The sequence below is a fragment of the Danio rerio genome, chromosome 24 (genome assembly GCF_049306965.1).
Source record: "Danio rerio strain Tuebingen ecotype United States chromosome 24, GRCz12tu, whole genome shotgun sequence".
Lineage (NCBI taxonomy): Eukaryota > Metazoa > Chordata > Actinopteri > Cypriniformes > Danionidae > Danio > Danio rerio.
The window spans coordinates 17,103,972-17,176,060 of record NC_133199.1 but is presented as its reverse complement, the minus strand read 5'-3'; the positions used below and the strand labels follow the sequence as shown (position 1 = coordinate 17,176,060).

General features: G+C 34.0%; 2 protein-coding genes across 9 annotated transcripts; one reads left to right on the top strand and one right to left on the bottom strand.

Moving 5' to 3' along the window:
• Positions 1–34,828: 34,828 nt before the first annotated feature.
• fbxo15 (F-box protein 15) lies at positions 34,829–49,069 on the bottom strand. Of its 4 annotated transcripts, none has more exons than XM_005162660.6 (10): positions 48,703–49,069; positions 48,518–48,604; positions 48,301–48,405; positions 47,238–47,474; positions 39,875–40,075; positions 39,666–39,789; positions 38,341–38,420; positions 37,637–37,782; positions 35,582–35,706; positions 34,829–35,496 (listed from the first exon to the last, which is right to left on the bottom strand). In XM_005162660.6, the coding sequence occupies exons 1-10, from the start codon at positions 48,777–48,779 to the stop codon at positions 35,227–35,229; spliced, it is 1,452 nt and encodes a 483-aa protein (XP_005162717.1). In that variant the 5' UTR covers positions 48,780–49,069; the 3' UTR covers positions 34,829–35,226. The 4 variants fall into 4 exon arrangements, 2 of the variants coding, with proteins under 2 accessions (XP_005162717.1, XP_689154.4); XM_684062.10 differs by having other exon boundaries at positions 35,071–35,496; positions 48,518–48,607; XR_012399366.1 differs by lacking the exon at positions 38,341–38,420 and having other exon boundaries at positions 35,071–35,496; positions 48,518–48,607.
• A 6,600-nt stretch (positions 49,070–55,669) lies between these two features.
• Positions 55,670–58,823, top strand: cbln2b (cerebellin 2b precursor). 5 transcript variants are annotated; one of them, XM_005162644.4, is made up of 4 exons: positions 55,670–55,731; positions 56,118–56,630; positions 57,681–57,800; positions 57,937–58,823. In XM_005162644.4, exons 2-4 carry the CDS (start codon positions 56,343–56,345, stop codon positions 58,132–58,134), a joined length of 606 nt encoding a protein of 201 aa, XP_005162701.1. In that variant the 5' UTR covers positions 55,670–55,731; positions 56,118–56,342; the 3' UTR covers positions 58,135–58,823.
• Positions 58,824–72,089: the final 13,266 nt, after the last annotated feature.

The following is a 72,089-nucleotide window of genomic DNA, read 5'->3' as shown; positions in this document are numbered from 1 at the left end:
TGTATTCCATTAAGAGATTTAGTTATTAATAGTTAAGTCCATAAACAATCCGTTTATAAAATTCATTATTTATCTAGGCTACCAAAGAATAAACTGAATATGCAATATAATTTTTGCATAATGATTAGAGCAAAACAAGCTAAGCGCTCGGTTTATATATAAACATATACATTTTAAAGAAATTTTAAGCAATGAACGATGAATGAATGATATGCAAAATATCTATATACAGTAGTAGGCTACAGACTAAATAAAGGTGTCATCAGAAGTGAACATCACTGCGGTTAATGCACGCACTTCTGTTTAAAGCTTCATAAAGAACAGACCATATATGACAGACACAATCCCAATAAACACTTAATGCTTGCTTTCAACTATAAGCTACATTATTTAAGGGCATTTGTTATGACACTGGTAGGATCTGTTGTTGTCAAACTTATGTTTTTTTTCTAAAATAATAAAATATTTCCTTTGAAATCTGAAATAGTGTCCCTCATCGGCAGCAAAATAACCAGCCTTTGTAATTAATGTATTCTAAATGTATATTTTCCTGCCAGTTTGATGCAGACAAATTAAATTGAACTCACTGCGAGTGTGATGGAGAGAATGAAAGCTCATCAGCACTGAGGAAAAATCAGATGCTCAAGACATGATCTTTAAAATATTGACAAATTGAAAATTTAGCAAATTCACAAAGGTTTGTGATATAACAATTGCAATTAAGCATTAATTAAATGCTTATTTTTTCACAGACGAAACAAATCATCCACCCATTGGCAAGAACAAAAATATACACTTCACTTTTTTAAACAAATTTCTTTGGTATATCTTGTATTTTAATTTTAATGATTTAAATTTTTTTGAGGGTCAGTTATATAAAAAATAAAGAAAAAGAATGAATAAAATTTGAGGTGAAGTGTACAAGTCCGCTACATGCTTCAGCGCCAAAACACAATTTGTTAAATAAAATATAATAATCTTAGAAATAATAATAATAATGAAATATTTACAGTTTCAGGAAAGCCTATACTAAACTGTTTTCACAGTTAATAAAAATATCATCCACTGTGCCGGTCAATTAAATTCATTTAATCAAGCATTTTCAATGAGCCAGGGCAGGCTTTACAAGCAGTTCAAAGCACTGACCGTGTTCCCATATTATCTCGGAAGAGTGAATTCGGTCAGAAGGATGAGAGAACTCAGAAACTTGTGGTAAGAACGGAGATGCTGGCCGCATGCCAGGCCGTGATGCATGCTTTTTAAAATGAGAGTCTACACAGGCAGATTTTTGCCAGTCTGTCAAGATAAAAATGCATACGACAAATTCATATTTTAAAGAAAGAGATTAAAGTTAGCATGAGCAATGACTGATCTTATCCAACCATACATATATAATTTAAGAATTTTGTTTTTGTTTTACAAGAAATACTGTGTAAATTTCCTTGGTTTGTTAAAGATCACTTGGGAAATATTATTTTAAATTAACAGGAAGGCACATTTGTTAACAAGTTTACAGGTGTGAAAATGTGCTTTGACGTACTTGAATGTTAAAAATGTGTTATCCACTACAATACAAAGTAGAGTTATTTAAGTTATTTCATTAGCTTATGAAAAAATGACTTGAAATATTCCATTTAGTAGTTTGTGATGTATTTTAAAGTGTGCCCCGTAAAAGTACAAATGGCCCCTGTCCGGCCCACCCCAGTTACTCTGGTCTAGAACTGCCACTGTCCATATTAATACTCAAGATAAAATTATTCTAAGTGTGTGTTGCATTTTTTTTCATTAATCATTTAAAATGCTTGAACTTGTTAGCAGGATTGATTAATGGACTTTTAATGTTTTTATTGTAAAAAAAAAAAATCTTTATAGTATCATCCTTGCTGTGAAAAGGCTCTAAAATACTCTAAAAAGGTTGATATGATCAATAAAAAAGTACATGTCAGCCTAATCATAGATGCCAAACAAAGCGTTGGTTGTTTATAGTCAAGCATGGTAGTATTTTTTTTTTTTTTTTCTGGTGAGATTTTGTGAAATAGGAGAATTATTTCTGTCAGTAGTTCAGAGAGATGAGGAGGGCTAGTAAGGCCCTTGTGTATTAGCAAACAGCTTGCGTATTGAAGTATTGTTAGTGAGAAGCTGACAGCACACTGGGAGCTTTTGAGAAGCAGGTTCCACAGTCTGAGCTGTGGTGACACGACTGCTGATTGTTTCGCTACAGTGCTCTTGTCACAGATGATGCCCGTCTGCCTGACACATCCATGAGCCGCTTTGGTCTATACTCTTAGAGCCGCTGCAACAAAACACATCAAAACAAGCATTGCAGCATTGTTTTTAAAGACTAAATATCCAACTATCTTACCCCCTTATAATCACCTACATTAGCATATATGAGACAGCAAATCTGTACTGTATGTTCAGGAGTTATACAGCTGTAGAGCTTCATTTTTAGTAGTTAGCATACAGATGTAATGCTATATTTTCAGGAGTTAGCATACAGCTAAAGCCTGGTTTATAATTCTGCGTCAAGTGACCAGCGTAACCCATGGCCTATACAACGCGTGTAGCCTTGCATTTATACTTCAGCGCTGTCTCTGTTGGTCTGCATTAACACTTCCGAAACGCTAGTTAGCAGTGAGGTGTAAATGTTCCTCTGTGTCGAGTATCTTCGTTGCTGTTTTGGTTTTTCTGAACACTTCCTGGATGTACAAGTGGGTCAAACTCGCTCATTTTAAGGCAGGAACCGGCGAACGTGCAAAAACTTTAAATCTGAGGTAAACACAAAACAAATCTTTCCATCCGGAGCTCCTTCACAAGACTCCACACTTGTAAACAATCGCTTCATTGCTACTTTCTCTTTAAATTGAACTTTATGTTGACTAGCAAATTACTTGATTAAAATTTAACAACAATAACAATATGAATTATTCAATAATACATTTGAAGTTATGTACTTAATTGCAGCTTCATTACAAAAGTGTAATTACAAATTAATTTAAAACCATGATATGCATATTCAGGTTTTTCATTCCATAAATGTGCATCAGTGCATGTTCGTGTTGCTTCTGTATCATTTAAATATTTTTCTATGTTTTTTTATAAAAAGTTTACATTTTATGTCCAGGTTTACCATTAGAGCATTATTCCTCATTAATAAAGCTATTTTCTTTTTACATATTTTACCACATACTTCCAGATGCGACTAAAATATACATTATTTCAGGTAATGTTTATTTCATTTAAAGTAACAAAAACAACACTCTACATCAATCACACACATACTCCAACTATATTAAAACTAATTACATAATTACGTTTTAATTAATTGGATGAAAACCCTTTACAATCAGCCACCTGCTTTTAACAAATCTAAACTATATTGTATTCTCATTTCTTTGCAATCATCATTCAATTAAGCATCAACAACTTTATATTTAGTTAGCGTATAATTTTAAAGCATTTTAAGTCCATAACAAGTACAGTTATAAAAGTAAAAAGCAGCATGTGCTTATTTCTTTAAGTTGCACTATATGGACAGAAAGAAATGTGAAAATTTTTCTTAAAAATACCCTTCTTCATTTACCTATAAACACACACACACACACACACACACACACACACAAAAATCAACATTTTCCATGTAACCAAACAGAAGAAGGATCTGAGATTTATTTTTAAACGAAGACCTTCTGCTACTCACGCAGGAACATTATGTTTAGCCCATTTACTCAGCTTTTGAAGCAGGATCACTATGACTGTGGTGTAATTTGTTCTCCACTGTTTTCCTCCAGCATCTTTTCATGTGCTTCTAAAGGCCCGGCCATGAAACTCTTTTGAACTCATTTGCATTGGCTGGGAGGCTGTCTTGAATATTTTAGTCATACTCATGTTCTCTCTCTCTTTATCATGCACACAACACATTTTTTTGGGGGGTCTTTTATCCATGCCTTCACTGCGAAGATTTCACACCTTTACAGTATTGCAGTGCTGTCTGGGAAATATAATGATTTGTTACAAACCTTAATTAATTCTAGAAACAACATCATCTAATTTGCAGGTTGTTGAGGACATATATTCTCTTTAAATATGGTCGAATGTTAAGATATTGTTGGTTTTGTGCTATCAGCGGCTTAAAAAAAAACATCTGGACAGTTTTCCTCAGGAGTTTTGTTATGAAGGTTTGTGTTCGTAGCTGTTTCTCAAAGGACAGCTGTAATGCTCTCCATGTTGTGCATATTGGACATCTGTAAAGAATCATTACGAACACAGAAAAAGAAACTAAACAAACGATACCGACTTAATGAGCCTGCAATTTGACAACAATTCAACCAAAATTAATGCATATGTCATTTCACAGCACATAATCAAGGCATTTGTTCATGCCGCTCTAACGACTATCATTGAAAATGAACACATTGTAAAAATAAACCAAATATTATTGGACTGCATGTATATACTGTATGCAAGACAAAATTATTTCAGTATTTTTACTTCAGAATGTTATATTGACACTATATATGTCTCATTTTAAAGAAGACACTGGGCAGATTGTTGCTATAATTCATAAAGTGGCAGAATAAACTGGTAAATATAATTAAAACACAAGAAAATAATATAAAAGAAAATGCACATGGCATGCAGACATGCTGCAGTTTAAACCAAGCTTCAGATAGGAGAAGAAAGAAAGTGGCTTGGTTGTTAATGCCCGACGGGCTGGTCTGAATATTTTAGAAACTGCTGATGTACTGGGATTTTCACATACAACCATCTCTAGGTTTTATAGAGAATGGTCCGAAAGAGAGAAAGTATCTAGTAAGCGGCAGTTCTTTGGGTGCAAATGTCTTGTTGATGCCAAAGGTCGGAGAGGAATGGCCAGATTGGTTCGAGCTGATAAAAAGTCAACAGTAACTCAAATAACTACTCATTACAATCGAGGTCTGCAGAAGGGCATCTCTGAAAGCACAACACATCCAACCTTAGGGAGGATGGACTACAGCAGCAGAAGACCACACCGGGTATCACTTCTGACAGCTGAGAACAGGAAACTGAGGCTACAATTCATACATGCCTCCAAAAATGAAAAGTAAATGATTGGAAAAACGTTAACTGGTTTAATGATTCTCAATTTGTGCTGCGACATTCTGATGGTAGGGTCAGAATTTGATGTCAACAACATAAAAGCATGGATACATACTGCCTTGTATCAAGGGTTCATGCGGCTGGTGGTGGTGGTAGTGCAATGGTGTGGGGATTGTAGAGCTGCACAATTAATGGTTAAAAGATCGCAATCTCGATTCGACCCCTTAGACAATCTTAATACAGCATTTCTACGATCCTGTCAATTATATTTTCAAGTTCAGGAGAGAAGAAAAGGCGGCCGCACGAGTCATTTCATTGTTTCACACACGTTGCTCAGTGACATTGACACCTCCAAATGATGTTGAATGAGTCACATACTGTATTTACGGGGTATAATTCTCCTAAAAATATAATTTTTGTCTTCATTTAATGATGTTTTGCGGTCGGGAAATCACACGTGACGTGAGCTGTTTTCAAAGAGAGGGCGCGCGCATTCTATTTAATGATAGACGCACGTGCGTCTACTTTAGCAAACAGAACCTGCAAATGTTGCAAGTAACAGGTAATACAGTTGTAAGTTATATTCATTTTGTGGCACAGAATGATCGTTTGGTAGCCGCGCGCAAAGTATGAACAAGCACTTAGCAGTCAAAATTAAACCGAAAGTGTGCACATCATAATTTTAGAGTTATGATTTGCATTTGATATGTTTTTTTCTTTTATAGCGAACCCACAGTAGTGCATGAAAATAAATGTTTACAATGTCAGTATAACTACTCTAGCCTATATATCGTTGAATATAATCTGATAATGGCAAATGTCTGATTTTACCAGTGAATAAATTTGTTTAACATATTGCAAGCATATATCTCAAACATGATAATTCAACATCAGAATTATTATAAGTAGAATAGAATTATATATAGAAACCAGTAGACATACACATAATATTATTATCGATGTTGTGCCTTATGTTTGTTCTTACCATACCTATATTTTACATATACAGAATCGTGAGAAAATTGTGATCTTTATTTTAAGCAAAAAAATCGCGATTCTCATTTTAGACAGAATCGTGCAGCTCTAGGGGATTATTTTCTTGGCACACTGTGAGCCCAGCACCAATTAAGCATCGTGTCAGCACCGAGCATCGAGTATTGTTGCTGACCATGTCAATCCCTTTATGACCACAGTATAGCCATAAGCTGATGGCTACCAGGAAATTGCACCATGTCATAAAATGTAAATCATCTCAGACTGGTTTCTTGAACATGACAATTAATTCACTGTACTTAAATGGCCTCCAGAGTCACCAGATATCAATCCAAAAGAGCACCTTTAGGATGTGATGGAACAGGACATTCGCATCATGGATGTGCAGCCCACAGATCTGCAGCAACTGCAGGATGCTATCATGTCAATATGAACCAAAATCTCTTGAGTAATATTTCCAGTACCTTGATGAATCTATGCCAAGAAAGATTAGGGCAGTTCTGAAGATAAAAGAGGTCCAATCCAGTACCAATAAGTAGGGATGTAACGGAATTGTAAATACCGTCATACCGCTATAGCAATTTTTTTCAATATTACCGTAGTCGCATGACTCGATAAAACTATAGGTCCTCTGAGAAAATTTGCTAAGGCGAATGTAGTGAACGGGAGGTAGCGGAAACTACAATTCCCATCAGCCCAGGCGTGGCCATCATCCTTTGCTGTCTTTTGTCGCTCAAGATCCAGTAATGCGGAAATGGAGTGTGCTGCTAGTAGCGGGGATGAAAAAGAGCTGGAAATGATCGAACCTAAAGCGGGTTTTATATCAGTTGTGTAGAAGCATTTCGGATTCTCTCTAAAAAGATACGAGAAAGGAGAAAAGGTGACAGACAAAAAAAACAAAAAAAAAAAAAAAACTGGTATGCAGGCACTGCCAGACTGTGGTGAAAAACAAGTTGGGGAATACGACTAATAACAGTCATGGTGACTGCAGAATACAGCACACTGTTCAGATTTATGCAGACATTGACTTGAACCGCAAAGAGACCTCTATCTCACTCATGGCTTGTCCTCTCAAGTGGGGGAAAGACAATGCACAACGTTACCCACTGCTGTCAACCTGGGCCAAGTCATATCTCTGTCCCAGAAACCTCAGTCCCAAATGAGAGGGTTTTTTTTCTGTTGCAGGCGACATTGTAAATGCCCAGAGATACCAGCTTTTGCCAGATTATAGTTATATGATAATTTTCCTTAAAACCCATCTCTATCTAAGTGAGTGAGTGATTAAATGTTGAATGTGATGAGTTTTCAACAATACTAAATTGAAACTTTTTTTATATGGTTTAATAATTTTTTGTTATTAAAATTGAAAAATTGAAGGTTCTGTTTCAAAGCTTACAGATAGATGGCTAATTTGTATGTCATTGACACTTTTGGCACTTTTTTGGAGTATTTTCATTAGTTTTGTTTTAGCTGTAAATGATTCAATAAATACCGTACCGTGCCATTCATACCAAGGTATTACCATACCGTGAAATTCTGATACTGTTACATCCCTACTAATACGATATAACTAAAAAAGGTGGTCTGTGAAGTGGCAAATAGCCAAAAATATATTGTATGGGTCCAAATAGATTTTTCTTTTACACCAAAAAATCATTACAATATTAAGTTAAGATTATGTCAAAGATGTTCTGTAAAGTTCTTACTGTAAATATATCATTAGTTTATTAATTTATTCATATTCTTTCTGGCTTAGTCCTTTTATTAATCAGGGGTCGCCACAACGGAATGAACTGCCAAATTGCATATGTTTGACGCGGCAGATAACCTTCCAGCTCCAAATCAACTCTGGGAAACACCCATACTCTCTTGCATTCACACACATGCACTACGACCAATTTAGTTTATTCAATTCACCTACACCACATGTCTTTGGATTGTGGGGGAAAACTGAGCACCCAGAGGAAACCCACGCTAAGACAGGGAGAACATGCAAACTCCACACAGAAATGCCAACTGATACATCTTATTAATATTACTATTTCCTGTGGGTTTGTATAATTCGTAATTGTCATTTAATAGTAATGTTTTTTTTATTATTATTATTATTTTTACTTTTTTTATTATTTTTTTATTATCATTATTATTCTCATTGTTTTATTTGCTGAACTTTATTTTTTCGACTCTTTTTGTTTCTTTCCTTTTCTTCTATTTCTTGCGTTCTTTTTCTGTTTTTTATTTTTATTTTTTCCTTTCCCTCTCTTTCCTTTTCTACTTACTACTATTATTATTATTATTATTATTATTATTATTATTATTATTACTTGTCCTCTCCCTGATTTCCCAACCTCCCCTCCCCTTCCCCCTGCCACTTTTATCATTAATGGTATTACTTTTACTTTTGTTATCATTAATATTATCACTGTTCTGACCTGTCCTCCTGTTATCTTTTCATTATCATTAATATAAGTATTAATACGATTATCATTATTAAGGTTGCAGTAATTGTTGTTGTTGTTGTAGTAGTAGTAGTAGTTGTAGCAGTAGTCATCGTAGTAGTATCGATTGTAATTGTATTTTGAAGTAGTAGTTCCTGTAGTAGTTGATGTCGTTGGTATAGTGGTAGCAGAAGTAGTAAAGGTGTCGTTGTAGCAGTAGTAGTCGTTGTTGGTGTAGTAGTAGTAGTCATCGTAGTAGTATCGATTGTAATTGTATTTTGAAGTAGTAGTTCCTGTAGTAGTTGATGTCGTTGGTATAGTGGTAGCAGAAGTAGTAAAGGTGTCGTTGTAGCAGTAGTAGTCGTTGTTGGTGTAGTAGTAGTAGTCATTGTAGTAGTATCGATCGTAATTGTGATTATTGAAGTATTAGTTCCTGTAGTAGTTGATGTCGTTGGTATAGTGGTAGCAGAAGTAGTAAAAGTGTCGTTGTAGCAGTAGTAATCGTTGTTGGTGTAGTAGTACCAGTAGTAGATGTCGTTGATGTAGATGTAGTAGCAGTGATTGCGGTAGTAGTAGTAGTAGTAGTAGTAGTAGTAGTAGTAGTAGACGTTGTATTAGTTGTAGCAGACGCTGTAGTATCAGTAGTGGTAGTCATTGTTGTGGTAGTATCAGCAGTAGTAGACATTATAGTAGTAATAGTTGTGGTTGTGATTGTAGTAGCAGCAATAGTAGTTAATAATTATATAGTAATATAAGTAACTTTCTGCAGTAGTAGTAGTTAGGGTAGTTCTTGTGATTTATTATCATTGTCATTTATTATTACTGTTGTCCTTTCTTTCTTTTTACTGTCATTATTTCTATTATACATTACTAAGCATAGTTGTTACTCCCTAACTCTGACTGGTTTCTTTTGTATCTGTTTTACTTATATCTGCGAGACTAGATTCATTTATTGGCTAACATTGTTCCTAATGTATGTAATCTGACCTTCCACCAAGTTACCTTTACATGGACACACACACACACACACACACACACACACACACACACACACGCACACACACACACACACACACACACACACCTAACAGTACCTGACTATATTGTTTTTATTTATTTATTTTTTTTTTTTATTGTTGTTTTGTTATGGTTTTTTGTTGATGTTTTTTGTATTTGTATGATCCCAATTTATGTACCTTTTTGCATATTCCAATAAAAAATAAAAAATTAAAAAAAAAGAAATGCCAACTGACCCAGCCAGGGCTCGAACCAGCAACCTTCTTGCTGTGAGGCGTTTTATGTCAAAACTGCAAATATTGCATTGCTATTTACTTAATTTGGACCACTTTAAAGGCAATTTTCTCAATATTATCCCAACAAACTAAACATTGACGAAAAGCTCATTAGTTTATTATTGCTTATATTAAGCTTATACATTTATTATTACTTTAATTGTAACATTAAAAAATATATATTAATCTATTTAACCATTTGACATATTTAAGACTTAGTGGTTCTCAACTGGTTTGGCCATGGGACCCACATTTTCCCATGCTCATTAAGCCACTACCCATTTTTTCAAGTAAAGTTCAGAGGAAAAACTATAGGAAACAGTTACTTCTAGTTAAGCTACACAGGGCCATTGGATCAGTACAGTAACACAGATGCGGTAGAGATGGGTTTACAGTAACTTCTGAAACACTGAGTCAGCAGAAACGATGGTGGCATTGATGAATGTTGTCCTGCACGTCTAAGGCAACAGTAATGGCTAATGACACGCTCTTTGTATTTCACCACACAAGGTGGTTCACAAAAGTGATGACGTGTTGCGAGACTCAAGGCCAGTGAGGAATCATCTCCCTCCGGCTGCAGATCTGCTGCCTCACGCTTTCTGGACTCCAGCTAACCTATGGCTCAATGTCAGCGTGTTCTCCAAATATAAAGCATAATGTTACAACATTAAGGCAAGACATTGCAGATGAATAGTGTACAAACTAATAATTATGGCCATTATAAGCCAGTTTATTGAATACATTAAGAATCACATTTTTGTGTTATCTTTAAATATGCAAATGAGGCATTGTTTTATTTGATATGTATGCTAATTTGCATACATTTCTAGCACTAAAATCTCAATGGTAAATTGATCAGCTAAACTTCTTGTTCTTGTTCCAGTAAAAGGCTTTTAGCTGAGGCAGTCTTACTTTTTTTGTTAGAAATGGCTCAAAAATCCATTTCAATTTAAAGGCAAATTTAGGCCTCACAATCAATTTGTACTCCAGAGTCCAGAGAAAGTAGTTTAACTGCGCGCACACACACACACACACACACACACACACACACACACACACACACACACACACACACACACACACACACATTAATAAGTACTTCATAAATATTATTATAGTATTATAATAATTCATTTGATTACAAATTTATATGCTTATATTATATACATGATTCTGGTTATCAAAGTGAATTTTATTAACAACAAATAAAAATAATTATATTTATTAAATAAATTGTCTCAGATTTTTATTTATATACTCATTATTTACTGTTAATTAATATTTTAAACATTATTATTATTGTTATTATTATTTAAGTTCATTCATTTATTTTCGGCTGTGCCTTTATTAATCAGGGGTCACCACAGCGAAATGAACCGCCAACTTATCCAGCATATGTTTTACGCAGCGAATGGCCTTCCTACTGCAACCCATCACTAGGAAACACCCATACACTCTCGTTCACACTCATACACTACGGCCAATTTAGCTTACCCAATTCACCTATAGCACATGTCTTTGGACTGTGAGGGAAACCGGAACACCCGGAGGAAACCCACGCCAACACGGGGAGATGCAAATGCAAATGCAAACTTCACACAGAAATGCCAACTGACCCAGCCAAGGCTCTAGCGACCTTCTTGCTGTGAGGCAACAACGCTACCCACTGCGCCGCTTATTCTTATTCATTAATATTATATTATTAAAAAAATTATTGTTAGTATAATTCTATTTTAACAAAAGTTGCTTTTATTAATATAAAATATAATAAAAGAGAAAAACAAAAACAATCCATATAACAACAACATAACACTACTACTATTGATAATAATAGCAATACTTTTACTCATCTAAAACAAGAAGAAAAAAAATATGATCTCATAATATTCCACGCAAAGACTTTTCCTACTGGGTTTTGTTGTGACCTTGTTTCCTTATTAAAATGTTGGCCACATTGGCAGTGACAGTCGTTAAATCACAGTATATGGTGGCTGTTATCTGTTCAGCACAACTCTTGAGCGAGGTTAAAAGAACATTACCTCTCAAGGTGCATAACTGTGACTCATTCATCATGCTAATATAAAAGCTCAGTGATCATGGAGCGTGGAGACGAGGCCGAGACTCCGAGTCTGATCCAATCAATCACCATCACATTTACACGTTTCCTCATTAAACACCACCAGGCATTTAAAAAATAACAGCTCACAAGTACCACAACATTCATATATTCCAGCTGAAATTGATCTGTCATATTTATGCAGGACCAAACTATTTAAACCAGAGACCTGTACTCACATGCATTGTTGGAAAGATCAGAGAAACGGACAATTTTCTACATATTACAACCTGATCCAGACCCTTACGCTTTATTAGAGAAGAAAGGCATAACATAAATCAAAATGTGTTTAAGATTATTACAATCTGTAACGCTAGGAGAACCATCAGAGAGAGATTAGCAGCACTCTGCATGATCAATTAAGTTTGTTTGTTGAAAGAACATGCTTAAAATATGGATTTGCCATAATTTATTAAATAATACAGTGATAATAATAATAGTTTTATATATTTCTTTTATAAACTACAACAATAATAATAATAATAATAATAACAATTATAATAATTATAATAATACTATTATTATCCTATATTTTAGATATACAAATTACACAACACTAATGGTCCATTGGTTAATGTTAACCCATTTATTAACATGAACAAACAATGAAAAATATATTAACTACATTATTTATTAGTTTCTAAAAATTATTATATTTATGAATAATAATAATAATAATAATAATAATAATAATAATAATAATACAAATTCGTCTTCAAAAGCAGATTCTTCAGATGCTGTATGAGGAAAAAGCAAGAAAATAAATAAATAAATAAATAAATAAATAAAAATAGGTTGATAAATAAATTAATAGATGAATAATACATTATTCAAAATTTATTGAAAATAAAAAATTAAACTAAAACTAAAATTGTATTAAAATCAATCTATTAATAAATAGATTGGTGAATAAATGAATAGATAAATTATACATAATTTAAATATAATGGAAAATAAAATAAATAAATAGGTGGATAGATAATACATAAAAATAAATCAATCAATCTATATTAAATAAAAAAGACAAATACATGCAATATTATTATTATTAAATCATAATAATAATAATAATAATAATAATAATAATAATAATAATAACAATAAATTCAATACATACATTGATACATAAATGCATAGACAAATAACATATACATTATTTAAAATGAATTGAAACAAATAAACAAACAAACAAATAAATATATAAACAAACAAACAAATAAATAAATATTTCAAGATCATAAGACAAAAATAGCTTTCCCAAGGTCAAGAGGAAGAGAATTCCACATTGCACAAGCATAGAAAACAAACTCCATTACCACCAAAATTAGTAGACACAGATCCAAATGAGGAGCTGATGCAGAGATTTCAAAATATGGGTAGCATGATGATTGCATGATCTGCTCAGTTAAAAGCTAGTTATTTCACTCAGCAGCCATCTTTGAAACACCTCTCGGGCAGAATGCTCAGGCATAGGGAATAGGGAAACATCAAAGTCTTTAAAACTGCCTGCAAAGCTTACATTTCATATTAGGAATCACCAATAAAACTAAACAACAATTGACTGTTTAGTTTCCTTTCTAAACTTTAAAAATCACACAAAATCTGCAGAAACTCCTCAACTAGAAGGCGGTGCTTTATTCGCCATATTGACCGTTACACTTTTCCCCGTTCAAAACTATACAAGTGACATGTCTTGTGTATTTTATACAAAGATGATAGAATACACCATAAAGGGACTTTGATTTTAAAGTCTTTGTCTGTAGTCTTTAGTTAAAATCATAGAAGCATATTGTTGCACATACTACAGCTTGTCAAGAGAAGATTTGGATACACAAAACATCTCAGAAACATAAAAATTCATAGCACACAATCTAACAACATTTCTAAGATAAAAAGGATGCTAAACCCTGATTAATAAGCATAGTTTGTATACATTGACTGTTGAGGAGTCTCCTCCACTGTAATGATAGAATTACATGACACAGCAGCGAGGACCATCACCATGACAACAGCCATTGCTTGTTTGGTCACAGAACAGCTTCTAAATACTGAACTATAAGAAACGGGTTAATAAACAGCCTTCGCTAAAGCCATTTTCTCCTCTGTTAACCATCAAACTCCGAACAAACAGATCAGGCGTATCGAGCAGAAATAATCTTCTCCCATAAACTGCTTATTTCAGCATTAAATCCCTGCATTAAAGGAGCAAGACTTCCACAAACATGATTTGTTTTATTCACTGTATGATGCTGATGTCTCTGATGATCTCTCTGGTACAGCAAAATAAATAAATAGAAATCTGACCCATAAAGCAGCAACCAAGACTGTAGTTCTGTCAGAAAATCAATATTTTTGATACATATCAATACAGAAATATTTGAAAGGGAACTAAATCGCTTTTCCACCACACTCTCATTCAGCCTGGTTGAAGCATTTAATAATGTGCTACGGCAGACCAGAATCTAGTCAGTGCCGCCATAGTCTCACTTTTTCCATTTATCTAGAGGTTACAGCAGCTCATTTCACAGTTGATTTGCATTTCAGGTTTTATCCGTTTAAAGATCAGGCACAAGACGCAGTCGAGAGCTCAATGCTGTTGTGCTGTTTGTGCATCTCTCTCTGAATGCTAAGTTCTATTTACATGTGTATGTTCTTGCGTTTCACCAGACAGGCTAAATGCATGTCAAATAACAGCAAAACAACCATTTTCAAAGGTAACCTAAAGTTACTTGAAATGTGGAGCTTTGTTTGATGTGTGATGTAATTTCAATTAAAACATGAAGACAGGGTGGGGCATATCTACTACCCCTCCCCCTTTTTTGAAAGGTCCTGTGAAATTAAATTACATTTTTATCTGTATGTTAGGTAACAAAATAAATCAAAATCAAAATAACAGAATAATAGAAATGAATCCTTATTCTAACTGGAAAACAATATAAAGACACATCTGGAGTGATGCTAAGATAATTAAAGAAATCTGTTGCATGAATATCAATTTTATTAGAATGAAATTCTATAGTCAATTCAATAAAATCCAAAAAAAAAAAAAAAATGTTTTATGGAATTATCTGTTGTGTGTTGTCTTAGAACTTTAGGGTTTATCATCACTCCTTTTTGCTTCATACAAAAAATATATCATCAGCCACACTTAGTCTAAACAAGATCACCATCATATTATTTCAACTTTGCTTTGTCGCCTTGCAAAACTCAGAGTGTCGACACCTCCGCATAAACAACTGTTACATCGGTTTTACAACGCATGAGCAGCACAGCTATTTTTCACGCTTTGCATAATTACAACCGGGAGCAGCATGTTTTTAGGCAGTGGATGCCCTTCAAGCTGCAACCCATCACTGGGAAACATCCATCCACACACACACACACACACACACACACACACACACACACACACACACACACACTCACACACACACACACACACACACACTCACACACACACTCACACACTCACACACACACACACACACACACACACACACACACACACACACACACACACACACACACACACACAAACACACAAACACACACACTCATACACTACGGACAATATATTACTGTATTTTCAACATAAATATGAAAACCACTGCCTCCATGCCTCATCTCAGGGAGCTTTTTTAATTTATTAATGAAAATGTGCATTTGTTTAATGTCATTATTATTATTATTATTTATTATATTTGTTTAGAAGTTTAGATTTGTCCACCTGTTGGGTTTTGAATGTGGGCCTTAGGTGTGTTTGGATTTAACTCAGTTTTTTTTACCACAATTCATTATTATTGTTCATTTACTAATTTGCAGGAAATTAGACCTGAATTCAGAAATAGTTTTTAAAAAAAATCTTTGCGCTTTGAAACAATCTGAATTAATTATGTAGGCTATTTCGTACAACACCATTTTCTTATCCACTAAAGTAAAGAAGTAAAGAGAAAAAGTTAAGAGCAAGAGAAAATAAAGAGGCCGAATGGAGGAGGTTCGTTATTTATCCTCCCAATGCATTCAGTGAAGCATTCCACTTAAAAATCCCATGGCGTTATGCAATTGACTCTTAAAGGGAATAGGAGATGAGACTCTTGGTTTAATTCACGTTATACTCTAAAACACCCATAACTCATTAAGATAATAAGCACAACCCTGTTAGACCATGTGCCAGGGTGCAAAGCACTATTTTCCATCCTTAAAATAGCAAAATTGGATTTGGGCATGGCTTTAATGCTCTGCGCCATGCGTTTAAGACTTTGCGCCTAGATCGTTAAAATAGAACCCTATATGTGTGCGTTCAGAAGGAATTTTCCCACTGGGGGTTCATTTGCAAACTGTTTCAGCACTTTGGCTCATTGATGTTCATCACCGCATTGTGTTTAATGAACTTGGATAAGTTCAGATTAACACTGTCATTTACCATTTGGTATATATGTGAGTGTTTAGGTGAACCGCTTAAATGCTTGGCTACATGTGAATAAGAAAACCAAACAATTCTGCATATTGCAGGGAGTTCGAAGATTCAGGTACTACAGAGCACGTCTTTTTTTTTCATTCATGTCTCATATCTCTGAAATTTGTTATACATGTGCATGTACAAATAAAGAGCAACTCACTTGTCCAGGTGTGCCTACATTGCAGTAAGTTAATAAAATCTCCACTTAAAGATGTGTACTTTTAGTCTTAGAGTACATTTTTAGAGTTCAGTCTGTTTATCTAGTTTATAATAAAATCCACGCAGTAGATGAAACTGATATTACAGCATATACATGAACTCCTACTCCAACCTGATAACTGTCGAAATTATTCCTGTTTGAAACCTATTAATGGTAATTTGATAACTATGGCCGCTTTTTACCAAATCTCATACCAGAATTCACAGGTCCAAGTATTTTTCCTTTATATGCTCTTGTGCAAGCAGGCAAACATCTTGTGAACCTAACAGCCCTACTAGCGCTCATTAACAAAGGTTATTTCTAAACATTTTTATAACAGTTTTTCACAAAATGAAATAAATTGAACAGCATAAACATATATATGCTGTTCAAGTTTATAATATACATAAAACCAGGTCTGCATTTTATTCCTAAGATTACATGTACTTAATATACGCAAGAATAAATTATTTTTTTAAGAGAACTGCTGTTAAAAGTAAAAATAGATTAGGCTAGCATATATTATTCATTCACATTGTAAGCCATTTAAAATAGTACAGTAAAACATTAATTTCAGACTTAGAAAAAATATTTATTATACTTTTTCACTCTTACCCGAGTAACTTTAAGATTGTTACTTTTACTTGAGCTAACATTTTAGATTCTTAACCCACCCCTAATGTCAAGATCTTCATCAGGGTACATGGAAGGGTTTATATTTGAAGCATATGGGTCTTAAGATTATAGCAGATTGATTCTAACAAATTAATCTTAAAATATATTACATTTAGATTTAAGAGAAACTTTAACAATTAGATTTAAATTTAAAATGTGAACACTGAGTAGACTCTTCCCCCATAACACTGCTTATTTGAGCATCAAATCTCTGTACAAAAGCTAATCCGCAAACATGATTTGTTTATTCGCCATGTGATATTGATGTCTCTCAGGCCTGGTGCAGCAAAACAAACAAACAAACAAAAAAAACCTGACCCATAAAACTGTAGTGCTGGGACACTTGCTCAGCCAGCGCTCACAAATCAACTCTAAACCATAAAACTCACACATAACACTAGTAAACACCGCAATCTGAGCACAGGGAATAGTGTGTTCAGAGCAGGCCACCAAACCACAAAGCTAGCCATCAAGGCACGGCCCTGAATAATGAAGCGAATAAGGACACAACAGGAGTATTTCTGAGCGTTCCAGCTGACCACCGCGTCAATAAATCTGATGTGCCCACCAACACTTCCATTAAACTCCTCATTGGCAGCAGAGGGGAAAAAAATAAAATGTACGGCAGCTCGAGCTCACATAACAAGGGCATAGACTCTGGCTGGAGTCGGGATGTGCTGTGCATCCCTGCACTCACACAGATCAATGAGCGCTCGCCGCAGGCACAAACCTTTGCACCAAAACAACAGGAAAAAGCAAAAACACAATGATTGTTCTGTAAACTCCTGTGACAAGTTGCTTTCGGGTGAAGCTTTCTTCAGAACGAAAATGAAAAACTGCCAAATCCTAATTTCATCTTTAATACCGCAGACAACAACTGAAATAAAATATTTAAAATAATGCTAAGTCAATGTCTAAAACGCCGGGCTCTATTTCAAATAAAATAGTATATTTCTGTGTCTATAAACACAGATTGTACTGAAAATCTAAGGTGGCCTTTCTCACAGGCATTCTTGCATTTTGCTTGTGCCATTTGTATTTGTAAACAAACAAGAAACTAACTAACAGTTAACACCAGACAATGGATTTAAACAAACAAACAAACAAACAAATAAATAAATACATACATACAGTACATACATGTAAAGCAGCTCATGAATGAATTAATTAATAAATACAGAGAGACGGATGAACGAACGATTAGCGAACGGATGGTAGAACGAATAAACGGACAGACGAACAGAAGAATGAATGGATGGAAAAACGGAAGAAGAATAGATGAACGAATGGACTGTTGAATGGAAAGACAAATGGAAGGACGAAGGTTGAATGGAAGAACAGATGGATGGAAGAACGAAAGGAAAAACAAACAAATGGAAGACAGAACGGACAGACGAATGAACGGAAGGACAAACGGAAGGATGAAAGGAAAAACAAATGGAAGAATGAACGGATGGATGAACGGAAGGACGAATGGAAGAACAAACTGACATATGAAGGGAAGAACGAATGGATGGATGAACGGAAAGACGAACGAAAGGATGAACGGATGAATGGACAGAAGAATGAACGGATGAATAAACAGAAGAATGAACGGATGGATGAACAGAAGGACGAATGTAAGAACAAACTGACGGATGAATGAATGAAAGGACGAACGGAAGAACGAACGGATGGATGAACGGAAGGACGAAAGGAAGAACAAACTGACAGATGAACAGAAGAATGAACTGACAGATGAACGGATGGACGGACAGAAGGATGAACATACGAACGAAGGCAAGAACGAACACAAGAACAGAAAAACATACGAACAGATGGGATATATTAATAAAACAATAAAAAAAATATATGTGCTTATACAAACAATCTAATCATTGTAGCAGCAGCCTAAGGATGCACATAAATAAATAACAGTAGATAAGAGATATGAAAATGATTAAAAACTGCATGTAGTACACATTTGTATAACATCAAATTAATAAATAAAAATGTAAGGATTTTAAGCTAAAATATATTGAAAAATATTTAACACTATACTAAAAAACATTATTTTATTATTTTAACATTTACACATTATTTGGAGAACATAAGCAAAATACTATATCAATTGCAATCGTTTAAATCCCAATTATATTGTTTATGAAATCTAAAAACCCAACCTGCATGAATTGCCTTTCCAGTTTCCTTTAGCTTGTGGAGTTTAAAGGTTTTTTAAACAGTGTGTATTAAGAAAAATACAAAGGGTCTCACTATTATAATCCAAAAAACACATTTTACAGAGTCACCGTATCTGCATCTCTAGGGCTGAGTGGAGCAGCAAGCATGAAGTCTTTTCAGTCAGCTCAGAAACAGACTTTCACAATTTGCCAAGAGCAAAGAAACCCTCATCATATTTATGAAGACTCCAGGGAGCAACAACAGGAGGCCAAGTGAATTTAAGAAACAAACATAAAAGAAATCCCTAAATACGACAGTAAAACTACAAGAGACAAAAATGGGAGTTCACATTAAAAGAAGCTACAGTGTGTGAAGAATTCAAAAACCCTTGTTATCAGCGACACCTGTGGCTGTTAAGTGAACTGCATCCAGCGTTTTAGCGCTTGTGCTTACACTATAGTGCACATTTAAAGGCACACTATGTAAGACTGTTTCATTAAAATGTCCAATCATTGGAGCAGCCTTATATATTTTAGTGACAGTGTATGATTTAAGGTGGCATGGTGGCTCAGTAGTTAGCACTGTCGTCTCACAGCAAGATGGTCGGTGGTTCAAGTCGACCGGCATTTCCACAGACTAAAGACATACGCTATAGGTAAATTGAATAAACTAAATTGGCCGTAATGTGTGAGTGTGTGTGTGAATGAGAGTGTGATGGTGTGTCCCAGTAATGGATTGCGACTGGAAGGGCATCCGCTGCATAAAATATATCCCGTAATAGTTGGTGGTTTATTCCGCTGAAATAGAGATTAAGCTAAAGGAAAATGAATGAATTAATAATTTAAAATGTTGAAGAACTTAATGCAGCGTCATGCTCGTCTCTTATCAGCAATAGCTTTAGCATGCTAGTTTCACTTCAAAGGCTTTCTGCTCCATACTACCATGACAATAGGTCTTGAATACTTCAGCTCATTTATAAACATGAATTCTGCAGTAGTCTCAGAGGATGTTATGAAGATGACAACTTCCAAGATTCCACACTCAGTCACAGCATCATCAGACTGTGCCTTTGTTTGTTGTTGATGATATTTTCCCATGCAGATTTTTTACTAACAAAATTGAAAGGTTTGATAAGTTTAAATAAAGAAAATAATTGGCCAGCATCAGCCCATCATTTGCCCAATTCAACATTGGTGCCAGCCATCAGGGAAAGAGAGCGCTCTGATTACTTGTTCAGACGCGACTCAAAAGCACAAAAACAAAAACCAAAGAGTTGAAACCACACAAATCTTTTTAGGTATTATTTAATGTTTAAAATGCAAATCTAATTAGATTCACATTATTTAATAAACAAAGCAAGTCTCTCATATATCCACCAAAAGACAGAATATATTACTTTACAAACTGCATTGTACATAAATCAGATAAATATTTTCATTTAGTCAAAAATATTACTGTAAATAATTTAAAAACAGAATAAATATAGATGTACACAAATTTAGTCAAGTAAATGAACAGAATGATGGGCTAAAAATCTGCGGAAGTCTGTGGAAATCCGCAGAATTCCGCAAATTTTCCGCAGATTTTCCGCAGGTTTTCCACAGAATTCCGCAGATTTCTGCAGATTTTTAGCCCATTATTAATTCTGTTTATTTACTTGAGTAAATATGTAAATCAGAATTTATTAAGTTTTTATTCAGTAATTTATTAATTAAATAAATAATTTATTTAATATATTAAGGTTTTAGTTATGATACTCCACTGCATACTACCAAAATAATTTTGCAGAAATCCGCAGATTTTTTTCCAAAATTCTCAGCAGAAATAGCAAAAAATGTCTGCAGATTCCATCTGTCCCTAGTGATAAGTACTGTGAAAATGATACCAAACGCTGCATTGTTTATAAATTATACGTGCACATCACAAGTTCTGGTTTCCCTTTCTGAAATAAGAAAACAGACTATTGTCCCCCGTAAGTGCACAGAGGCTGCATTTACACTGCAAGGTTCAAGTGACTAAATTCCGATTTTTTTGGCACATATACAGTTGAAGTCACAATTATTCTTTTTTAAATATTTGCCAAATGATGTTTAATAGAGCAAGGAAATTTTCACAGTATGTTTAATATTTTTTTCTTCTGGAGAAAGAATTATTTGTTTTATTTCAGCTAGAATAAAAGCAGTTAATTTTTTTTTAATCAACCGTTTTAAGGTCACAATTATTAGACCCTTTAAGCTATTATTATTATTTATTTATTTTTTTTCCGATTGGCTACAGAACAAACTATCATTATCAATAACTTAGATCTGTGCCCTTGTGTATGCAGTGTAAGCAGGTAGATCAGGTTTTTATCTGTCAATGCGAGTCGCGCGTCATTAACAAACCATATCAAATTATGTCAACTCATGCTTTCATTTCAGAATAGATTTCAGCCCAAACCTTAAATCTCTAGGAACTAAAGAAGTTTTTATATTGACTTGTAGCAAGAGTATTTAAGCATGATCAACCTGAGAGAGAGCGCAATATCTGCCACGTAACAATATAAACTAATATAAAACTAGTGCATACATCACACGCATAAATCACGCCATGGACATTACATTAAGATGCCTTATCTTAAAATGGCCTAGATTAAAAGAAGATGGACAAATAAGAACTTTTCTGTCACAAACTATAGTAAAACAACTTGTCAAAAAGAATTTAAAAAATGAAACCCTGCAAACACGTTAAATACAGGAATGGAGAAAAGCGCGCTCTTTAATTATCAGCTGTCAGTTTGAGCCCGCTCTTTTTTTCCTGGTCATTGCATCTTTTCTGTGTGCTGTGTAAATGAAGACAATCGCATAAGAGTCACTTTAAAAAGATGATGTAAGCTGGTCATCGAAAAAAAAAAAATTGGATACAGTCAAAAAAATCGGACTTGATCATTAAGATCTGCAGAAAAAAATGCAGCCAGACAAAAACTCTCACGCAGACAGGATGCATTCAAAATAAATATTCAGGCCTAACAAATAAGATTTATGTATTCTAATTATGATCTTTTTTTTTTTCAACCATTTGGATAATACTTTTAACATAACTGAACTAATAAGCTTTAAGTGACTGATTTTTGTTAGTTAAATGTAAATGAAAAAAAAGATGTATGTAATAATATCCATAAATCAAATGTGTTTTTCTTTTTATTTAAATCAAATTGGATTTAATAAGCTGTGTAGTGTAAGGAAATGTACTGATTTTGCCCCAAAAATGAAGTAAATAAATCTCATGTAATTTAACAAATTAGATCTGGCTTTTTTCTTCAACTAGGTATATTTACACTATATTTATATTTTTTAACTGATTAAATCTAAAAGTATTCAATTTTAAAAGATTTAGGTTGATTACAAGGAATCTGATGATTTATATATATTTTTAAACTGACAAATTGAATCAAATCAAAATGTTACAACCAGTTTATGATAAACTTCATTATGATTATTTCTTCTGGCTGTGTGGAGGAAAGTTGTGTCACATTCTTTACACTCACCCCCCCTAAACCTCACTCCCATTTGGGTCTCTGTACTAATGTAATGACTTCCATCTCTACTCACACTGCTCCGAGAAGCAGTCAAACCAACATCTGACATGGAAGAGGATCACTAAATCAGAATCAGAGACAAGGTTCACGTCAATGTTAAGTCTGGTTTACTTTTGTAAATGTTCACACTAACAAGGATGCTAAAGACCACACATCTAGCAGGCCAAGAGAGTGAGGATTACCTGCACAGCTCTAACTATTTGGCAACTCAGCCCTTTAAACCCTAATCCATTCATGGCTTACAGCTCTAATGCAATGCCCTCCAGCTCTGCTTGCACTGCTCTGACTTGGATTTGAACCAATATCTTCAAGATAGGTACTTTAAAGGTAGCTTCAGTTGTTAGTGCACCTCTCAAGGCCAGCTGAGTGAGGTTTACCCACACAGCTCTTTCATGCTGGCCCCTGTTATGCTCATCCCCCAAACCTCACTCCGGGTCAGGGGACTAATGTTAACTCTGGCTCTACTCCCAAGGGAGATGACTAAAAAATGCAACCTCTATCACATCAGGGAGACACAATCTACATAAAAAAACACTATAGAAATAAAGAGATGGCACCAATGTCACACCAATGGTTCTACTCAAAAGGGAAACATACAGACAACACTTACAATCATGTCATCATTGAAAAGAAGACTCCCTTAGAAGGCTTGCCAGACAACCCAGATACAAACTGACAATTGCACTGGCTCCAACCTGAGAGGTAGGCAATAGAAACAAAGCTCACCTCCATTCAGGTTATGACACCAATATAATGACCTCCAGCTCACACTGCTCAAAACCAGCATTTCCAACATAGTTGCTAAAAATCATAGCTGTAATATTATGTCAAAGACTTGTCAAAGACAATGTCAGTACACTAGCTGGCCTCAATTACAAAAGCAATTAAATCAGCCAATTATTAATATTACAAGAACTTTTAAAAAAATAATAATGTCAGAAAAAATCATCCATATATCCATGCACATTCAGACCCATGTTTAAATCAGGAACCAAGTACAGCACAGTAATGTTTTATGTCAAAGGTCCACTCCAAATGTCAAAGTGCACTCAAGGTCTTTTATCATCATCGACAAAATTAATTTCTTGTTAGATGTATTGAATTAAAACGCTGTTCAGAATTTTTGTACATTAAAGAGCCCCATTATATTGTACATTATGGGTTTTTGAAAATGACCTTCAAAGCAGAATGTAACACAACTCTAAGTGAAGTGAAATATCTAGCTAAGGCTTAAATCTGAAAGTGCACCGTGTTTAAAACTATTGATTCATTTATAAAAGAGAAGACTCATGATGGTTCAAATGAATCACTACTGTAACGAGTCTTTAGCCATGTCAGCATGATGTCAATACGGAACTCAGGCCTCGCCCATTTGTTGCGCACACAGACCTGGGAAAATTTAAACCCCTGGCCCTGCCCACAAACACAGTACAAAAAAAAAAAAGAAAAACACATCTCGCAAAGACACTGCTCTGAAGTGTGAGGAAAAATTTGTGTTATTTTCCCTACCTAAAGATGAGGCTGTGAAGAGTCAGTGGTTGAAGTTTATTTTAAAATAACCTGAGCATTATAGCCCCAGCCTTGTGCTGTGTTCCCATCATTTTTCTATCGAGTGCTTCAGCAAACTAAACGCTTACAATGGTGCATTCATTGGCCGTTTGTAAAAGGAAGGATTAGAACAGGCTATTGATGTATGGGACTTTGTCAAAGCTTGACAGGAACTTTACAGTACACAGTTCATGGATTAGTTTCCTCCCTCTATTTTAAAAGTGTAAGTGTGATTGAAATGGTTACCTCCTTGTTTTCTGCAAATTATGTGTTGGATTGTGTTTTGATACTTGTAACTGCTTGTACTGTATCTGGTTAACTCTTTGTATTCACATATCGTGTCTAAAGCCACATTGAAAACGTGACGCATGTTGCTTTTTTAACAATCCATTGCTGTTTGTCAATGCTATGGCCACCGTCAGCTGTTCCTACACACATGCTGCGGTCAAGTTTGAAATTGGTCCGCTTTTGCCACTGTGTGTCACTGTTTTTACTTATGCTTAAGAATACAGCAATACTGTGGGCCCTATCATACACCCGGCGCAATGTGGTGCAAGGCGCGATCCAATACTTGTCGCAAGAGTCATTTTGAGGTGTTGCGCCACTCTCTTTAAATAGCAAATGCATTTGCACTCATATGTGCGCCCATAGGCGTTCTGGTCTAAAAAGGCAGGCATTCTAAGACGCATTGCTGGCGTGTTGCTATTTCGAGAAACTATAATAGATTTCTCATTAGACCAAAACAAACCCGTTCTAAACTCCAGCGCAGAGTTGCGCCTCGCTTACGCACTGCTTAACACGCACAAGAGAGCAATAGGCAAATATCTTTACATATGAAAAACTCAAATATTAATGATATATATATAGAATATATTTAGAATATAAATGGGATATAGATATAAAGGATTAACAAATTACAAAAGATATTATTTTCTAGCCTACATAAATATGAAAAAAACACTGCTTTTATGTCTTCTTCATCTCAGGTGCTTTATCAGTTCATTCATAACAATTTGCTTTTGTATAATGTTATTATTATTAGCAGTATTATTTATTATAAACATATTTATATTTGTTTTATTAAAAACAACCTTAGATTTGCCCACCTGCAGGTTTTAGACCATATGGGGTACAGCATGTGTTTTAGGATATAACTCAGGTTTTTGAACAGACTCCGTTATTATTGTTCATTTATTCGTTTGCTGGAAATTAAAACTGAATTTAGAAATAGTTTTGAAACAAATATTTGCGCTTAACAAACGAAATTAATTATTTATAGGCTAATTTATGTTTGTGCATAAAGGTTTCCCTATCCACAAGAGCGAAAGTGAAAGTAGATCATTTATCTCTCATTCTTGAGCAGTGGATGGTTTGTTAAACTGTTTCAAAAAAAAAAAAAAAAAAAAAACTGTTAACTGTTTGCTTGTGAAATGCTCAGTTTTCCCACTTACACTTACTTTACGAAGAAAATAAAAGAAAAGAAAAGAAACTCAACCCTTTTAGACCATAAAATATGGATTCTCACACGCCCTAAATGTGTTTGAGCCCTGAGCTTTGTATTGTGCATGGACCGTCAAAATAGAGCCCTGTATGTTGGTGTTTAACTGCATTGCTTTAATGCACTCCTGCATTTGGGCTCACACACATGCTCTGTGCTCTGACTACTTCAACAACGTTCATAAGCCGTCAAGGACATTTCTATCTGTCTTGAGCTGAACACAGTTGACCAATCACAGCAGACTGGGTCATCGGACCAATCAGCACAGATTGGCATCATGCTAAGAAAGAGTTGGGAACAAATTAATCGCTGAATGAATCATATGGTAACCGTTGGGATAATTAGGTAAAAAAAAATGCATATTATAAGACAATGAAAGTGTTTTTTTGACCCAGCCTGTTGGTGGATACCCCCTAAAACCCAAATATGACCCTTTTTATTGCATATTAGGGGCTCTTTAAACAAAGGTAATGTTCATATTAAGTTAAGTTCTGCAAATATTAGGCTCTAAAGACCAATTGGCCTTTTCAAATAAATGAATACTTCTACTCAAAAAAGAATGCATTAAATTAATTAAAAGTGACAGTAAAAATGTTCAGAATTGCCACAAAAGATTTAAAGAATTAATCATGGTTTCCAAAGAATATCAAGCACTTTTCAACATTGGCAACACTGAACTGAATCAGCATATTAAAATGATTTCTGAAGGACTACAAGACACGTGAGGCTAAAATTCAGCTTTGTGTCAAAATCATAAATCAACAACTATTTATAATAATCCATTTAAAAATATTACTTTTACAGTTTGTTTTTGTTAAATTAAATGTGAAAGCACAAGGCACTTTTTTTTTAAAAGTCATACAAATGTAATCTTAATTCTTAAAGAACAATATAACACCTTGAACCCAATATAACTGCCCAATGAAACGCATCTTTTTATTTTATTTTATAATGAGCCCTGATTGTATAATCTGCCATTCTGCTCAAAATATACATTTGGATTCATACCAGTCATTTAAGCATATTACAATGTATTCAGCAAAAATCAAACCAATCCATATTGTCTTGAGAGCAGGATAGAACAAAACATGAGATAATACTGTGTGTGCATGTCAAGGTACAAACTCTGGTCAGAGCTGCAGTCTGAAATGCACAGGGCTGCTTGCATACCATAAACAAACTATTGAGTAATTTTAGAAACATTCAAAAAATATAAGTAATAATGTTCTTAAAAGCATTCAGTTTCATGTAATTTAATGATTGTTTTGCTTCATAAAGCCTCAGTGTATCACCAGGAAACACATATATTCATTTTGTTTTAGCTGTGTACACTGTGTTTCAGTCACCATCAAAGCATTAAGTTGCATTTATAAATAAAAAAAATTGGCTAAAACTTATAAAGAGCACAGATACAAAAACTTCTAAACGCCATCTGACATTTCTTTCAAACACAAGCAATTTTCTCAACCTCCTATGTTTATGTTCAGTTTTATTTTCACTTTAGAAGCAGTGGAAATACCCTATTAATCAACATATATGTAAAATTATTGAACCTACACACAAGAGTCTGAGAAAAATGCTAATTTTAGAAGGAAATTTTAGATGGCATTTAGAGGTTTTTGCATCTGAACTCTTCATGTGTTCTTTAAAGAAAGCCATTTTATCAGTTCTTGCACTACCTATGAATCAAGCCATGGCATTGCTAGCACAGTTCTACTATTTAAGCAACAGGAAGTCTTTAAATACTGTCATTTACATTTGCTCAGCCTCCAGACCCGATTTATTTTTCTGAGCTTCTGTTAAACACAAAATGATAACAGTCTGAAAGATGTAGGAAACAAGTAGCCATTCTATTTATCCCCCCTATAAAAAGTGCTATACAAATAAACTTGAATACTGTGGAAGTCAGAGGCTACCGTATTCCAATATTCTTTAAAATCAGCTGAAATGTTTGGAACCAATTTAGGGTGGCTAAATGGTTAATACAATTTGGGATTTGGATTAACTATCATTTTAACCTTATAAATAAGCATCTAGGAAAACCCTTAGGGTGAGCAGATTAAGATCTTACTTTAATTTTGGGGAGAACGATCACTTTAATTTTTTTTTTGGTAGTTGAAATATGTCATATTATATGCCCTGGCAGTATGCGACTTATAAGGATATGTTTTTTTTTTTTTTTTTTTCATTTAATGTGTTCAAGTTACTAACTGTGCTGTATAGAGATATGGCTTGGTTTAAATGGCAGTGCAAAGCAGTGTCACTGTGAAGGCTGTGGCCTCGTTAGCATGTGACCCCGCTTTGGGATGACAGAGAATTAATTGTAGCAACAAGGTCCCGCCAGATCCAAGTTAAATGTTAATCAGGGGGGCGAAAACGCCGCCAAGTTGCTGCAAAATGCCACAGGGAGTTTTCAGCTGCATGTTAACAAAATGATGTGATTAAAATCACACTGTGTGGGCTAAAAAGGCTGCACTAATTCATTCAAGCAAAGCTATTTATTTATTTTGTTTTTTTAGGACCATTCGGTTTTCTTTCAGCCACTGTAGTGAAAGACTCTTAGAGGCTAATTTTATCCAGTTCCCAGCTAGTCAGGAGACACACCATTAGATGCTAAAAATAGCAGCGGTTTTTAAGGATTACAGAAAGTTCATAGAGTACAGAAATGATTGTGTGTACATCATTTTTAAACAGTTATAAATGGCTTCTGGAGGACCAGATTTAGATTTACCACATTAAAACAGTACTAGTATTGCATTTCAGACAAATTAATTGTATAACAGTCTTTTGATAAGTGTCTTTTGAGTGTCTAATTTATAATTAATAACTTCCGCTCTCAGCTGACCGATATGTACAAATTTGACTTGTTAATGAATGTGGTTAGGGTTCAGTGTCTATGGAATGAGAACAAAAATTCATTTCACTAGTCTGCCATCTACTGGAAAAATGCAAAGCTGTTGGCCTTAGGTTGAAGTGAGACTCTTTGGAATTAATTTAATTAAAATGTTAATTGTGTTCACATTATGCAAATGAATAGTAATTATTATTATCATTATTATTACTATCGTTATTTTAATTGCTATTACTATTATTATTATTATTAGCATTATTATTATTATTAGCATTATTATTAGCATTATTATTAGCATTGTATTCACATATTATTAATCATTTCCTAAAATAACTTTTAAAGTAATTGCAAATGTCCTGTTATGATTTAAAATAAAATAAGGTTATTTTAAATAATAAAGGTTTATTTAGCATTTGACCTTATTCTGTATAGTGTGGTATAACATGGCTGATCAAGAATTTATTATGCATAATATTTTACAGAAATGTTTGTTGACTATCTTTTTATGTAGAAAAAAAAATACCACACATTAAAAAAAAATTAATGAAATCTGTAAAACAGGACTGTCCTAATCTAACTTTTCTTCATTTTTTACTGTTGTTTTTCCTGTGTTTTAAAATTTGCATCACATTGCTTTTTGTTTTTGAGGTAATAGAAATGTCTGTAAAACAGAGATAATATCCAAAAAATTAAATAAACAGCACTTTTCTTTCTCTCTATTGGTGCAAATGTATAATAAACTCTAACTACATTTCTAAACAGAAAATAATCACACAGCACAACTTCTCCCTGTAAACCTGCTCACATTTAGCAACCAAACATTCATTTAATCGATATTACCGATTCTGTTCTCTTCATTTCACCCCGTTTCTACAAAACATCACCCACTTGTCATTACTACACCTCATTTATGGTTAACCAGATTGTTGTTTTACTACTTCCAAAGACTATATTACCGGATGCATAAAGTGATTTTACTACACTAAAGTACGCCTCAGGGTGGTCTTAAAATAGCTGCGCCTCACAGTTGTTCATCTACCGCAACACAATAAACCACTGAAATATTGGGGCAACATAAGGGGTATTAACCTTCAGGCAAACCTTTAAAAACAGCCTCAGTCATGACAAAAAGCCAATTCATTTGAGCCTACAGAGGCAATGGATTTGGATCAGAGTCACGACAGAATGTGTTGAAAAAAGCAGTTTTCAAGGTTAGCTTGACCTCTGAGGGGGGTGGGGGGTATGGGGGGGAAGAGAGTGCTAGGCAATCTTATTACACCACTATCCAGCTTTTTTTTTATGTCAGTCTCTTCTGCCAACCATATAACATCGGCATCGCTTATTACTGACCTAAGCGAAACGTTATTTCACTTTTGGAGTTGTGTCAAAATGCCTGCAATAAAGAGCAATGTCATGATTATACGCCTCTCTCGAATGCAATTGTCTCGCGCTAGAAATGCTGAAGCTGCGTAATGACAACATTGTGCTGTATATAATCATTTCCAGATAGTTTTGGTGCCAAATGAACATCGCTAAGCTGTATAAGTCACAGCATGTTTTCATTTTATGATGTCAAAATATTGTTCACGGAGTCACACGCTAAAAATCCATTACATGCTCTTAATGCCCTCGGTGTTATGACGTGATGCATCTTCAAGTCAAGCACTTGAACTGAAATTTTATGGACTATTTAATTTGCATAAACCAATGCCTTGGAGATTTAAAGTGTAACTTAATGCTGTGACAAAAGAACTTAATCTAGCTCTAGGGCAGAGAAATGTCTATTGCCTATGAATAATAAAGCAAAATCAAGAATTCTGTCATGTTTAGCGGTGAGAAACCAGATGAGTAATGCAAGAACGGCCAAAACTATCCATTATGCAAATCATTTCATTTAGAAATAAGTATAATGGGGAGAAAATGTACAGTTGCTGGAGAAACATCCAAATTAAATTGATTTGGTGACTTTGTTGTTGACATGATCGCGAATCCAAAATGAAAAACTATCAATAAACATGGACTGACGTCACTATATTCTATGACATTTAATATATCAATTTTAAAAAATCCTATGCATTCACTTTAGACTAAATGACAAGGACAGTTAAGTCAAGCAGGGGATCAGTTATGGCTCAATGAAAAAATATGTTTCAGCCTACTTTTTTTTTTAAAGCAAAAACATTCTGCTACATCCATTTGACTGCAATTTCTATATAAAAAGATTGGCAGTATGATGCCAACAGCTTTTGTTCTTCACTGAAGATATTTACAGGGCTATATTATCGACAACACTACACTAAATAAACATCATGATCAAATCATAGTCATAGTGTAGTAAAAGTCGTAATCATAAAAAAATCGTAATCATAATCGCAATCATTAGAGGTGTGAACCTATACTGGTCTCACGGTTCGGTTACGATTATCATGCCTTCGATTCGCTTCAATTTGATATCTCGGTGCATCACGGTGCATTGACGATACTTTCTATATACAGTGTTATATTTTAGGGGGAGGCTATAACAAGCTGTCTGTATAAACACACAGACACACAGCACCACACTGTCTCTCATTCAAACACATACACAAACACAGACAGCACCAAACAAACAAACACACACACACACACACACACTTAAGCTCTCGCAACAGGGAGAGCTCGCGCTGAGCAGACCAGAAAAAAGGAAAAAGGAAAAAAAAAAGAAGCACTTTTCAGACAGTCCCTTACTGAGAGCTCCTCTCAGCGCGAGCTCTCCCAGCTAAACACATATTGCGAGAGCTTAAACTGAGCAGTGGTCATCATAATGTCGAGCGAAAAAAAAAGAAAGACAGCTGTGAAACATAACCAGCTTTGTCTTTTTGTAGGAAACACACTTTAGATCTTTTTAGGGTAAGAGTTTTTTGAGTTAATGCCGTCTATAACTGAATGTGTGTCAGGAAAATCGAAAACAAAACCAACTGAACCTTTCTGGCGCCCCCCTGGATGTACAGCGCCCTTAGCATATGCCTATGGTGCCTATGCCACGGGCCGGCCCTGAGTTGCCTGAGTGTTGTAAATACTCGCGATCACCTCTCTCGCGACAGAGCGCATAGGAGATAAATGACGTCAGTACATAATAACCAGTTATGATTATTACTGAACCGATACAGAATTGTCCGCGTATGCAAAATATTAAAAATGTCAAACATATCAAATACTCAGGGACATTACTCCTGTAAAAATAATAATTTTAATAATAATAATGATAATAAAAAAATATCTTTATCAGGCATCCATTGTTGGTTTTTGGTATCCCTTTATCCACTAATTTTCAAAACAAAAAACGGGCTCCTTGTTATTTTGTTGATGGATTTCGACAAGCAGATTAGAGGCCTTTTAGCTTGAAACTGCTGCTAAACTATGCTGTTTAAAAACAAGGTGTTCCATTTGGTGTCCACATTAAATTAACTCAACAAAAGTGATTTTATATGAAACTATCCTGTATACAATAGTAATTAGTTAGTAAACATCTAATTTTTTGGATCCATGTTTAGTCAAGCAGATTAGGGAGGGAGTTTACAGCCTATTTATCTTAAATGACCATCCATGCCCATCTTGTTTGATCTTATTACATATTCAATTACTTATTTATTTTACTGAAGGTTCTACAGCTGTAGAAATACAGATCATGTCAGGTCAACTTTAAAGGGTTCCCAAAATTCAAGGAATTTCTGAAATATCACAGAATTTTAAAAGGTATATTACAGACATTGAAAGTCAGAGAATTGTTGTTTAAGTCATGGAATATCAGAGAATTTTTATTTATTTATTTATTTATTTTTATTTTTTTGCCATTTCATTAAATTTATGAAAATGTACTATACATTCTCTTTAACCTTTTTAGCACTATGTTCCATGTGTTTTGCCTATAATCTTGTGGTCCCTGAAGCTTACTGAGTTCTGATGCTTACAATGATTATCAGAACAAAACCTGGTATAAACTGTTGCCAAAAAGTTACCAAGTTACCAAGTTACCAAGCTTATTACAATACACACACACACACACACACACACACACACACACACACACACACACACACACACACACACACACACACATATATTTATTTATATATATATATATATATATATATATATATATATATATATATACAGCGGGGAAAATAAGTATTTGACACATCAGCATTTTTATCAGTAAGGGGATTTCTAAGTGGGCTACTGACACAAAATTCCTACCAGATGTAGCCATCAAGCCAAATATTGAATTCATACAAAGAAATCAGAACATTTAAGTATACAAGTTGAGTCATAATAAATAAAGTAAAATGACACAGGGAATAAGTATTGAACACACTTTACTTAATACTTTGTAGAAAAGCCTTTGTTGGTGATCACAGCTTCTAGACGCCTCTTGTATGGAGAGACCAGTCGTCTGCATTGCTCAGGAGTGATTCTGGCCCATTCTTCCACACAAACGGTCTTTAAATCTTGAAGGTTCCTTGGGCCTCTTTTATGAACTTTGATCTTCAGTTCTCTCCATAGATTTTCTATGGGATTTAGGTCAGGTGATTGACTGGGCCATTTAAGCAACTTGATTTTCTTTCTTTGAAACCACTTCATTGTTTCCTTGGCCTTGTGTTTGGGATCATTGTCTTGCTGAAATGTCCACCCTCTTTTTATTTTCAGCTTTCTGGTAGATGGCAGCAGATTTTTATCCAGAATGTCCCGGTACATTTCTCCATTCATCCTACCTTCAATAATATGAAGTCTGCCAGTACCCCTTGCTGAAAAGCAGCCCCAAACCATGATGCTTCCACCCCCAAACTTAACTGTTGGTATAGTGTTCTTGGGGTGGTGGGCAGTGCCATTTCTTCTCCAAACATGATGTGTAGAATGACTGCCAAAAAGTTCAATTTTGCTTTCATCTGACCATACTATAGTTACCCAATAATCCACAGGCTTCTCCAAATGCTGTTTCGCAAACTTTAACCGGGCCTCAACATGCTTTTTGTTCAGCAATGGAGTCTTGCGTGGTGAGCGTGCATGGATGCCATGGTGGTTCAGTGCATTGCTTATAGTTTTCTTTGAAACAATAGTACCCGCTGATGCGAGGTCTTCCTGAAGTTCTGCCCGAGTGGTTCTTGGCTCTTGGAGAACTCTCCTGATTATTCTTTGGACTCCTCGGACAGGGATCTTACGTGGAGCACCTGATCGTGGCCGGTTTATGGTGAACTTATGCTTTTTCCATTTCCGGATAATAGCCCCCACAGTGCTCACAGGAACATTCAGCATTCTGGAAATGCGCCTATAACCATTCCCATCAAAATGCTTTTCAACGATAAGACTACGCAGATCTTGAGAGAGTTCTTTGTTTTTACCCATCATGAAGTCTTTCCTGTGTGCCTCCTGAGTAATGAGAAGCCTTTATAGGCCATCAATTAGGACTAAAGCAGCTGATATCAATTAGTACTGATAGGGAGCAGGGTTTTTCTCTCAATACTGACAGATCTCCTGACTTTCTATGCCATTTTGCACCTTGTTATCTTCATGTGTTCAATACTTATTCCCTGTGTCATTTCACTTTATTTATTATGACTCAACTTGTATACTTAAATGTTCTGATTTCTTTGTATGAATTCAATATTTGGCTTGATGGCTACATCTGGTAGGAATTTTGTGTCAGTAGCCCACTTAGAAATCCCCTTACTGATAAAAATGCTGATGTGTCAAATACTTATTTTCCCCGCTGTATATATATATATATATATATATATATATATATATATATATATATATATATATATATATATATATATATATATATATATCCTAGAATAGGTATCATAATAACTGAACAAAATTTAAAATAGCTAAATATGTACCGAGTCAAAAATAGTTTTAGCCTCCATAACAGGTATTAAGTCATATATTACTTCTAACATCTCAAAATCATTAATGTTTTATTAATGTTATAGACTGGACAGATCAACCTGGCCATCAAATTAGATGAAACAATTCAATCTAACTTTTAGTCCAGCTTTGTTTTATGCTTTAGACGACATGACAACTTGCGATAAAAAAAATAAATAAATAAAATATTATGCTGTTTGTCTGTCCATTGCTCATAATAGGTTATAGAAATTCAGCTTTTTATCAAGGAAAAGTCCGGAAATTGGACTTTTGGCTAAGAGTGGGAAAACCTGACTTTATTTTTTGTTATATACAACTTATAAGTAAATTGGGACATGGCAATCCCTCATCTCTGTGACAGATTGACCTGTGATTAAAACATAATGCTATGTGAAAATGTGGATTTAAGTGTCTAATACATTAAAAAGTCTTCAGTAATCTCTCCCAAAGTGCTTATTCACTTTGGCAACAGAAATGTAAATCACTAGATTAACCACAAAATACTGTTCCTTATACTCCATCTGCTTCAGCCTCATCTCCACCCTCCCCTCTGAGTCTTGGTAGAGGATGGAAAAACTTGCACCATCAAAACCATATGATACAGTGTCCTGATTGACTTTCGTAATGACAACAGGAGCGCTGACACACCAAAAAGGCTGTTTGGCTTCGTCCCATACAGTGAGGCTGATCATGCAGCAGTCCTGGAGATGAGAAATAGTCGATCAAATATTAATAAAAAAATGTACCTTAGTGGTGAAATAAAGCCATCAAAGAGTTGTGATGTACCTTGATAAATCCATGTAAAGCCTCAGTTTTCCAAGGCAAGCTGACATCACTAAGCAGATGAGCACTTGGGCATCTGTTATTTTCACCAATCAGTTTCAATGGAAGAAAACCACCAGAAATATGGTCTGGACAGAAAACAAGGAGGTATTATGAAAATACCGAAAAATTACCAAAAATATTAGAGAGATAACTGAGTACGGCCATTTCAAAAAGGAATGTTTTTATCCATTTTTCAGTGAATAAAAGTAATATATGTTGGTGCGTTCGAAAAAAACAGATTTATTAAACAGATGTATTTGTCTTTAAAATATTTATTCACCAAACATCTTTAGAAATAGAAAGATAATACATTTAAATTCAAGTGAAGTATTGCTGATTTAAACTAAATTTGATATATTTCTTGATTGTCTTTATTTGTCGTAAATTTCCATTTAATATTTTTTTTTTCTAAAATAAAAATTTGGATGTACTTACTTTTTGGACAATTATTTTAAATTATTTTGTTAGATAAGCTTCAGATTTGGCTCGCTACTAACTAAACTAAAATATATGCACAAATATAATATTTTATAGCCTCTTATAGAAAACAATAATTAAAAAGAGAGATCTGTAAAGAGGAGGGCAGCACGGTGGTGCAGTGGGTAGCACAATCACCAACAAGAAGGTCACAAAGGTTCGAGCCCCAGCTGGGTCAGATGGTGTTCATGTGGGTTTCCTGCGGGTGCTCACGTTTCCCCCACAAGTCCAAAAACATGTGGTATAGGTGAATTGGGCAAGCTAAATTGTAGTAGTGTATGTGTGTGAATGAGAGTGTATGGATGTTTCCCTGTGATAGGTTGCAGCTGGAAGAGCATCCACTGCGTAAAACATGTTGGATAAATTGGTGGTTTATTCTACTGTGGCGACCCCACATAAATAAAGGGACTAAGCCGAAAAGAAAATGAAAGGATGAATCTGTGAGGGTTGTACTCATATATTCTCAGCATTGTACATATACTGTACAGTGAATTCAGGGCTTCAAAATAATAGTTGTCTGCTTGTTTGGGACAAGCAGGCAAGTGATTTTACTTGCCCAACTAGACAAGCAAGCCTGATTAAAATGGTGATTAATGCAGATTAACTACTGGTGGTTTCTAAATTGTCCATTTTTAATCCATCCAATAGCACATTACCTAAAAACAAATTTATACCTGGTTTATATTAGTTTGTGTTTTATTGGCCATTTAAATTTAAGTATTACTATGTTTGTACTTTTATTATATATTATTATAAAATAGTAAATTATTTGGTAATACTGAAAATATATAAAATATCAATGCAATTTGAAATGATTGCTTTCTATTTTAGAAATATTTAAAAAAAATGATAATATTTACTTATTTGTTCATACATTCCTGTGATGACAGTTGGTTGATCAAAAACATTTCTGATTATTTTTTATGTTTACTTTATGCTTAATTTTAAATTATTTGATTATTTAAAGAGATATTTCAAAGTAAACATTTTTTTAACATTAAGTCACCCTTTATTGGTCACAGACTTGTTTCAGCTTCTTTCTTTTTTGAATACAAAAAATATATATTTTAATAGAATGTTGGAAATCAGTAACCACTGACATCCATATTTTCTTTTTTACTATGATTCTCAATAGATTCAAAAATAAATAGAACCACTTGAGGGTGAGTAAATAAGATAAAACTAATACATTTATTCTAAGAAATGTATTAATGTGGGGGGTATTTGATGAGACCACATTCAGATCACTAATGATACCACAGTGCTTTCATACATTTAATAAAATTTAAATAATACCATTTTACATTCAGATGCCAATACATGTAACTACACTTCAAGGATATAAACAGCTGAATTTTGCTAACTTGAAGACACTAATGATGCATTTTTGAGAATCTAGTGCCATCTACTGTTGAGTATCAAGCACCATCGGCTGTTAAGGTATCTTAGCAAAAAAAAAAATAATAATAATGTAGCTATGGCCTATGGTTTAAGCATGTGTTTATATAAGATTTCCTATAAATCTAATCCTGTATTTACCTCTCCTGCAGAAGAGCTGTGAAAAGCGGTCAGACATGAGGACTCTGGCTGTGTTGTGTAGTTCAATGTAAGCAGTGTATCCATGAAGACCAAACTCTGAATCCACGTCATCAAACAAAGCCCTGACTCTGGCTTCTCTATGTGAACTGTAAAGCAGAGAAAGAGATTGTTGACTACAAATCAGTCAATTTACTTATTTGACACCAAGAAGCATAGTGAAGTATGGCAGCAAAAAAGACAGCTTAACAGCTGATGAGTCAGAGCTGGGCACAGTTTTCAACTGTACCAGAAGATGGAGTTATTAGACCATAAAATTACACTGACAGCACTGCTTATCTGACATTTAGGCTCTGAGTTACATAAAAAATAAATAAATACAGAGAGAAAGAACAGATAAGGTGAACCGCAGTTGTTAAAAAAAAAAAAAAAAACAAACTATAAAATAAATTATAAATGGTTTATGCTTTTGACATTCATATGGGAAGAAAGAGGTTCAAAATATATTATGTTGTGTTCAACAGAAGAAATAACCCTGGCAGATTTGGAACAAGTGAAGGGTGAATAAATTTTTCTTTTCTAATATTAATTTCGGGGTTACCAAACCTTTTAAATATGGCTAAAGAAAAAAATTGTCTTAATTTTTTTTTTTATATATATATATATATACTAGAGGACGTACAAGACAAGAGAAAATATAAGAATACCTAATGGATGAGTGAAGACTTCTTTGCACAAGTAAGTGATTGTGCAAGTTCACAATGACAAAAGCAATTTGCAATTGGTCCTGTACAGAAACACAAGGAACTGTTATTATAGTTATTATATCATAACTCAAAATCAAAGTTAATTTCAAAAATCAAATCACACAATGAAACTATATCTTGACAAAATAAAAGCAAATCATATCAATTGAAATACTTTATAAATATTGGCAAAAAGTTTTAAAATATAAATAAGCTTAATAAATCTGAAATGCTTTATATATTACAACCTTTATATAAAATGTGCATATTAGTGGTTATATTTAAACAAAAGTTTGATATTCTCAATTCATATAAATTATAAATAACAAATAAGTAAATTGAAGTAAAATAGGGAAAAATTCTATATAAAATGTATTTATTTATCTATCTTCACTTCATTGCACTACCAATACAGAAATATGCATACTGCATATTTATACAGATATTTTTGGGGAAAATATTTTATGAAAAACATTTACAATTGTGTATATTTGAAGTAGAAAAAAATATATATTTGTTTTGCTTTTTAAAGTATTTTAGTCATGCATAATCAAAACAGACATAAATAAAACACACACACACACACACACACACACACACACACACACACACACACACACACACACACACACACAAAAAAAATGCCACCAAAAAGGTAAATAAGACATACTGCAACAAATAAAACAAATACATATTCAGTAGTTCACACTTAGCTGATGATTGAAAACAAGCATGTTTGACATGCTATCCCGGGAGAGAGCCCTGAGTTCAGAAGTTCCTTGAGCTCGGGACTCACTATCATTTCGCCGGGAGAGGGGGGAATCTGAGCTCAGGTGGGTCTCGAGAGAACCCACAAATTCATGCATTCGTCTTATTCCTTGATTATAGGAGTTGCCATGGAGGAATGAACTGCCATTGAATGCCTAGTACTGAAATTCCCTTAGCCTTTGGTTTATTCAATTCATTTATAACACATGTCTAAGTGCAACGGGGCTAACCACTAAGCCACGTGCCATCCTATCCTGGATTAATCTAGAAAAGAGTGGAGGAGTAGGGATAGATTGGAGGATTCTTCAAGACAAAGATGACTAAGGTAAGAAATTCTGGCTATTTATTATGTGTTTGGATTTTTCTGATTGGTAAATCATGTGACAACTAATGTGGGAAAAGCCGTTATCAACCATAACCCTGTGAAGTTAGTTTATAAATAAACATAAAATATCACATAAAATTTTTTCCCAAAAAGCAAAATCAAACAAATGCTGTTTTTTTTTTTTTTTTAATACCTTCCAGAGTCCAAAAGTTATGCCTTGTCCAACATACACCATCTTGATAACCTTGTCCGAAACAAACAGCTCACTGCATTCACCTTGAACCTTTACCTTGGCCATAACAGATTTCCATCCCGGCCTGAAAGACATAAAACTGAATCAATTACATCAGACCAACTCATGAAGGCAGAAGTAAAGGTTTAAAGCAGGCAACTACCACACACCTGTAGGCAGCAGGACAATCGAGGGGCACCAGCGCCACACCGTGAACCTCAACAGAGGTGATGTGGTTGAAGGGAGGCCAGTTGACAGCGCCCCAAAACACAAACCCAGCCGTGCTGCTGAAGGAGACATGAGACTGCTCAAAGGTGCTGCGCCGTCCTCTCCCATCAGTCACTGTGATCTGCCATGAAACGCACAGACTCCTGCCAGACACACATGACACAAAGCCCATCTGACACCTCCACATTCAGATTAGTTAAGGCCAGAGCCTTTTTGAGGAGAAAGACCAAGTGGGGAGCGCGATGATAAAACGTCAACGTACAAAAATGAATAAGATAAGAGTTTAGGCAAGTGGGAGTAATGTTTGAATTATATAGTAATATTTTGCAATGATACCTGTATGATGTAGATTCTGTAAACAAGAATGAATCAATCAATCAATTAATGAATCAATCAAATCAAAATATTTTTTTTTTACTATATGCCCTTTTAACTCATTTATTATCAATTATATTTGATTATCTTGTAAAGAAATATACTTTAAATAGGCCTGTCATCAATATATCGACTTATCGTGCAATATTTGTAGATGACCTCAATGATTTTTGCCATTGCAATATTAATTTACAAGTTAAAGCCATTTTACAATGACATTTATGTTCTACCTCACTGGTGTCACAGTTTATAATTGGACATTTTCCAAATAGGACATGTAACCCTCTACCACATGGTGTTGCCATATGACTGACAACATGATATTTATGTTCATTTCCCTGCCACTGTTTCTTTAAGACCAACATCCTGCTTTTTTGTTGGAAAGAGAAAACCTTAGTGTAGCCAATGATGTGCTTTGGTTAAGTCACATGACATGACATGTTTTTATGGTGTGAATTCTGATAGGCTGCCGTTTATTGTGAGTAGTTGCTAAATGCAAAATAAAATGTCAGTAAAAACAAAGGATCAACTTATGTCAGATCCACAAAAAAAATCTGAAACATCACCTCCAATAAGTTATGATGACATATTCACAATTTATTTATTTTTTTTAGCAATTTATTTTTTGTAATTCAATTAATTGTGTGTGTTGCCAAATGGCAACACTGTGGAATTGTGGAACGTGCAGCACTGCAATGGGTTAGCCAGCTAGCAAAGTCAGCAGTGATATTTTAAGTTGTAACAATAGCAACATGAATGACAGTAATATAATGTTGATTACTTGTATGTTAATGGCATTTGAATTATGGATAAAATCAAATTTTAATGCCGATACTACTTCTGAATAGATAAGAATACAGGGAACAGAGTATTAGCGAGCACCACCATGTTCTATGCTAAGTAAAAAAGAAAAGGACAGAACTGGCTCTTCTTGCAGATGAAAGTGAGGATGAGATGAGATTTAGTGACCATGAGAATGATGCAGATTGGACATTTGATAAGAGCAGTGATGGTGACAGTTCAAGTTAGCTGAGAGGCGTATACTGTAAGACAGGCGTATATAATATAATATATAAACATTATTAGCGAGGAGCTACATTATTCTGATGAATCTGGAAATACTAGACTTGTTATTTATTTGTTATAATATTTACTGGGAAAATATATTATTATTCACTGTCTGTTATTTACATGATAATACAATACTATGCTTGTTTTCAATAATTTTCAGCAAAAAAGAATGGAATAAATGAAAGTGGTTACATTCATTTTGCCATGGCGAGGCGCCACACCAAAATTCATCTTGCCACAGCTACATTACAGCCTCTCATTCAACATTCAGTCATTTTTTTATTAATTTTTTTATTATTATTTTTTTATAGCAGGTTATAATCGCATCAAAATGCATTAAAAAGTAAGTGCATTATAACTGCACAAACTTTTCTGTAAACGTAGTAGTGCTGTGCGTTATTTGTTTAATCCTTTAAGGTGACATACTGACTGACTGGTGTGTGATGCGTGAGGCCAGCTAACACGACGTAGCTTTCAGTTAAGATGAACACAGTTTACATAATTATAATTTATTTATAGATAAAAGTCTGTGGTTCTGCATACAATTACTCTATCTTGGAGATTATTGCCGTTTCACTTTACTTCAGGACGCATTAATGCCGCTCGGTAGGTCTATTGGAGAAATTCATAAATATTCCTAGCAAATCTTATAAATGTTGGAGACATACTTGTTACATAAACGCATTAAATCACACTTCTGCAGTGTTTATTTGAGAGCGCACAAGAAGATCTGCGCTTGAGCAGCGTATATTTGATTGCGTGCAAAATGTTTTGTGCACGAGCAGACGAAAATGGCACACAGGCAAAGATATTTGTGTGCTTGATTATATAAATGCGATCTCGACTTGTAATACTGCACTCACGACATTTCTCCATTTGTCATTGAAATAACGCCATAGGTAGCTGGTAGATTTGTGTAAAAGACCTGACGCCGCAGCTGGAAAAAAATTCTAGAGGAAACATTGATCAGTTGCTGGAAAGAATAAATAAGGTGTCATTTATAAGTTATGTGTTAAAGGTTATACTGCAACACCAATTAAATCAAAACAAACAACGAAATTATTCATTATAAGAAAAGTTCCACATTTTAAATTTCTAAGTTAGTTCCACTATTGGATGTTGTTGCCATATGGCAACATTTCATAAAGTACCTTAAAGAGTACCTTTTTCTTTTACAGAACTTCAAGTTAAGCCATTCTAAGAAAAGAAAAACGGTATTTTTTATAGATCTATCATAATGCATGCAGTAGAGGGTTTTTAATAGTACATATAATAGGACATTTACTCTTTAACATCAAATTATAGAATCTAAATAACCTTAAGAAGGATAAGTGTTTGTGGCTATTTTTATCATTATGCTGTTATATAATCATTACATAATTTGTGGCATAAAATGATCTCAAAATGACAATAATATCGCTTATCACAACAATTTCTGTGACAATATATCGCACAACAAAATTCCTTACCATGACAGTCCTAACTTTCATGTGAATTAACTTCAAATAATAACCCTGCAAAAAAAATAAATGAATGGACATTGCTGCAATGAAATGCTGGAATATCCAGACAGGAAAAAAAAACATTGTTCTTAGACACTTAATTCTGAATAAAGTTTATTTATTTAGTTTTTTTTATTATTTATTTATTTTTTTGTTAAAGCTTTAAGCTTAGAGTAATATAATGCTTGAAATAAAGTTAAAGAGATTGCTGACTCTAAAATGAAAAATAACTTATCATTTACTCACCATCAAGTGATTCCAAATCTTTTATAAGTTTAATTTGCTTTTCAACACAAAATAAGATATTTTGAAGAATGCTGTTCCTGACACCCATCAAATTCCATAGTAGGGGAAAAAAAATTAAGGATGGTCAATGGTTACAGGTTTTCAGCTTTCTTCAAAATATTAATATGTTCAATAAACAAAAGAAAGTCACAGGTTTGGAACAAGTAAATGCAGAGTAAATGATGACATAAATTTCATTTTCGAGTGACCAATCCCTTTAATATGCAAGATAATAAATAGATAAAAACATCCTTACATAGTTAGACCAGTGTGACCAATGAAAAAGAGTGAGTGAGTGAGTGAGTGAGTGAGTGAGTTTAACTTGTATTTAGTATGTTCAGTTTAACTAGAAAACAAACCAAATGCATTTAACAAAGGTTGAAGAATAAAGGGTTTCCTTTTTTCCCTCCGTTTCATACCTAAACAGTACTAAAATACAGAGTGAACAGTAATTTATTAATTCATAATTTATTATCTGTGCAGCTACTGTTATTAACCCCACTGCTCTGATTAAGAGCAGTGAAGTGCATGCTTTGCTAAGACTCAAGCTATAAAGGTTATGTTCAAATTAATTCAGAAAGAAGCTGGGCATTAGTATGGGGAAATACCTAATTTGATGCATCTTGTGCAGGCAGTGGCACCATATGATATCAATTAAAGCTGTAAGCCGAGCTACAAGCAGACTCCCATAGAGATTAATAGCTGTTGTTTGTGTCTGAAAGTCAGTGGAGATGATTATTACCGAAGTAAATCTCATCCTCAGGTGTCTTTGTAACTGGGGAACCTATGGGGATTTGTCTGGGCAAGAGGTAGGGGCCAAGCAATTTATTTCTACAATTCACCCAGCCTTCTGAGGGGACCACAATTATTTTCATTCGCCCTGTATGCCACACGCTCTTTGAGTCGAAAAATTGAGTGGCCCGGCAGCTCTAATCAGAGGTTAAGACAACAGCACGCCGCGGCCTGCAGATCATCAAGCATGTTTCCGTATCTCATCGCCCAGGAGCACAGAGCAAATCTAAGACGCTGACTCTCACACTCACCTTTAATAAGCCTAGACACTGCAGGAGGGAAAAACACACCCTGGCATATATTTGACAGAGAATATGCCATCTTCAACAGATCAAATGGGTCACAACAAAGATGTTATTTTGACTACAAAGTCTTCTTGTGCATTACTGAATGTACGAGTGTAGTAAAGGAGAGAGAAAAAAAAGATGGTAGTTTGCTCATGTTTATATGAAGACACATATTCCCAAAATAATACAATCAAAAAAATTCAAAACTACTTATTTAAATCAGCAAACAAAATTTTGCGACAACATAGTTGCTTTATTTTTATTTCACTTTATTTTTTAAAAACTAATAAAGTTAACTTAATTTCTTCATGTTGTCCCAACACAAATAAATTATGTAAAACCCAGCATTTATTTACAGTTAACCAAGTGCCAGATAAGAATGAAAAGTGGTTTCATGACTGACGAGTACATGAAACAATGTCAATAATGTTCAGTGATGTAAAGAGAACTACAGTAAAAAAGCATTCTTAAATAAAGGTATCATTACTTGACAATGAATGCAGTGCAAGTAGAATAAAATAATTTGTGAGCAATTCCATGCAAATGTCAACCATGGCATGAAAAAAAAAATCACCAACGTTTTCACCAAAATATGGAACTAATTTCTAAGTTTCTGTAATCAAGTATTTTACAGTACTTAAGAAATACTTAAAAACATATCTATCAATGTTTGCAAACTTTTATATTTGATTTACCAAAGTCCTATCAGTGGCAATTTCACATCTGTCACATCCATAACGAAGAGATATCACATCTATAACAACAGTTTTTCCTTATAAATGCAAAAATATCTCTTATCTCATCTTCTAGCAATCTCTCATCTTTTCGTTTATTAATATTTCTCTTGGGTTGTGCAGTTTAATTCACAGAATTTCTGTTTTGGTCACATCCATAGCGTATGTTTATTTTCCTCATTTAAAGTACAAAACATGTTTAAAGATTAATATTTTTCTGAACCTGTGGTCAGTTGTTCTAGAAAATATGCACAGAAGTTTCAATATAATGTTAACATATACTTTTCTATATAAATTTATATTTCGAGTTTTTCTGCAAACGTCACGTCCATAACGCTGGATATTCCTCTTGTTCTAAATACTACTCAAAGTATGAGTAAAAAGTAGCCCTTCTAAAAATACTCAAGATGTATTACTTAAGATTATTACATTACACTGTGGAAATTACTCCTTCTAATACCACACCAACTAATAAGTGGCTATTTGTTTTAAGGGTTTTTCTATGTGTCACCTAAATCATTTGCCATTCATGGCCTATAAATTATAAAATGTGAAATGTATTAAAAGTGAGAACACGTTACATGTAAATAGGCTGACAGAAAGCAGGTTGATGTGTTTACATGTGGAGCTGAAATATATTTGTGATGACATTCACTGGCTACAATTTATATTTAAATGTATTTATTTTAAGTATATTTATTATTTACAACAATATTTTTGTATTTTTACCCCTTAAATTATTAAGTTAGACATTCTGTTCAGATTTATTTTTTGTTCCTATATATATATATATATATATATATATATATATATATATATATATATATATATATATATATATATATATATATATATATATATAGGTAAATAAGCTTATGTTTAAGGGTCCAATAGATTGGAAAATAATATACTTGCAAACATTTGATCAATTGCATCATTTAAGGTGTTTAAGCAAACTTTGCTGTCATATTCGACTTTGAACTGTACTTGTTTTTTCCTGAAGATGATGTTGTTTACGTGGTGATTTGACTCACAGATCTGTACATTTTTGCACTATATATATATTACTTCCTAATCTGTTAATGTTTTGTTTGGTTGATGGTTTATGGAAGTTATATAATTTGTGTTTTATTTTGTGTATTCTATGCGATTGTGATATATTGTGGGACCCCTTAAAAACACCAAGGGGTTAATCCTAATGAATCAATAAATGGAAATATACAAACACTTATGCAGTTTAACCCTGACTAACAAGCAACGAGTGTCGATATTCAGATATAAATATATAACATTTTCCCTAATATCTGAATATTTGTAATGTTACTTTACACAACTGCTATATTGTTCTAAGGATCCATGAGAATGCAATATGAATTTTATGGTTTAGAGTAATTATCTAATCGCAAAGACTACATTGTAATTGCACAGCACTGTGCTCTTGATATGAGCAGACCATGATAACAGAGATTTCAGTATGTCAGAAATTTGGTTCAAGGTAAATAATAAATGCTGTAAGTTTGAGTTGATATTAAAGTGTACTTAAAAGCACCAAAGTTTGTAATGACTGAGCATGGCTTTTTCAAGTTATAAAAAAAAAAAAAAAAAAAAACTACTGAGATATTCGTTCCAATTGACCCCGTCAACTTTGTAGAGAGAGGTTCAAATTTCATTGACTGATGGCAGCAATGTTTTTAAGATATGTTAATGTTCTTATTAATACGTTTATTTGTTTTTGTGTGTGTGGTTTGTCTGTCTTGCTGTAGCACTCCCAAAGTCAGTTACATAATTTGAGTGTGACATTTATTTTTTTTTTAAATATACAAAACATTATGGAGTGGGTCACTTTTGCTAAAAAAAATTATATGTAAACACCCACTTATAGCTTTTTCACATCCCATCACTACTGTGAGTCAAAACATCAACTAATTTTTGATATTCTGACTCCAGAGAATCTCTCTGCAACTGTTTGACAATCTTAGAACTACTTAATAAAAATGGTGGAAAAAAATTAATAAAGTGAATTCTGTAAAAGCAAAAAAAGAAAGTCTGTGATAGCCATTGAGTCTACAAATTGAGCCAATGACCAAAGGTTCAGAAAAAGGTCTCGAGTTTCATTATGTTTTCTTAAAATTAAATAAAATTGATCACCATAATGTAATATACATCTTAAAATCATTGTCTCTTAAAAGTCCTATCATTTAAAACGAACATTTGTAAATAATTATCAAATAAACAAAACCAAAAAAAAAAATCTCAAACCTTAGAACTTCCTCTGTATGACACGGTAGTCCTGAATAGGGGTTGATGCGCTGAAGTTTTTTGCTCCACTTGTTCGTATTCAATCCTGTGATTTCTTTGAAGAAAGCATTTCTCCAGTATCCCTTTGGCTTCTCCTGAACAACTTCAACACTATGTCGACCATGTGTCGCCTGGACTTTTTGGCAGCCTTGCTTCTTTTTGATGAGTTCACGGGTATAAAACTGATACCACAGAGCACTGCAGGGATATTAGGACAAGTTAAATGTGGTTTTGAAAGACCTATGAACTTTGAAATACACAGAAAGCATGAAGATGCAGCTTTTACATCAACATTGTCTATTTATTTGTATATTATGTTGTGTTCTATTCTATAAATGTTGTTTTTTTTATCTCATGGACTAGATCAACTAGTTTTACCACTTACATATTATTGCTATTTTGTTGATTATGATAATTTATCTCTGTTGTCTTGAGTCTTCATGCATTACCAAATAGTGTCAATTAAAAAAAAAAATAACTTTTTCTCTTTTTAACACTTATTTTACCATCAAATCTATACGTTCTAATCTCTTTTCTAAAACTTCCTCTGGTCCTCTAACATTATCTTTATTTTATCTTTTTTTGCATAATATATATTTTAATTAAAAAAAACTTTTTTTTTTCCATAATATATAATTTTCTTTGATCTTTATAAATGAGACAAAATATCCCTCTTGTATTTTCTACTCTATTTGTTTCCCTGAAAAAGCAATCACATGGTCTAGCTATAAAACTATAGACAATTTGTACTCAGCATTAGATTAACAAGAAATTATTTACAAGCTTTAAAATATATTTAGCAGACTTATGATAGCTTCTTTATACTGCTACTCTCTGATGATTTGAATTGCTTCTTTTATCCTCACTTGTAAGTCACTTTGGATAAAAGCGTCTGACAAATGAGTAAATGTAGCCTAAATGTTCACTTAGATTTAGTTTTTCTGTTGGTTTGATTACTGCTATGGTTCTCATTCGTTAGTCTCTTTGAAAAAAAATGCATCTACCAAATGTAATGTAAACTCACTTGCTGTTGGATAGATCATGGAAGAGCTTGTTGACAAAACTAATGCAGAAAAGAGAACCAGCATCCAAGTATAACAGAATCTTGAGAATGATCTCTGGTGGCATCCTATTTGAAGTCAAATAACATAAAACATTAGACAGACAGACAAATAGACAGATAGTAATATGTATATATAATAAATAAAACAAAATGAATATGATTCAAGCAGGAGATTCACCTGTCCAGGGAGTTTCTATTATGTTTTCCTGTACATTTAGATGTCTTTTTGTAGACTGGAAAGTGTTGTGAAGCCGTAAGCCTGTGTCTGCTGAAAAAAAAAAAATCAAAAGATCATGACATCATTCAAACCATATTCGCTAGCTCTGTTGTAACGTTACAGAAGCATATGTGCGAACACACAACCTGGACATGGCTTTTGGTTTAATAACTAAGGGCTTCCCAACATCTTCCCTGCGGGTCTTCACGGATAGCGAGGACATAATTTGTATCTCTTGTGAAACGTGTTTAAGTGCCTCTTAATTTGTTATGTGTTCGGTCTGGCTCTCGCTGTCAAGGTAACCAGTGAAGAGCGCGCGTGTCCGAGGTGCCAGGCACTTTAATCGCGCGACACATCTCACCGCGTCTGCTCTGTTTTAATGAGTACAGTCTGTAACACTAAGCAGCGCAATGTCCAGTACAGCATATAGTTATATAATAGCATGCCATTCCAATGAAAACACAACAAAAGCGCTGTTGCTACAACTTTCTTCTACCGTCAGGTGTTGCGAGTAACTATTTGGAGAAATACTGCCCTCAGCAGACCCGGAGCAGAAAAGAAGTTACACAAACACCCTGAAATCTACATGCGAGTGTAGTAGCTTGGTGCAATTTGAACAGGTTTTTTTTTTTAGTTGCGATAATTTAAATCAGTAAAACATAATAACTTTAATTAAGCAAAACAATTACAAAACGTAATTTTCTTAAATATTAATAGTTGTGAAATATAAGCTATGTTGGCATTAAAAAAATAATAAAATATATATTACAAGATGAATGAACAAATGAACAAGATGTGCCACAAAACTTGACGAGTAATAATCAAGCAAAAACATTCACGCATACATACATCCAGATATTCAAAAAAGTATATGTTAAGTGGTTATTGGCATCGGCTCTTTTATCTACACAACAACTTACTAAAATGATTTTTTTTTTTTTTGCTAAATAACTTTCTTTATTCATTATCGTCATGATCAATATAGGTTAGTCAACCAAACTTTTGCAACTCTTGGCCTAATCTGAAGCAGTGGTTCCCAACTCCCAGGCCGAGGACCGGTACCAGCTTGGGGATAGAGGCACTTTCATTTTGAGGGGGCACTTTCGCTTCAAGAGAAAAAAGGGCAGGTGCTCAAGCACCCAAAGCCCTCCTCTGCACTGATGGAATACACAGTTTGGTCGACTACTTCAGTCAAACACAGAGCACCAAAAATATAAAGTGCTTTTTAATTTTCTCCATAAATAAAACTTGTATTAGAGTCACAGCAATGTAATATCCTCTAAGAAAACGCCTAGCAATCTACATAAAACCAGACCCCCAACCCATTTACAAGGGTTGACCAGTCTGGGGTGATAAAATAGTTGGGTATCACTGATCTAATAAACAGAATCTACAAAATGGGCTATGAAACAACACACACACACACAAAAAAAAAAAAAAAAAAAAAACTTTTTTTTTTTTTTTTACAGCAAATGAAATGCAAATAAATAAATCAAATATTTTGTATAAAAACAATAAATTTGTATACGTATATATATATATATATATATATATATATATATATATATATATATATATATATATATATATATATAGTATTTATCACAAATATGGACATATCACAATAAAGGTCCTTGCAAAAAAAAGTTTGAAGACTTCACAATAAAACATACAAAACAACAGTTGTTCCTTACAAAAAACAAGGAATGGTGTGTGGTGATCTTGGCGATCTGACGAGTGATGGTGGTCTGCTGCCTGTCAGATTTAATAGTCATAAGATTCACAATAATACATGGTTTGGCGTGGTTGAGGAGAGCTCTTCTCTGCGGGCATGAACAGCTTCGGGCCCCGTGACACACAGTTCCAGTGCCCATCCAGATTGACATTTGATGTTTTCTTGCTTTTTACTCACCATCCTTCTGCAGGCCTTAGGTCAGCAGCAGCTCTCAGATACTGCATGTCAACCTCCACAGATCACATCACTCCACACCGTACTTGTTAAAAAAAGTACATAAAGAAAGTGTGAGTATGCAAATATTTCTTAGAGTTAATTGGATTTCCGTACTTTTTTGTTTATTCCTTTTTTTCTTACAAATTACATGGTACAAAGTACAAAAAATGGAAACATACAAAAATTGTAAAACAAAGTAAACAAGACAGTCATCAACAGCTAGAGAATTTAAACTAACTTCACAAATGAAACACAATATGTATGCAATTTGAAATCAAGGGGTGAATCTCTGAATAATTGCAATAGTTACTAATTACAAAATACTTGAAAAACATTTAAAGTCAATCATATAAAAGATAACATTTTTACAATCTGGGACAGGTAGTATTAGCTAATGTATTTTCTAACATGACTGAACAATGCATCCATTAAAGAATTTATTAAAGTTTAATACATTGTTGGATTCATAATGATTATGACTGAAATATGATTAATAAATGCTGCAAGCATTGTTCATTATTAGTTGATGCCAAAAAAAATATTTACCATTCACTATGTCCAATTTTATAGTGGTTTCAAATTTCTTAGATTACACATTGATGGTAATATAATCTGACTACTGTCAGATTACATTAAGATTACTTTTGTAACCGTTATTTTGTCACATAACGTATTGAAGTAATGTTTATTACATTACCAAAACCAATAGTACCATAATCCACAGCAATATGACCACAATATGATCAAATTTTTATAAAAAATATGTGCATATGACAATATCAATGAAAAACATCAAACGACAGGAACATTGAAAACATTACAAATCATAAACATATACAGTTTGAGCTGCAGAATAATTATGAAAAAAATATATGTTTTAAAAAGAAAAAAAGTCAGGACAGTCAGTGAATTGTGAAAAATGAATCTTACTGTCACTGTGTAAATAAAATGTAAGCATAATTAAGTGACAGTAGCCTGATTATTTTTTTTAAAGTAATTTACTCTAATTACAAATATTAGCCACTAAATCAAAAAGTTGTGAATAGCTATGAGATTGTGTTGAAAATTAGATATAACCTATGACTTTCTAGTCATCTCCATCCATATAGTACATTCTACCCTGATAAACTGTGATAGTAAACAGGATAGTAGTACTATGATAGTAAATTGTATGTGCACTTCAGAATCATGTCCGAAGCAGTATATCATCTAGATACACATCTTATACTGTTTTTTGAATATTATGAATTTTGATGTGCTAGTGTTTACCAACATACTATAAAATAGGAAAGTGTACTGTATGATTTAATAAGATACATTTTACCAACATGAACTGCTCAGCTCTTGCAGGTGAAGTGCATTTAAAGTATTTTAACAGCAATCCAGCCCTAAAAAGGGTTTTGAGAGGGCATTGATTGTTTTAAAGTGGCAGAGAAGTCTTCCAAGTATCCCAAAGAATGAAGCCTATTATGAAGGCATTGACTCATTCTATTATGAATTAATGCAGTATCATCATTTCACTCTTTAGAAGGCATCAGCCATGAATAGCTTACATAATATTTCCAATTAGCAACTTTGAAGAGTGAGGAAAACTATTAATTAGGGAGGTTAAGGATGGGTTCAGTGGACATAACACATACTGAAAAGACCTGTCAAACCCGGCATCACACTTTATGCTTTCTTACAGAAATTCCAGAGCTTCTTCAAAATGAATTTATAAGATAAAAAGCACAGAAATAATTATTTGTCATTATAAAGCTAGAACAGAGGTTCACACTAAAGGCTCTAATACTCACAACAAAGTTATTTCTATGTTCTTCATTTAGGGATAAAAAGATGTTTGCATTGCGAGAGGTTTAATGTTCTTACTTATTGATGCGCTGTGAACGACATTTAAATGTGCTTCATGTTACACACACACACACACACACACACACACACACACACACACACACATACATATATACACATATATCTAAAATTCAAAATTACAGCAGTGACATAACTAAAACATCTGATAATAGCAATGTGAACGTTTGAACAAATCTCTGAAGTTTATCACAACATTTTTGTTCATGTTGTATTGCATTTCATACACCATGGAAATGCTGTTATAAACTCAATTGTGGGTAAACTTTGGACAAAACCAGTTGCTGGGTTAATTTTTTTGTTAATTAAAGTATAGGTCCAAATTTAACTCAATTTTTAAGTTTGTCCATATTATGTTTATTTGCATTGTAATAATCCAGACCCCAGCCCCCGCCCCCCCATAAATTTTAGAGTTTTCTATAACATTATTATTTGTCTGTCTTAGCAGTAGTTCAAAAAGCTCAGTTAAAATTCTCTAAAATGATCTGCATAAAAACTGCAGATAGTGTGGTAGAAAATCTAAGTCAATTAAATAGTAGTAAGAAGGAGTATACCAGCTGAACTTTTATGTTTTGAACTTATTTTGCAAAAAATGACAAAATACACCAATTTGATCATCATTGGAACCTTCATTTTTTATTATTTTTTTTTTTTATGTCAAGCTCACCTTACAAGTGGGGATGAAATAATGACTAGTTTGAAAATAAACCTCATAAACTTTCTGATGTTACTGTTTCAGTAACCAGAGGCTTTGTTTTGTGTTACAAAAAACCCAGGCAGAAGCAAGAGATATACAACCTCAATGACCAAATGATATATGAACTAAAGTATGAATTAATTATATGACTGTATCTTTGATGGGAACTAACAGTTTCGATTTGAATCTTTCTTCTGTGTTATGTCTAATAAATAATGTGTATAGGCATTGCACTGCTTTCTGTCTAGCAGAGGCAAGGGCAAACATGTTAAAGTAAGTAGACCTTGGTGAAATAAGATGGACCTCACTGTGTATCATAAACTAAAGTGAACCATTTAACAGTACATGCTAAAAATTTTATCATAGACAAAAAAAAAAAAAAAAAAAACGTATATCTGAGCTGAACATACATGCCTAAATTAAGTTTCTAAAATTGTCTTTTAAATGTTATCTCTAATAATCTTGATTTATATACCAATAAGATGAATATAGCATACTTGTTTCAGGTAGAAACAATACCAACTACTCTTCATGTAATGTATATGCATATGCAATTCGTTTTTGCAGGATTGTACTCAGTTTGTTGATGGTTAGAGAGGGGACCTGCATATTTCTTCAGCCCAATTTAATTTATATAGAGTGCAGCAATAGTTTAGTCAGGCCACGTAGGCATAGGTAAGTATACTCAAACTGCTTGCATAGTTCAAGTATTTTATAAGTTAAAATATACCTGTGCTTCTGGCTGTCATCTCCTCTCATTCCAAATTACCAAGCCCTCAAGTTTTAACATTACAGAACTCATTGCAGAAGGACAGACATGCTCCACAGCAAAGTCATTGGGTCTATCACCAAGTCTTATAATACAACCCAATTTAATCCTTATCTTCTGTATTTGCCTATGGTTACAGGGGGGTTAAATCATAAATAGTATATGTGCCAGAAATGAAGCCATTAATTAAAAACCATCATTGCGAACCAGACATTTTCATTTGTTAATAAATGGATCCTAAATTGCCAAATTAGTTCTGTCTGAAATATTTATGATTTTATTTAAATTATAAAAAATGGGGCGGCCATGGCCTATGTTGGATTTGTAATCGGAAACTTGTGATCGGATCACTTCCAACTTCCCTTGAGCAAGGCACAGATCCACTAACTGCTCCCTGCGTACTGCTTCAATGGTTGCCCACTGCTCCAGATGTGTGTTCACTGTATGTGTGTAGGTGGGTGGGTGTGTGTGTGTGTGTGTGCACTTGGATGGATTAAATACTTGGCTACGCCACAACTTTACTACTCTTTTTTACTTACCTAATTTCATATTCAAAATTCATTTTTTTTTGCATAAAGCCATACTTTACCATCTTCTTTATTGTAAGTTTTACTTTTAAATACCATTTCTATTATTTACTTGCTTTTAGGATTTTAAATTATACATTTTCTTCAGCATTAATGAAATTAAAATGACTGATGAAGTACAGTGGCACAGATTTAATTTTTAAACCACTTTTGAATTAAAGACAACAATTAACCCTTTACACTTCATTTCGTTTTTTTTTCTTTCTAATAATTCATTTCTGCCTGTATTTTTAAGCTATACAAACCAACTTTTACTACAAAAGGTTGACCTATACACTCTTATTGTAAGATTGTTATTTGGCACATATGCTGTGCTTCCATAAAGAATCTTTAACTATATGCATGACACCACCTTCAATCGCTCCAGACACGTTGAAGCATTAATTTTTCATTGATTTTTAGTGTCAACACTCACAGTAAAATCAATGAGCTTTACAAGATGCCACAACATTATGCAGCCTGTGGTTTTTAATTCCTGAAGAAACTGGATGGATAATCTTTCACAAGTGGAAATAATGTATTATTTCATGTATTATCTTAATATCCACTGTTTTTATATGATGTGTTAGCTAGCACCTATATTTTGCTTTGTTGTATTAGTTTAGCAGACCATCTGCAGATATTCATAACTGCTGTATTTTTCCTTTTTTTTTATTTTGTGGAATGCTTGGAACCTTAAAATCACCACTAAATATGAGCAGCCATGGGACAACAACACATGCAATAATATTATTTATTTTATTTTTTATTTTTTAGGTAACTTCATAAACATGATAGTCTAACGAACGATTATGTGATGCTGCAATTTCGTTAAAGTCACAGTTAGTCATAGCACTATTTCTCCACAGGGTGGAGCACAAGAGTTTTGTCTGACTTTGAATGTTTTCCAATTGGATAATGCAATTCCAAACGTGCATTTCATTTCATTCTATAATAACAGGTTCATATTTATAGCTCGTCTACTTATCTGCTGACGTGTGTGCAAACAATATATTTACTACACTTTATTTTACTATGTTCAGTAAATTAAGAATGCTGCAAAACAATGGAATTTGCATTATTAAAGGTTGTGCAAATAAACTCTCAAATCCACGATTTTTTCCAATGTCTAATTTTTAGGTTCAGAAACGTCCGTTCAACAAATATTACTGTACTTGAAAAGAAGGGATGGGCGTGAATCGCCCTCTAAAAAGGCTGAAGGAGCAATTGCTTTTCTGCACTCTTATTGGGCGCGCGCTTCACTCCTTCTCAAGACAGCTGAAGGAGCAGCCACACCGACCACACCAACTATGGATTTAACAGGTAACATACCGGGCAACGTGAAGTATAAGGGGGAAAAGAAAACACAATAATACCATATTCCGTGCAGACGCAACTGCTGCTATTCTTTTATTAATTTTTTCGTCATTATTTGATCGGGAAGGTATGTGGTTGCTGATATTTACTATAGGGAAAAGCATGTATAACTGTAAAAGCATAGTTTTTGACGTAGTTTGTTTTGTTTTGGTGGATATTAGATGATGCGTGTATTTGCGTAATTGTATGTCGCCAAACTAAAATATAGAGATTTAATTGTTTTTATTTTATATCAGTACTTATCAATTGAGATATTACTATGTGTATACCCTAGTACTTTCTTATTTCTTGTTTTTTGTGTTTCTTTTTTCTTGCATTTTTTTTTTATTCAGGAGACGTTTCAAATACTTTGAACACCTCCAACTGATGCGCAAAGACGAGAAGAAACGGAGTGTGTGACGGCGAGTTACAGAGAGAGAGAGAGAGAGAGAGAGAGAGAGAGAGAGAGAGAGAGAGAGAGAGAGAGAGAGGTTAGTTTGGACCAGGTGATAGAGCCACATCAAACCTCCAAGGGGCTGGTGGTAAAGATCAGTTTGCACAGGATTCTTGTTCCGATCATGGTGCCAGCAGCCTGTCCCGGACCCTTTGCCATGCTGGCTCTCGCCTTTCTCCTGGGATGTGGCATAGGGCTCTGTCTGGGCCAGAATGACACCGAGCCCATCGTTCTGGAGGGAAAGTGTCTGGTGGTGTGCGACTCCAACCCCTCTTCTGACGGAGGAGTCACCTCTTCGCTCGGGATATCTGTGCGTTCCGGCAGCGCCAAAGTGGCTTTTTCGGCTGTCAGAGGGACAAACCATGAACCTTCGGAGATGAGCAACACATCCATGACCATTTATTTTGACCAGGTCAGGTTTCCCGTCGGTGACTTTGTAATCTCAGGAACTGCTTGTAGGGATATACTCTTGGATTTTCAGCCAAAAACTTCACGAAGTGCCTTAATGGATGATACTTTAACCAATTAAATCTTATTTTAAGTGTAAATAGGTTAAAAGTAAGTTATATTTTTAAATACAGGCGGTGTGTTGGTCAGATGAAATGTGTGAAATGCTTAATAGGCTATTTGATTAAAAAAAATAATAATAAAAACATATTTTAATAATTGGACAAACCTTTCCGGGTGTATGTCAAATTGTTACATTTCACTCCAGTGTGTATGTTAACAACACACGAAGCATGTTTATTATAATAAAGACTCATCTGTGGTCACTGACCTGTAGTAATTAAAACTGACCTGATGTGTTGACAGTTTTGGAATGCGCTTATGGCAAGCCATTTTATCATGTAAACAATTACACTTAGATAATAAAAAAGTAATTTAAAAGCAATATGATAAATATCTATATCATATCAAGTTTTTGGTATTTCAATTTACATATATAAATAAATAGCTAAATACCGCACACAATTAAAGCTGTTTTTTTTTTTAACCAGCATTATTTAAAATACTTTCTAATCGATTTGCATAGAGTCTAATAATAATATTTATAATAATAATAATAATAATAATAATAATAATAATAATGGTACTATTTATAACAGTTATTGGTGTTTACGGTTCCATTCTTGGAACATTTATACAAACAGGTATATTTGAAATTTGTGTTTAAAATAGGCCTATTTCAAGGTTATTTTATACAGGCAAAATAGGTGGGCCTACTCTATAGTGGGCCTGTATTTACTGTGAAAAACCCATTTGAGTTTTTTGTTAGGAAAAAAAAACATTTTTGGTTGTAAAAACGTAATGTATAAACAGCTTGCCACAATTCCGCTCGCAGATCCGCATGTGTCTGTAAAAACGCAGAGCTACAGTATTCCTAAAAGTGAATTTAATATGCAGATTCGCACATTTCCATTTGTTGGTGGATTTGTAACGCGTCATATTGCTTTTGTTTCAGGTCTTAGTAAACATTGGCAATCATTTCGACCTAAAGGCGAGTCTGTTTACCGCGCCACGGAGAGGAATATACAGTTTCAGCTTTCATGTGGTCAAGGTCTACAACAGACAAACCATACAGGTGAGCAGAGCAGATTATTCTTTTTGCAAAAATGACACTTCTCACACTGCGCGCTATTCATGAACGCTATAGGAAAGCTGTTGCTCTGCTTTCTGCTTTCAAAGGACTAAAGTGCGCTGTGTGTCCTGTTATCCAGGTGAACCTGATGCAGAACGAATACCCGGTCATTTCTGCTTTTGCTGGGGATCAGGATGTCACGCGGGAGGCAGCGAGTAACGGAGTTCTACTGATGGTGGAGCGCGAGGATCGAGTCTATCTCAAGTTGGAAAGAGGGAATCTAATGGGCGGATGGAAATACTCCACGTTCTCTGGATTTTTAGTCTTTCCTCTATAACTGAATCGCAAAACGCGATGTTTTCAAAAGACCAAGTTCTTTGAACAAGACTGAAATAACACAAAACTGCATATGGACGCGCCCCCAGGGAGTTCCCGCCTTTTTTGGCTGTCGCGATTGTTCTTGGATTTTATCAACAGGAAACAATCCGCAACTGACAATTACCTGGACCACTATATAAATGAGAAGATATTTATGACGAAGACGAACTTCAAATCCCGAACTAGGTGTATTTATCAGTGCTTTATTTTGTGTTTGTATAGCCTTAATGATTCGGCTTCCGTCCAGTGAGGTGTGTGGTGTGGAGCTGCGGAAGTGCTTTATGGCCCCAAAGCATTTTTGCACGAATGAAATGGAAGATTCCTGTTTTGTGCTGTCAATGATGTGTCGTTTGGATGCTGAACATACTGAAAATAAGCCAAATGTAGGCCACCTGCTATACAGTGATTATTAATAAGAAAAAAGATCATATATCAGCCAATGGAGACGTCTTAAAAACTTTTTTTTTTTTTTTGCTAGACATCTAATTTCTAAAATACATATTTACATTATGGTGTGTTCTACATTCCGGATAATACGTAGCTTTGATTGATTTAGTGTTCAGTGACAATGCTCACAGATGTAAGTTGTGGAAAAAGAAAAGTCCCTATATAATGTCCCGCCTAATAAAATATTGTATTGTACACATATTTACTCAATCTTTTCAATGACTATTAACGTGGACTATTTTGTAAGGAATGATAAAACTTGCGTTAACGAATCGCGCATGCGCAAAACTATGCTCGACTGGGGTGCAAACTGCCACAAGGCGCTGTCCATGGTGCTGAAGAAACACACGGACTTCAGAAATCTTCTCAGATGTCTCCATACTGGATAATAAACAACCATGTATGCTGCTCTAAATATATTAATAATGTTTTTTGCAACCTTGAATCATTTTCTGCTCGGCATAAATCCCAGAACTGTTCTTGCAAAGACTCATAATTACTTATGATAATTATACAGACTTGTATGAATGGACTGAATCAAGGTGATCGTAATGCTAAATTGGCCTTGATATTCACACACAAACACACACACACACACACACACACACACACACACACACACACACACACACACACACACACACACACACTAGACACCTTTCATTCTCTGAATTTGCTGAATTTATTAAGTGCAGCATAGTTTTAATGTTAAAATGTATCCTATCCCCTTAGAAAATGACAAATGGTCAGAATAACAAATGTTTTTAATTGACGTGATGGAAAATCTGTCTTATTCAACTGTTCAATGATTTTTCTTTAGTCTTCTGAAGTTACAATATTGGCATTGTGTTATCTGAAAAGTAATATAAACATACCTTTTTATTCATGCAAAAAAAAAATAAAAATAATAGAAGAAATAAACACTATAATAAATAAGAAATGTCATTCGCAGTTTAACTTAAACATATAACTATAAACCATAAATCTAAAGAAACTTTTTAAATTGTTCCACACACACATTCAATCTTCACATTTTTCAATTTTATTTAATTACAAACTGGCATTTTTTCTTCTTGTCTTATGTAGTACAATCTGCAGATTCATGAACACACACGCACACATACCACATAGTAAAAATATGCATTTGCACAAGACAAAGACAGAGCTGCAAGCATAAAGATCGACCCAGAACTACAATGTAAAAATATTTATGATCATTTAGTCTTGACAACATATGTATTTAGTTTATTGTAACTTATTTAACTTAATGCATAACTAAACTAAAGGTAATCATGTTTTAACTTAATTTTTAAATACGCATGCTGTTTAAGTCTGTTTAACATAATGTAAGCTGAATGGACTCATAAGGTTAATTTGATTCAGCTTTAAAATTTAAGGCAACCCCAAGTTTTTTTTTTTTTTTTTTTACCGTGTACTAATAGCCATTTATGAACACCTATTATTTTAACTGCTTATACATCTGGGCTTAGATAAGCAGTACATATTTCTGGCCGTCTTAAGAAAGAGAGAAAAAAAAGGTTACATTTTAATAAAATTTGAAAAAAAAAAGCATGATTCCTCCTTAAAATATAATTTTATGTCTCAAATTTTTAAAATGCTACTTCTTTTTCTTAATTTGTTAAAACTTTCGCTGCATTGAAGTTTATCAGACATTCAGTTTATTTATAATGGAAGCTGGTGAGCAAATGTAAGTTCAAATTTCTGCATGTAAATAAAGTTATCTTCATACGAAAGAGGCAAAATATCTGTAGAATTAGTTAGATCATAGCTCCTTTCGCACATTCACAGCTGGAGTGCTTTAAAGCGAGCCACTTAATTGTGAGAGCAGTGCTGAACTGTTTGTGCACATGTGTACTGGACTGTGTCATGAAGGCTAATTTGAGGTGTCAGTATTGTAATAAGGCCTGTCATAAGGCATAAGTGCAGTGAAGAAGATGAAGGCTGACTGTGTGTCTTTCAAAAGCTCTTAGGTGTAAACCCGGGCAAGAGAGAAAGAGAGAGAGAGTATTGGTGAACAAAACACAATTACATCATAATTTGTTTATAAATGAATGTTTACCTTTGTCAAGCATTAGCGGATAGAAACAGAGAAGCAGGTGAAGCTCGGTTAATTTCTAAATTTGAGATGTAGGAAAAATTAGGAGGCATTCTAAGGGTTTTATATGCAAATGCCTTTTAATTAGTTAAAAAAAGAACTTAAAGGCATTTGGAACAAAACTTAATAAATTAATTAATTTATTTTAATCATTTAATTGGTATATTAATTATCTTTTTTTTTGTCATGTTTTCCAGTTCAATGTGATATTTTTAGAACTTGAGGGTGGACAATTAGTACTGTTATTTCTAGAAATTAATTTTTCTTTTTTAAAATATTTCCCAAATTATGTTCAACAGAGCAAGGAAATTTTCACAGTTTGTCTGATAATATTTTTTCTCCTGGAAAAAGTCCTATTTGTTTTATTTCCGCTAGAAAAAAAATGAAACAAAATAAAAAACATTTTAAGGACAAAATTATTAGCCCCCTTAAGCTATATATATATATATATATATATATTTTTCGATAGTCTACAGAACAAACCATCATTATACAATAACTTAATTACCCTAACCTGCCTAGTTAACCTAACCTAGTTAAGCCTTTAAATGTCACTTTAAGCTGTGTAGAAGTGACTTGAAAAATATCTAGTCAAATATTATTCACTGTCATCATGGAAAAGATAATAAAAAAATCAGTTATTAGAAATGAGTTATTAAAACTATTATGTTTAGAAATGTGTTGAAAAAATGAGAAAAAAAATCTGCTCTCGGTTGAACAAAAATTTGGGAAAAAGATATAATAATAGATATATATATATATACATATATACACACATATATATATATATATATATATATATATATATATATATATATATATATATATATATATACACACATACACACATACACACACACACACACACACACACACACACACACACACACACACACACACACACACACACACACACACACATAATGTTCAGTATAATTGAGTACGCCCCATTTTGAAAATAAATATTTTTGGGGGGAACCTGAAGGGTGGGGGGGGACCCACGTGAGCACGGGGAGAACAAGTAAACTCCGCTCAGAAACGGCGGCTGGCTTGGTAAGGACTAGAACGAGTGACATTCTCTGCTGTAAGGCGACAGTGCTAAACACTGGGCTGCCATGCCACCCATCAAAGAAAGGAGGAAATGTAGGGGTGGAAGGGAGGATTCTTAAAAAAATTTCTTTGGTATGGAACTAAGGGTATTTATAGTTGCTTAGGAATCGTCTGGTTGGTGAATCGTGAATTGGCTAATGCGGAACCAGCCACAAGCAATCATAAAACCCCATTTAATATTTTTCTATAACATATAAATTTTGGTGTACTAGTTTTTGAACCGTTATCATAAGTTATTTTTGTTAGATTAGCTCCAGATTTGGCTACAGTACTGAGTAACCTAATGTATATGCACAAATACAATATTGTATAGTTTCCTTTTTAAAATATGAATTTAAAAGATAGATTTATAAGGGGGTGTACTTATATAGGCTGACATATCATATGAAACATTTTATTGACAAAATAACAATATGTAAACAAACTCTAATACACACAATGCATATGTATACACAATATCATATATTGGTTTAAATACAGATCTATAAAACTAAGTAATAATGCAAACATAACATAAGAAATATATAGATAAGTATATATTACATATAATACATATAAAATCATGTCAAGATACATGATGACGCATTATTTTTGACAAGTATTATCAAATACCAGATAAATTATACCTAAAATAATACCTAAACAAAAGTTATTTAATTTATATCTAAAAATTTCCACCAGCACTACTCATTTATTCATAAACAGAGACCATATTGTACTTATCGCTGTGTTATTTATGAGCACAATATAAGTTCCTAAATGCCTCTATCATGAAAGACAGCCGATGACCTCATAGTTCATATCCCTGTGCCGCTATTGGTAGCACATAATGTCAGCAGTGGATATTGTTGGCAGCTCTCATTACGTTATTGGTTTCAAATGTAAAGAAAAATGAGGGCTCTGGAGACCACCCTCTTCTCTAAGAATTGATTGTGGGATGAGCAGCCTGTTGTTTGACATAGACATACACACGGCCCATTAAAGAAGTTAGATCATAAAACGCCTGGCGCAGTAAATTAGTGTACTCACAGACATTTTAATGTGCGCACAGATGGCCAAACACTGTGTATTTTTAATTATGAGAGAGAGAGAAAAAAGCAGCACCTTAAAATACTTTCTGAATTTATGTGGTTTTCAATTTACAGAGCCAGAAGTGAGTTTTTCAGCAGAAAGACAATGCTCATTAACTTCCAGTGTGGGCTGATTTTAGAGCTCAGGTTTCATGCAGGAGACGCAGCAGGATCATCCACCTTCAGGTTATATCTCAGCAAGACACACACACTTCAGTCATTTAGGTTTCTGGAACTGCAAACTAGTTATAAAGGATATCAACTGTGGGTTTTAGGGTGTAGAGCTGATGTCGGGTAAAGACAGAGTTATTTTAGTAGCACTGAGCTTCTGAGCTCTTTAGTAGCACAGAGATACCGGTATTTTTGCATTTCCTTTTGGTTTGTGTTTTATTAGCTTTTTAAAAAGTAGTAAAGTAGAAGATAAATAATACAGACAAAGATAGTCAGGACCAGGACCAGCACTTAACCAGCAAGAACCAGCTTAAACCAATTTAAACAAACAGCCATGGTTTAAAATAATTTTTTCAACAGGGTTATTTACCAACATGTTTCAAGTTACTAAAATATTTCACACATTTCTGTTCAGCTGTTTACATCAGCCTGATATCACGCAACCCCAACCCCAGGGGTCATTGGGTGATGAGCAAATCGTATTAAAGTGTATGAATTAGATTGTACAAATTCATACGAATTAGCTACTAAATCAAAAAGTTACAAATTGCCGTGAGATTGCGTTGGTTTTAGCACATTCCTAGCATGTCCTAACATAGTGCTTGTATATTTTAGCAAGTTAGCAAGTTGCTAATACTTTAACATGTTGCTTGTATGTTTTGGCAAATAGCCTTTTAGCTCAATGCTAGCATGTTTAGCATATTGCTAACATCACCGCAGAAAAAGAAGAAGAAAAAGAAGTAAGAAACCTTGACAAATGTAATTAAAACACAAACCATCAAAACCAGTATGTTGAAATGGATACAGATTCCATTAAAGCCAATATAATTCCCATTGTGAGCATCAAAGCCATTACAAATTCTATTACAGACCCGTAGCCTGCCTGGTGAAAGGGGTGGTTCTTTTTTTTTTCTAAAAGTGGACCTTTTTGCAATTTGCACCTCATTTTCTTTTGAATTATAAAATTTAAATGCTGCATTTTAGTGACATTTTAGGCACTATTCTGAATTAGCTTGTCAGATAGTCATCATAAGCACACTTTTGAATATTTCAGTATTCAAATCAATTTTAATATGGGCTGCTTTTGGTGCTTCACACCTTTTTATTGAGAATTTTTTTTGTGTCAAGAATAAGACCAAGATTTACAATAAAAAATTACTTGAAAATGTTTTCTCCAACAATACAGTAGTGAACGATGACTTTCCTATGTCAGATTGTATGTTTACTTACACAGCTGGACTCGTGAAAAATATTTGTTGGCATTTACAGAATTCACACTGAAGTGACAACCAACAGATGATTCCATTTGTTCTTAAAGCCCTGCCTACAGGCCTGTATTATGGTTTCTGTTTCCATTCTTTCTTTTTTTGGCATGTTGTTGGTATGCTATATCTTTTTAAAATGTTAATATCATAAACTTTAAAGCAGTGTTGGTTTATGACAGAAAACCACAATTCAACCTTACTTGTTATTTATACCATTAATTATTTTTATATCACAATTTTTTTCAATATTATATTTAGTGTTGGGTGTAATTAGGCTACAAAGTATCTAGATACTATAATAAAATTACGCTTAATTTTGCTTGCCTAAAATAATGTGTATACATTATACTGTATTTAACTGTTCTGTAGATATCAATTCAGAAAAGCAGACTGATTGTAAATTATATATAATCTCAATCTTAATCTTTAATAATGCATAAGTGATTAATGAAATAAAGTAGTGATTAATATGCTTAATAAATGTTTTACAAAATTATTCATATCTAGTTAACGATAGTATATAGACTAACTACGTAACATTACCAATTGACCATTATTCTGAATACCAATATATCTGTATAATAACTTGATTTTTCTTAAACAAACGGTTGGATTTTTTTTTTTTCAGATAATTAAAAGTGTTTAATTTGTTTTCTTAAGCTTTGAGATTTATACAGACTTTAAGTGGTATTGTGTCAAGTAATCAAATTACTTATTAAGTAATTAAGTTTATTTTCAGAAAAAAAGTAATTTGAAAGTTATTTAAATACAATATCAATGATGCAATTAGTAATGAGAAATTATAATTTTTTCAAAGTAATTTACCCCCACGTGGATTATAATATTACCAGCTTTACATGTATTCAGTGCAAAAACCAGGAATACTATTGCTCTATTAATTACAAAACCTAAAATACAATTCTTATATGATAATACTTCAATTTATTTTTAGAATAGTAAAAAAAAAAAACACTTCCAGTTTCACACCAAAACAACTTTACCTTCTTCTGCACCTTCCTCTGGTTGTGATTAACCATTAGCAGACTCTCAATTTAGAGGCTCATAACTGCATCTCAAGAGTCCAGAGGAAGGTAATCTAGCTCAGGAAATGGCTCAAACCAATATTCTCCCGCTGAGATTGGTCTCGACAATCAAAATGTGAACAACATTGTGCACAGCTTTGATAAGCGGCCTTCATCTTGAGGAAATGCCCACCTTGACTCTGTAGTTTCATAGATGAATTTTTTTTTTCTATTTGAAACACAGACGAAACTTAAATGTCATGTCTAGTCTTTTAAGGATGAATAAAAATGCATTAAATATAAGAAATAATTGTGGAATTAATGAAGCATGTGTTCAAACCTGTATGGTACTCAATATACTTGTTTTTACATTTACAGTTAAATGGATTCGACATAAAACAACTAGTTATTAAAAAAAAAAAAAAAAAAAAAAAAAACTCAGGAATTGAGTTGATTCAGCTCATTTTAAATAAGTAGTCTGAACAAGAAGCAAAATATATATATATTTTTAAGTGCATCAATATATATTTCAAATTGAATTATAGGGATAATAAAGTAAATATTCCTAACTGTTATACTCCCAAGCCGTTTATTTAGATCAGAGATGCCCAAAATAGGGCCCGAGGGCCAAAGTTGGCCCATAGTGACATTTGATTTGGACCGCCATCCCATCTGAGAAGAGAGGGAGAATGATGGGGATGGTTTAGAGACTGTCATTTCTAATTTAATGAAATAGTTTATTTGTTTGTTTTATTGTTAAGCTAAAAAGGTCTACTGAAATTAAACATTTCAATTTAAATAGTGTCAATTTATCAGATTTAGTTTAAAATGTACAAACTGTCACCCAATGGACAAAGAACTCTAGTGAGCAAATCAAGACAAAAACAGCTTTAGCTTGACTAGTGTATTCAGCACTGAACTCCAATGAGTTATAATGTGATTTTATAATTTTAAAAAGTTATACTGCATTTAGTAATACGATTCAAAGTAATGTTTTGTATTTTTTTTAAATATTATGAACAAAATAGGAAATTACTAACATAGGCTCATACTGAAAACATTGCCCAATTTAGGACCAAATCGGTCAGTTGGTCAGTCAGTCAGTGAGTTAGTCAACAGCGTTCTCTGATGGATTTACGTGAGAACAGCAGGCGTGAATGACACTCATGAGAGATATTTGAGATCTTGAAAATCGTACATAGCTGCCTTTGGCATATTTGCGGGAATAAATAAATAAAGAAATAAATAAAACGTAGCTCCTGGGATGTATTTTGCTCTCTCCAGAAATAAATATAAGGGTACATAATCAGAATGAGCCTTTGTGACTTTAATGTAAAATCGATAGCCCAAAGCTATCAATGATATCTGGTTTTTGGCCCTTCATGAAAAAGTTTGGCCGCTCCTGATTTAGAAAATTACAAAATGAGCAAGAGGAGTTGGAATATTTTTGACATTCAATCATTTATATTATAAATATACATATTATATTACTGAAAATTGTGCTAATTTAAAACCATATCATTAAAAAAATTTGCATACTGTACAAACAAGATTTTATTTAACAATAAATTTCACAAATAATTACAAAGCAATTACACTATCTTAATCCATTCAATTTAGTATTTTTTGAATTAAAGTTTTAATAATTATTGGTAACACTTTATTTTGATGGTCCATTTGAGTATTAGTAAACTGTCTGTTTAATATCTGTTGACACTGCTGCTAAACAGACATTTAACTGACTATAAGAAACTTTGCAAGTACATGTCAACTTACACTAACTCTAACCCCAACCTAACAGTCTACTTATAATCTAATAAGAATTAGTTGGCATGTAGATGCAATGTAACTTAAATTCAGCAAATGGATCATCAAAATAGAGTGTGCCCTATTAATTTATTAATCTTACTTAGAAAGTAAAATTAAAGTTTAATAAAAAAAATAAAAACTTTGAAAGACTTGAAATATCAAATAAACTAATGAATAAACTACTAAATATTCACTTTGTCTTATGTTTATGCAGAGATTTGTTTTCTTAAAACACATTGGAAACCTAAATGCGATGACTAGATTTGTACTGCAAAATAATAAAGAATTAATATAATAAATCATCTAATTAATGAAGCATGTGCTAAAAACATCCCTGTTTAATGGCATCTGTTAAACAACCCCCTACATCACCTTATCCAGACCAATTACAACCTTACTAAGATAAATACATTGAACTCTTGCATTTTATAGTCATTCCGAACAGATTTATCTATGTGTTTAATGCAGGTTTCCTTGTTAAATGGCTGCCCTTAATTTTCACAGCCCACTTAATTTGTCTCTTGTCTTTGCATAAGGGATACAAGGATATTAACACCGCTGCCATACTTTTCATATAGATTAAACCTTTGCTCCAGGGAAACGACACATTGGTAAAGATGTTTTATCCTCTGGCTTGAACATTTATATTCATATGCATGCTCATTGTAACTCAGTCTTCGCTTGAGTGTGATATTTAGGCTTGCTCTGTCTTGAATGTGCACTAACAATGCTGTATGGCATATTGAGAGAAAATTCCATAATTAAAAATGAAGAAGATGACTGGGAGGACAAACCGAGAGAAACTAAAAAGAATAACAATAATATAAAAAAGGCAGAGCGTCACGCAGCAGCTGCTTAGCAAACAAAAAGTCCAAAACAAATTGAAGAGTTGGGGAATGCCTGTTTGGAGATTCTGCATCCATATGATCTGCACAAAGCAGTTTGTGTAAATAAATTAATAAAAAATACATAAAACACACGCATAAACTTTCCTGCTCGTTTAAGACAATCAAACTTAAAGTTTTGGGTAGCTTTAAAATCTTGAAGTTAGATTTCAAACTTGAAGTCAGATTAAAAGCCTAGATCATAGAAAGGTTAATTAATTTCTAACAGATTGTTAGAGTCATGATCATTAGCAATCTAGGCTTTGCAGACTACAATTCTGCCACTATGTGAACCACAAAACCACAAATTTTAATGTGTTTATGTCTGGATTTTTTCCCCCTGAAATATAAATTCTGAATATAATATTTGTATTAAATTTGCTAGAGACGCAGGGAATTCCCTGTCTGGTATGCGGATTTACAAAGGATTATACTCGCAAACCCAAATAGACTGTGAAGTCAGCAGTTTTTCTAATCTCAAATGAACTGGGTAAATATAAATGGCATAAGTGCAAACATTGCGCTGTATTCCTCTCTGAGCAATATTCATTAGGATAAACAAATCACTCTCATTTGTTAGATGTTAACCTACATTATATTTCAAATTTTACGCTTTATGCCCAAATCTCTGAAACATTTGATTCAATTACATTCATATTTTACATCACTGGTCTGATACTTCCTGATATTTGCTATTACCAATAATAAGACTCAGCATCAGGCATCTCATCTGGTACTCATTTCACACCACAGTCAGTGTTGTATCAACAGCATAAATGCATATCTGATAGCTTAACTTATGAATCTAATGCTAACATTTTACATGTTTAGTTTTTTTTTGCTGATATATTTTTACATATATTTCTTCCTTTTTTGTTTTTTTTTTGTTTTACACATTGCTAGAAATCTTTAAAGGGTCACGACACCAAAAACACATTTTTTGAGCTGTTGACAGTCGTACAGTATATGTGTCCCACACTGCTAAAAACACTATTAGGACACATATATTTCAGTAAAAAGTGAAAATTGGTTGTTTTTGTGTAATTTCGAGCAAATTCTTACTTCCGGTTTGAAACGAATTTTGAAGCTGCGTCACGACCATGAGATCTTAGCGTGTATTCCAGCGTGTAGACTGGACGTCTGTACCTGGGAGTTCCGTATTACGTCTCTGAGTGTGTTGCATTGATTCATAAATAAGACTTGGTTTAAATCAATCAGCGTGTTCTACTATATGCGGTGCAGCTTCATTAATATGCATGATAGCTTCCAAGACTGTTTTTACCAGTTACAGTGTTCAGACGGCAGAGTTGCCACGTTGTGTTGCCAGGCGGGAGAACATGAATTGTTTGGAGATACGGGTCGTCAGTGTTGCGTTTATAATTTGCTGCAGGAAAGGTTTTGTTTTCATTTTCCCTCTATGAGAGCGCAGCTGGACTCATGTGTGGATTACAGTGCAAGCAACATGCCATAGACTTACGTGTCTAAGGAACATCTTTTACCCGAGAGCTTTTCTCATCTGGAAATGGTGAAATCCAGATTTGCAGCTCGTCTCCTTTTAATAAAGACGCGGATCCAGTTAGTGTTGATTGTCCTGTCTCTACAGATTTGGTAAGTGAGCGACTAGTGGTCTTTGTTTTTTTTATTCGGAAGCAAAGTTAGTTCTTATCGTCAGCAGTTCTCTTTCAGTGTTCATATGGACCTTAGTCAGATGATTTGTAAACATGTAAGCACCACAACCAAACTTACCATCGTGGAGGATTTTTGCCGCATTTTGTGACAGGAATAACACACACGGCTTTCTGACGCTACCTACCAAATGCATCGAAGTTACATAGAAATGTGGAGGTTTTTTTTTCTCTCATGCGCCATACGGTAACAAACATTGCATGAAAGATACACGCTTCCAGCAATTCCTCGAATCAAATATCTCGTTTGTCATGAATTAAATTCCTGAGTGAAAGAGCCAAACTGCAGTTAAAGTCCACCATTTAATAATTTGGAAAATTATTTGATTACTGATGTCCATGAACACACAGTCACTGTCTTTCTCCTCTGCGTCTGTGTTTGTTTTGCCTATGTGAAAATCGTTGCGTGCCCAAACCGACACTCCCATTTGCATACTGCATACATTTACTTACATACTTACTCCCAGGGCCATTTATATTGAAATTTGAGTTGAAATTTAGCTGCACAATACTGGTGTTTCACAACATAACATAGCATACATTACATAACATACCATACATTTTTATGAGGTTGGTCATTAGCTCAATCTCAACCCCCAACCTGGAGGACATACACACATACACTATGGACAATTTAGCTTACCCAGTTCACCTATAGTGCATGTCTTTGAACTGTGGGGGAAACCGAAGCACCTGGAGGAAACCCACGCAAACCCACCCGGGCTCAAACTAGCAACCTTCTTGCTGTGAGGTGACATCAGTACCCGCTGCGTCACTGTGCAGCCCCACATATGTTTATGGTATACATAGCAAAGTTGCTAATGTAATGGCCTCAAAAGCATTATACATGTTTTTTTAATGCCTTTATTTTATTTTTGGTTTATATATAAATCTGAATAGCTTGGAGAGGATATCGTATAGGGATGCATGCGTGAACCGTTGAGGGTGCTGTGAGAAAAGAGACATTATTTATTCATAAGAAAAGAAGAGTCAGATAAGGGATTCAGTATGTAATGAGTATGTAATTTTTGTAAATGAATCGTTGTTGTTGTTCAGTCCCGACTCGTCACAGAGAAAAAAAGACTGGGGCAAATAAATCTACAGAAAGTCAAAAGGCAGTCCTATTCGTTGTTCAAGGAGGCAACAACTTGCATGTTTAGCACAATCTTATCATGACCTATCTTAACATGTGGCTAGCATATTTTAGTCATTTGTCAGTTGATTATATCTAATATGTTTCTAGAAATTTAACATATGTGAACATCTCTAGCATATTCGTAAAATCTGGTGACATTTTATTATATTTTTGGCATGTTCATCTGATATTTATCTGGCTTCTATTGCACTGTTACATTATAGTGCACTTGTTCTTGTAAAATACCATCATTAGTTAAGATTCAGAAATTTCAAAAATACTAGGTACACCTTACTAGCACCGGTTTAGACCCACTTTTGCTTTGACTTGCACTGACTGCCTTAATCCTTCATGGCATAGATTCAACAAGGTACTGGGAATATTCCTCAGAGATTTTGGTCCACATTGACATGATAGCATCACGCAGTTGCTGCAGATTTGTCGGCTGCACATCCACGATGCGAATCTCCCATTGCACCACATCTCAAAGGTTCTCTGTTGGATTGAGATCTGGTGACTGTGGAGGCCATTTGAGTACAGTGAACGTATTTTCATGTTTAAGAAACCAGTCTGGAATGATTTGTGCTTTGGATGGATGGATCCATGCTTTCATGTTGTTGACAACAAATTCTGACCCTACCAATTGAATGTTGCAGCAGAAATTGAGACTTATCACACCAGGCAAAGTTTTTTTAACCTTATATTGTCCAATTTTGGTGAGCCAGTATGAGCTTTAGTTTCCTGTTCCTGTGCGCTGACAGGAGTGGCACCAGGTGAGGTCTTCTGGTGCTGTAGCCCATCTGCCTCAAGGTTGGACATGTTGTGCATTCAGAAATGCTCTTCTGCATATCTTGGTTGTAACAGAGGGTTATTTGAGTTACCGTTGCCTTTCTATCAGCTTGAACCAATATGGTCATTCTCCTGTGACCTCTGACATCAACAAGGCATTTGCGGCCACGGAACTGCTCCTCGCTGAATATTATCTTTGTTTTTTAGACCATTATCTGTGAACCCTAGAAATTGTTGTACATGAAAATTCCAGTAGATCAGCAGTTTCTGAAACACTCAGACCAGCTTATCTGGCACCAACAACCATGCCACGTTCAAAGTCACTTAAATCACCTTCTTCCCCATTTTGATGCTAGGTTTGAACTTCAGGAAATTGTCTTCACCATGTCTTCATGCCTAAATGCATTTAGT

Coding starts and splice junctions, on each gene's coding strand:
- fbxo15 (XM_684062.10), bottom strand. CDS start 48,779: ATGTCCTCGCTATCCGTGAAGACCCGCAGGGAAGATGTTGGGAAGCCC. Junction 48,406..48,517: donor AATAGAAACTCCCTGGACAG/GTGAATCTCCTG, acceptor GACTTCAAATAG/GATGCCACCAGAGATCATTC. Junction 40,076..47,237: donor CATACAGAGGAAGTTCTAAG/GTTTGAGATTTT, acceptor TGTGTCTGGCAG/GAGTCTGTGCGTTTCATGGC.
- cbln2b (XM_005162644.4), top strand. CDS start 56,343: ATGGTGCCAGCAGCCTGTCCCGGACCCTTTGCCATGCTGGCTCTCGCC. Junction 56,631..57,680: donor TGACCATTTATTTTGACCAG/GTCAGGTTTCCC, acceptor CTTTTGTTTCAG/GTCTTAGTAAACATTGGCAA. Junction 57,801..57,936: donor ACAACAGACAAACCATACAG/GTGAGCAGAGCA, acceptor CCTGTTATCCAG/GTGAACCTGATGCAGAACGA.